The sequence below is a fragment of the Dermacentor andersoni genome, chromosome 4 (genome assembly GCF_023375885.2).
Source record: "Dermacentor andersoni chromosome 4, qqDerAnde1_hic_scaffold, whole genome shotgun sequence".
NCBI lineage: Eukaryota > Metazoa > Arthropoda > Arachnida > Ixodida > Ixodidae > Dermacentor > Dermacentor andersoni.
The window spans coordinates 163,364,998-163,437,086 of record NC_092817.1 but is presented as its reverse complement, the minus strand read 5'-3'; the positions used below and the strand labels follow the sequence as shown (position 1 = coordinate 163,437,086).

Genomic DNA, 72,089 nt, shown 5'->3' with positions numbered 1-72,089 from the left:
CGCTTCCACAATCGGAAAAAAAAACAAGATGGCAAGAAAACAAACAAAACCATGTGCAAAACTGCATAGCCACTAGTGAAACCAAACGTCATTGTCATACCTTTTCACTGCCCAGAAGCAATATATGTGATCTATATGATATAAGCGATATACGTGAGAAAATAATATTGTGCATCTCTTAAAGATATAATAACACCCATTGCATGACTTGCAGTGTTCTGCCATGTGGCCTTCGATACCTTGCTTTACCTTGCGGCGATGTTCTGCTAGCCTCGTTTACGTATCGGCTGGTTTGACCGATATAACACTTGCCGCACGGCAAGGGAACCCGATATACTACACTTTCTTTGCATGCAACGAACTCGTGCGGTGTTATATCGGGCATTATATCGGTCAAACCAGCTGATGCATAAACGAGAGGCTAGCAGAACATCACCGCAAGGTAAAGCAAGGCATTGAAGGCCACATGGCAGAACACTGCAAGTCATGCAATGGGTGTTATCCTGTCTTTAACAGATGCACAATATTATTTTCTCACATAAATTGCTTAACCAGGGAGATAGTTCAAGCCAGAGAAATTCTTCGGCATGATCAGAGTTGTGTTAGTGCCCCATCTGTAGCATTAAGGGATAAGGAAGTGAGGTTTCTGGGCGGTGAAAAGGTATGACAGTGACAACGTTTGGTTTCGCCGGCACATGTGGCTATGCAGTTTTGCAGCAAACGTGGTTTTGTTTGTTTTCTTGCCATCTCTTTTTTTTCTGATTGTGGAAGCGTTTATATATGTTGCTGTCACAATAAAAGCCAGTTGAGTTTGCGCATATTGTGTATCCCTTTTTTGTTTGACGTCCTGTCTTTGTGCGTGCAAAATGCTAATAAGAACCATGTACAACCAACTCGGCCAAAACCTAGTGCTTTTGTTTATTTCCTCTAACTGCCACAGGATGCTTTTGCCAATAGGCATCATGCTTTTAAAGGACACTAAAGGCAAATATTAAGTCAAGCTGAAGTGATAAATTAGAGCTCAAGAACATTTAAGGCCTCAATATTATCTTGAACAAAGCTTTATTAATCGAGAAATTTACGTAAGGGCAAGAGACAATCAGACTCGCCCAGGACATTCAAGTACTAGCCTGATGACAAAGGCACTCATTATAACTGTCACTAGTTATTAACCACTTGTAATAGATAATTGTATTGCAATCTAAGATGAAAAAGATGTCCACTTTTATTTCATATTTAGAAAAAGGAAGCCCTGACAACCATGCGGGTGGTTGAAAGGTTTCATTTTCTCCACTCTATCGCCTGTATTTTCACATTCCAGTAGTTATCGTGTAGTGCTGAGCTGGTTTTTCTGGCTCAAGAAACTCGCGTACTGCGAATAGCAGAGAATGCCACATCCATGTGATATTGTGGTATTCCTGAACAGTTCACACCACTTGACCAAGAGCAGCTGCAGCAGCAAATCCAACACTCTCTTTGCTCTGTTGCTTCTTGGCAGCGTGCTTGCGCTTTCTGCAGAAAACCGTGATGTCTGTTGGGCACAGTTTTACTCGCCGATGACAGTAAAGGGCGGTGACTGCGTATGCAGTGTCGCCACTTGCGGGCTGGTTATATGAATTGCGCCAAAGGCATCCGGACCCTTCAAACGTGATTTCATCTTTTCTTGGCACGAAACAAGTGCTGTGAGGTTTCTGGAATGATATTTTGACAATCTACATTGACTTAGTATTTGCCTCTAGTGTCCCTTCAAGTACCGCATGTTTGTCGGGGGCATGTAGGTGGCTATCCTAATTTTACTGAAAAAGTTGTAATCTGTTGCCTGAGTGTCATGTACAATGAAACCATTGTTTTCTATGCAAAAGTATAGAACTGCCTAGTGAGCCAGAACTGCCTTGTGCAAACTTTTATGAATCCACATTTGGTTAAGTACTAATAGAAAAGTATTGTAGCTATAGCTCTAAGAATATTTAGCGACAGACTACATGTCAATTGCCTCAATTGCAACTGATTACCGCAGAATATCACTGCTACAAATATCAAAAGCAAGAACGAAATGTTGCATATTAGAGATTTTTCTTTATTCTTATTTGAATTTATGTAGTGCACGGTTTCAAAATTTTGCCAACCTGCTGCCATGAAAGTTTGAATTTCGAGCAAGTATCTCTTCCCTCAACAGCACTAAATGTCCCACGAGAGGTGGTCAAGTGTGGCCAGATCAGTAAATGAGCTTTATGATAAAATACTCTTCAAAAAAGCAGTCTGACTTTCCTAAAATAAGTTTATTGGCTTTACTAAAGCAATCTTAAAAAACAAGTCGCATTATATTAGTTTTGGAATTAGAAAATGAGAAATGTGGCTGAATAAATGGTTCCACCATTGCGACACATGTGGTCTGTATGTGCTTGTCGCAGGTTCCTTTACTTTACGGCGCAAAACGGAATCAAGGCTTTTGACCTGTAGTCTATTGCTAAGTATTCTTAGAGCAGTACCCACTATCCTTTGCTTTGGGAGCCAACCAAAATGTGAATTCAAAAAGATCTGCAACAAGTACTTTAACTCATTAGGTGCTTATATTTTTTTTGTGAAGCCAAATTTCCTTGAAAACTAATTTTGTTGTCCTCAGCACTTGGGCAGAAAAAACAAAGGAAAGAAAGAAAGTCTTTTTTATCAGGATAACAATAGTCACTGGACATGTCCGGCTTACTCCTAAACACTCACTACTCGTGTGTAGGTCTAAAGTGAAAATGAGTTTTTTTTGTAGTTGGTTCACCGTTATTGACTTTAAAAGACTTTACACAATAGCATACCTTTTTTTAACCTTAGGAAGAAGCCCCGCTGACCCCGTGTCTGGTGCAGGATGAAGGATTTGCACTGCACATCGACAAGCAACTAGTGTTTCAAGTCTCCTCGCTGCTTTCGGGGGTACCCTGCCTCTTTGCATCCTTTTGGGTGTTTCATGTGGAATACCCACGAAAGGCGCACAAAATGTTAACATTCATAGAACATGCATTTCTGAACTTAACGCACACAAAGCCGCGCGTCAAAGCTCTTCAACTAATCAATTTTTTCAGAGGCCATGCAGACTCCCTGGAAGAGCCATAGGCTACTAACCAGTGGCCACACTCAAGGCCTAAAAAACTTCTTTGCAGCCGATTCTTGTGTAGAGTTTCACAGCCCAAATGATGCTTTGGTCCAAGGGCTGGGGAATGTGATGTGTTAGGAAGCAGAAATGCCAACTTCGCAGCTGCAAAGTTATCCAGTGAGATGTGCGCCGATGCATTTAGGATAACTGCAATTCTGTTCTTCGCTGCAACATAGTGGTCAGTGAGGCGCATGTACTCCTCAAAAAGCTTTGCAGTCCATGCTTTTGTATTGCTGCAGTAGACAACTCTAGACGGCAGTTGGGTGCTTTTGAAACATCTTGGCATGGCTGACTTCCCAATCACAAGAAATGGTTCACTTCGAATGCAGCTGAAATCCTGTCATTGGCATGCTTACCGCCAGTGCATGTCTCGTCATTGAATGCAGGCATTCTGTCTAGTAGCAGCTTGAAGAGCGCAGACTCATTCGTGTTAAAGATATTGTTGGGTGCGCAGTCTATCAAGATGTGCCTCGGCTGACCATTTTGCCATGTTTCTGCATCCTCTGTGTTGCCAACGGCATCTTCTCCTGAAGTGGTCATGTTTATGCCGTACCTCACTTTAAATTTCGCCAGCCAGCTGTTGCTGCATATGAAGTTGTGGTTCAGCTGCGAAGCGAAAACCGGGGCCTTCTCGGCAAGTAGGGGTTGCAGTAAAGACAGTGGACGTTAAACTGCCTCAATACTGTAATACTTCAATCATAATGTGGTAGTCAAGCTTAAGTGTTAAGTTATTGCTTGTGTTTTGTAATATTGTTGCCTTGCACACAATGGTTTTCCTAGTTCTTTTTGTGCTGTTTGCCACAGTTTACTTTAAACATATGTGCCGGCTTTTTTCTGCAATGTGCATTTGTTCAAGATACAGTGGCCAGCGCATCAAAGTGACTAGTAGTGCACAGCTCATGTGTTTTATGTTGTAAAGGTGCTGAGCTTGATACACAAAAGCAACAGTAGCAGATATGCTGTGAGCTAATTTTAACGTACTGGCTCCTATGTTATGCACCATTCCAATTTGATTCAGTATGAACAGGCTTTAAGAATGTTTGGTCAAATGGCCTAGTGAAACCTTTTTTTATATATGACTTTAGGAGTTTTAAAAAGTGCCTTTAATTTTTATTATTTATTTAGGTAGATAAGTGTTATATTCAGTCACATTATAGGCAATTTATTTTTGCACACCAAAATGTTTGTAATGAGCACAGGTGTGCAAGAAAGCCCTCAGGAATGTTGGTCACCTGTGCTGTGTTTCAGCTTTCAGCTCAATAAGTGGGATGAGTTGACCTCTCAATATAGTGCTAAGGTTTTTCACTTTTATTTCTGTTGTACTAAGTCGCACAGACTACCACTGACTGGCATCAGTGCTAGATTGTTAAAGGAGTACGGACACGAAAATTTGGTGTCCCGGTTTCTTGAGTAGCTGCTGACTCCATATTTACGGTGCGAACCCTCAGTTCCATGAGAGTGCTACAAATTAATAATTACAATATCTTTATACGGCTCGTCCGAAACACTCTTCTGGCAGAGTGAGGCCTCGGACATGAAAAAGGTTATTTGTCGCTTCACCGAAAGGGGAGTTGGCAGGGTGTAGTAGTTGAATTGAATTGAAGTTTAGGGCATGAACTGATTGTGTCGCCAAAAGCTGCCAAACTGTCCCCTCTGATTGTTCACTTCTCTTGCAAATACAGGGAGACACTCCCTTCCCTCTTGTCCCGTGGAGTGTTAAATGGGCTGGGCTTTAAACACGACGACCGTGGTGTGGATACATGTTGGCAGTATCCGGTACCATGAAATTGCAATTGGTTTCGTCGCTACATTCGTAACCTTCTACACCTCTGAAGCAGCACTGCTCTTGCCATGCATTTTGAGTCTTAATAAAAAGTAATTTAATTAATTATTGCATACTTGGGGAATTGAGATGCCATTATTTATTCGGTTGAGGTCTATCAAGTGAAGTAAAAAATGGCACAAAAATGGTCAATACTTTCAATTTGACAAGGCTTAAATTTGGCAGCTTCACAAATCTAGTCATATGCAAAAGTGTTGGGCATGGTCTGGTGAAAAGGGATTGTTTAATAAGCTGGTTGAAGCTTCGTATGTTGATATATTTTAAGTGTGTGATAAGTTCCTTAAATTTGTGCCTTTTCATTCTTTGCTGGCCACTGGCACCATTGTACAGTGCCTGGATTTCTTTGTTTTAGCCGTTGTGCAAGCTTTCTAGTCACTAGGTTGAAGTATATATTTGTGGTAAATGCTGAATATGTGATAAGTTCAGGCTTCTTATGTTTGTGCCATAGGTTTGTCATTATATTATTTTATTGTGCGAGACCGTCTCCTGGCCACTGGAGTTTTTGTACATTACCTGTATCTTTAAAAATACTGTTCTAAACATGTGCAAACTGTCTAGTCACCATTTGTACTCATTGTTGGAAGGAACCGCAGGACTGCAATATATAAAATGTGATATTTCTAATAAAATATTTTGTGAGTGCTTGCTTTGCATGTAATCTTTTATAGTGCACAACAAGAACTCCAAGAGGTTTCTACCCTGGCGTCTGAACAGCCCGAAACAAAGCCCTCCAAAGCTTTTAACCACTTTTAAGTGCTCAAAAAGCAGTCTCGTGGGAATGCAAGCCAATGGCTTGCATTTTCGGGACTGCATTTTGAGCTTCCAGCAGTGAGTAAAAGCTTTGGAGGGGTTTATTTCGGATGTAAAAATTGCTCCCATTTACTGCCCAAAAAACGGGGGGGGGTGTAGAGGGGGAGCAAACTACAATGCCTTTATTTCCACCTATTTACTCTTAAATTAACATAAAAAAACTCCTTGATTCCACCGCAAATGCTCCCAAATGGAAATAATAAAACTCCCATTGTACCTCTTCGAATTTCTGAAAGCAGGAGTAAAATGGTACTGCTGATTGCTCCTGATGTACCCTGCAAACACTCTCATCTAAATAGGAGTATTATTGCACTCCCTTCAATGAGAGTAGAAACATGTACAATAGGGAATGCGCTAGAGGACAAGCCAAAAATGCCCATCTGGGTGTTTTTCTGTTTACAGTGTATGTTAGGCATAGCGGCAGAACTAAATACCATTTCAAGGTGGCAGCACAGCCTGTACGGCAATGACATCATGCTTTAGGTAACGGGAGCAACGGCGGTCACATAAAGGAACTCTACAAGCATCCATACGTAAGGTTGAAAAGCATGGCCATCTAAAATAGTACAGCGAAAAGCATTGAACGCACTTGATCAATTTATGAAGAAACATGCATCCTTAACAAATACTAGGTGTTGCACTGAATAATCAGACGATGTTATTATAGCATTCTATTATTTGTAATTATTAGTGCTTGTATATCACGCGTTATATATTTTTTCTTGCACGTGAATTGCTTTAACAATGTGTAAGTCCTCATCTCTTTATATGCTCATCGAAGTCTACATCACGGCCGTTTGTGTGTGTTTGTGACTTTGTTTACGAACTCAATGTGGTGCAACATGCATTAGACTTTTATACTGTTATGTTCATGGGCGCATAGAACTCAGCTGTGGATTTCTGACCATATGAAGTGGTTTCTTTTGATTTTCCTAGATTATATTGCTTCCGCTGTGAGAAAAGGAGTAGCCGTCACCATTTTAAGGTGACTACGTCTCTTTCTTTTATTTTCATTTCAATAAAAGAATGGATAGAGGTCTGCCACGTGCTAGGGAGACCAGCCGAGGCGGCAGCGGAAACCATGGCCATCCAAAATGGCTGTTGCAATGAGCCCAAACCAGCTTACGCTGTAAAAATCAATTAATGCGTGCAGCAACCACGCGAACAGAACTATTGACCAAAAAAGCACAGAATTCTCGCGGTTTGTGCTGATAGTTCGACATGATCGCAAATTACAGGTGGTCTGTCGTCCCATTCTTTAAACATTTGCTCGTGTGCTTCTGCTATACGATTCATCATCTGAAAAGTATAGCAGCGCAAATTGTGCTTGGCGGCCATGCAGATTCCCAGCGCGTTGGCCAACACCTCGTCTATATCACCGAGAAGACCTTGGCCTTCATGTAAAATATGAGCACCATATCGTAGATATCGGCCAAACCATTTTGTTTCATTTTATTGTGCTCTAAGGGGTACCAACTAAGCAAAACGCTCCTTTTAAAAGCTATATTCACCCCTTTCTCCACCGCACCCGCCGTGGGGGCATTGTGGCTGAAGCGTTGCCCTTCTAAACCCGAGTGCACGGAATCTAATTCCGGTCGCGGCAGCCGCATTTGAATGGAGGTGACATTCAAAAATGCCCGTTATACCGTACATTGGGTACACATTAAAAAGCCCCAGTTGGTAAAATAAATCCGGAGTCCCCTACTACGGCGTGTCTCTTAATCAAATCGTGGTTTTGGCATGTGAGACCGGAGATATGAATTTTGTTAACGTTCTTCACCCCTTTGCCTATATATAGCATGAAGCAATACCGTTTCCAACACACAGCCAAGGCACTGGTCACTTGCTATTGGCGCCATTAGGTATGGAGGATGCGTCCAATCAAGGGTTGTCGGTCACTGCTTCTTTTGACGTTTGACTGTCTTCTTCTCAAACCGCATATATACATATAAATGTGTGTGTACATAAATATATATAAATATATATATATATATATTGTGTCCCAATTAACTTTAGCCAAGATCAAAAAATATTTAAATGCCAAGTAGCTAGAGAGAACCAAGGTAGTATTTTTTGCCGTCGCTTGGAGATACTCAGAATATTTCTTTTTCAATCAGTCTAATTAGGTAATTAGCGTTACTAATTTATTCAACTTCTCAAGTATTCTAATTAGATGAAAGTTATCATGACAAAATTGTAGAGCAACATAAAAAAATCCCCATGCAGCTTTCTAATGGTCAATAGGTGCTACATAAATGTGTGTTTCCGATGTTGAAAAAACCCCGCGAATACAAGAAATGAGCCTCAAGCGGCCAGTCGCGCGGTAAGCACACACAGATACGACACTCGTTCGCCCCGATACACATTTACACACGCCCATACACACGCACGCACGCGGAAATGCTCGCGTACACAAACGTGCGCTTGCTGGCGCATGCACTCCTTCGCACGCAGCTTGAAATACGGAGACACAAACACGCGCGCGCACGCAAGCGCATGTAGAAACACAAGCACGCTCAAAATCTGCCACCCATATACGCTCGTTCTGTTCTTTCTTCCTCTCAAAAAACCTGCGCGTGCAATCATTGTGGATGACATTCGCTCTGTCATTGCCATTCCGATGCCATGTAAGAAATTCCCTTACCGTTTAAATTTGGTGCTTTACGATGATGACGACGACGATTTATTGGCATACCCTTTGAAACTGGGTGGCGACAAATAGTTAAATAACCTGCTTGATTTATCAGGTATGCTTCACATGTTTTCCATTACAGCATTTTTTTCCTGTACACTTCATTAATCTCTCTTTTGTCATACCTACTCTATCTCTCTCGTGTCGCTACCAAGGCCTGCAACAGATCTGGTCGATCAATCTCTTCCCTCATTTTTCCCCACCAATACTCAGACGCCTCTTTCTTATATCGACGGCTGACCGGTTGATGCTGCCGTTCACTTTAAATCCAAGTGCTTCGGAAAAGTGTACTTTACCTACGGGGCACACTTGGTGAATGCATTCGCATTCCATAAGGATGTGCTGAGTGGTCTCAGGATTTTGACTGCAGCATAGATACGGCTCATCTAGTTGGGAATATTTGCTTCGACATGGTTTTGTTCGTAGGCAACCAGCTCGAGTCTGGAATAGCAAGGCACTGCCATTTGTGTTATCGTACAAATTTTCCCTTCTAATTTTTCTTCGGATTCTAGTAATTCTCCACAGTATTCTTTTATTCAATTGTTTTGCATTCGATTGACTGTCTCCGTTTCTCACTTCCCTTCTGATGACTCCTAGTTCAATTACCGTGTACTTGGTTGCCAACTTTCTTGACCTCTTCCTCCATTCTGCATCCACAGTTTTCGGGTATATATGCGTCTGAACCTAAGCCTCCCATTTATTTTGATCCACGTTCCTTGTGTCTTTCTCCAAAACTAATTTTGATCTGCTCTTCTCTGACTTCAGAACAGCCGGGTACCTCAAGATTCGTGTTAGGCCATATGTGCCAAATCCCCTGAGATGCTTCAAGTGTCAAAGGTTCGGCCACAGCTCACAGAACTGTCCAGGCCGGATGACTTGTGCCAAGTGTAGTGAAAACGAACACTCCTCTGAAACATGCCAGAATACCCCACACTGTGTCAACTGTGATGGCGAGCATGCCGCGTACTCGCGGTCCTGCCCGTCTTGGAAAAAAGAAAAAGAAATTGTAACCATAAAAGTAAAAGAAAATATCACTTTCAAAGAGGCACGCAGGCGGGTAGCACACCTGCCAAAGAAAAGCTTTGCCGAAGTGGCGCGTCAGGGGGCAGCGTCACAACGGCCTCCGGCGGCTGTGCGACCCACAAACAGCGAGTCGGCAGTTACGCCATCTGCCCCCGCGGCGGTTGCAGCTAGCGCTGCTCCGTCAACCGAGGAGAGGGGACCATGGAACCCGAAGGTGGGCGCAGCCGAGGCTGCCTCAACTTCCCAGGTCCCTTCCAGAGCTGGCAACGGCCTGCGCAGCCAAATCCCCCAGGGAGCCCCATCGACCTCCGGGCTGGTGGGAGCAGGGGTCTTGCCCTCCAAGGCGGGACTCTCCCTGGTAACTTCTCGCTCGCAAGAGCACGTGTCCGGCGCCTCACAAGAGGCAATGGACACTACACATATCCCCACGGCGCGCCAAGCGCCCAAGGAGCGGCGAGGCTCCCTCTAACGCTCCAGAAATGGCAAAACCCCGATTACAGGGCCTCGAAAGAGCTCTGTAATCTAAGCACTTCCGTTTCCGTACACACAGCACCTATTTACTTTTAACATGGATACACAAATCATTTAATGGAATGTCAGAGGTCTTCTTAGGAAGCTTGATGATGTGCAAGAGATTATCCACAAACACAATCCAAAAGTGCTCTGTCTACAGGAAACACACCTAAAATCACAACAATCAAACTTTCTCCGACAGCATGCTACTTCTCGCAAAGATCGCGATGATGCAATCGCATCATCGGGAGGTGTTGCAATTGTAATCCAAAAGAGCATAACATCTCAACATTTACAGCTACGAACGGCCCTTGAAGCAGTGGCGGTTCGAGTTGTTTTGCTAAACAAGCTTATCACTATTTGCTCGCTTTATATACCCCCACACTACAAACTAAGCAAACATGAATTTCAGTCCTTCATAGATGAATTTCCAGAACCTTATGTTGCACTTGAGGATTTCATTGCGCACAACTGCCTGTGGGGCGACTCTCGTATAAATGCGCGAGGTCGTCTTGTTGAACAGCTCCTTTTCTCTTCTGGTGCATGCCTGCTGAATAAGAAGGCACCCACATATTATTCTCTCGAAAACAGAACATTTTCTTCAATTGACCTCAGCCTGGTTTCCCCGTGTATACTGCCTGAACTCGAATGGGAAGATATGAACAATCCTTACGGGAGCGAGCACTTCCCCATATTGCTGAGAACATATAAATCAAACGAATATCTACCACAGGCTCCTAGGTGGAAGATCGATACAGCCGACTGGGAGAAGTTCCGAACTCTCACTAGTATCTCATGGAATGACATGTCTTCTTTAGGAATTGATGCTGCTGTACAGTATTTTACAGCCTTCATTATAGATGCTGCATCTAAACGTATATCAAGTAAATGGCTTGGCGTGTAAACGGCGTGTCCCGTGGTGGAATGACGATTGTAGGATCGCTCGAAAGAAACAAAACAGAGCGTGGGGGTTGCTATGCGCCTCCCCCACTGCGGAGAATCTTATCAACTTTAAAAAAGTAAAATCATAAGGCAGGTGAACCCGCCAACAGGCCAGAAGACACAGTTGGCAGAAGTTTTTATCGGCTATCAACACGTATACAGATCAGGCCGAAGTCTGGAACAGGGTAAATAGCATGAGAGGGCGACAAACGTACTCCCTCCCTTTGGTAAACACACAAGGCGATACCCTGCAAGACCAGGCTGATGCTCTGGGTGAACACTTCGAGCGCGTGTCTAGCTCCACCCACTATTCAGAGAACTTCCTTAAATATAAAGCAATAGAAGAACTCAAGCCTCTGAATCGGAAATGCACGCCAAACGATCCTTATAATCGCCCTTTTACCATTGCTGAACTTAAAGCCTCCTTGTCAGTATGTCGGAGCTCTGCACCGGGCCCCGATAGAATCATGAATTGATATGCTTAAACACCTCCACTCCGACACACAAATCACGCTACTTACACTTCTCAATGCTATCTGGGCTGCTGGTTATCTGCCATCGAAGTGGAAGGAGGCTATTGTGATCCCTGTTTTGAAGCATGGTAAAAGCACTTCATTGCTCACTAGCTACTGTCCTATAGCGCTTACAAGCTGCCTCTGTAAGCTTTTCGAAAAAATGATCAGTCGCCGTCTGATACATCTCCTAGAGTCTAGTAAAATGCTTGACCCATTTCAATGTGGTTTTAGGGAAGGGCAATCTACAACCGACCATCTCGTGCGCATCGAAGCGAGCATTCCCGATGCCTTCGCGCACAAACAATCTTTCTTATCTGTATTTCTGGATATGGAAAAAGCATACGACACAACCTGGCGGTACGGAATCCTGCGCGACCTTTCGGCGCTGGGCATGCGCGACAATATGTTAACTATCATAGAGAGCTACCTAGAGAACCGTACATTTCGGGTGAAAATAGGTCCTGCACTGTCGCGTACATTCATACAGGAAACTGGGGTACCCCAGGGTGGCGTACTCAGCTGCACGCTCTTTGTCGTAAAGATGAACACGCTTCGTGCATCATTACCACTAGCTATTTTTTATTCCGTCTATGTAGACGATATACAAATAGGCTTCAAATCCTGCAACCTCACAGTCTGCGAGAGACAGGTACAGGAGGCCCTAAACAAGGTGTCCATGTGGGCAGACCAAAATGGATTTAAAATCAACCCCCACAAAAGTTCCTGCGTTCTCTTCACAAGAAAGAGAGGCCTGGTCCCAGATCCTTTTCAAGAACTGGGCGGACAACAAATTCCTTTTAACAAAGAGCACAAATTTCTAGGTGTTATACTTGACTCCAAGCTTACTTTCATTCCACACCTAAAATGTAAAAAAACAAAATGTCTAAAAACAATGAACCTACTTAAAATCCTATCCCACACAACATGGGGTAGCGACAGAAAGTGCCTGTTGAATCTTTACAGGAGCCTAGTTCGATCATGAATAGACTAAGATGTAGTAGTTCTGCGGAAACCCGCAAGGTGGAGAGAAGTAATGAATAAAGGGAAAATCAGACATCCACCCGTTCGTAGCAATTGCTACAAAGGAAACCCATACGGGTTCCTCGAAAGAAAAGCCTCATAGTTGAAGAAAAATTCGTCCTGGTCCGGGACTCGAACCCGGGACCACCGCCTTTCCGGGGCAGCCGCTCTACCATCTGAGCTAACCAGGCGGCTAGCAGATGGCAGGGCGAAGTCGAATTTGTCGACAACACGAAGCAACTACTACATCAAACACTTGCCTTTGCTTCGTGTTGTCGACAAATTCGACTTCGCCCTGCCATCTGCTAGCCGCCTGGTTAGCTCAGATGGTAGAGCGGCTGCCCCGGAAAGGCGGTGGTCCCGGGTTCGAGTCCCGGACCAGGACGAATTTTTCTTCAACTATGAGGCTTTTCTTTCGAGGAACCCGTATGGGTTTCCTTTGTAGCAATTGCTACGAACGGGTGGATGTCTGATTTTCCCTTTATTCATGAATAGACTATGGTGCCGTAGTATATCACTCTGCCGCCCCGACCCGAGCGCACTAAAGATGTTAGACCCCGTTCACCATCTGGGAATCCGCCTGGCCACTGGCGCATTTAGAACAAGCCCTGCTGAAAGTCTGTATGTCGAGTCCAATGAGTGGTCACTCCATTTTCGGAGAACATACATCAGCTTTAACCACTTTCTGAAAGTGCGCTCTAATAAGGAACATCCGTGTTTCACAACCATGAACGACTTGCCGTGCGAAACACCTTTTCGTAATAGACCCTCTATGAGATTACCTTTCTCAATGCATGTAAGAGAACTTGGCGAAGAAATGGACGGCCCATTTCTCGAATATCGCCTAACGCCTGCTGTTAAGCTATTACCACCCTGGCAGTGGCAGGTGATGGAATGTGACGTATCGTTTGTAAAGGTCACAAAGCACGCTCCTGAGCTTGAAATTATCATGCATTTCCGGGAGCTTCAGTTGAAGTACTCCTGCTCCGAGTTTTACACAGACGCATCAAAATCACATGCTGGCGTATCCTACGCTGCTGTTGGTCCCTCTTTTACTGAATCTAACGTGTTGAACCCCATAACAAGTAACTTCACTGGAGAAGTCTACGCAGTACTGTGTGCAGTAAAACATATAAAGAAACTGAAACTTGACAAAGCCATCATATTCACAGACTCGTTAAGTCTTGTAAAAGCACTTATTTATTCTAAAAAGCATACGAATCCTGTCTTCAATGAACTCTACTCACTCTTATGTAACATCTACTTATCACATAGGCATGTAGTAATATGCTGGGTTCCTGGCCATAGAGGAATCGAGGGAAATGTGCCTGCCGACGAGATCGCCAAATCAATAGCATCGCGAGGCATTCATTCTGCTGCTGTCCCTGCCACAGACATGAAGCCGTTCCTAGGACACAAACTCCGAAGCCACTGGCGACGCTTGTGGGACACAGAAACAAGTAATAAGCTTCACCTAATTAAGCCGAAGTTAGGTCCCTGGCACCCAACTACGAAAATACGAAAAACAGATGTCCTATTCACTAGACTGAGAATAGGACACACATTTGGCACTCACAAATTTCTCTTGTCCGGTAACGAGCCTCGAACCTGTGGCAGATGTGGCGACCGGCTGACCGTCCTCCATGTCTTCCTGGAGTGCCGGGAAGCCGAAAGAGACAGGAGGAAACATTTCCCCTTTGCATACCACCATTGTATTCCCCTGCATCCGGCTATGTTTCTTGGTGAAGAACCGCTTTTTAAGACCAAAGCAGTCCTCGCTTTCTTAAAAGATGTACTATATGTTACAAGCCCATTCATTTTGTAGCACATCCACTTTCCAGAGGATATCGCTAGGATAGATTCTCTGTATAGCACAAGCCTATAGGCCCTTGGGTTTCAAGGGCCCCGGGGAGGCAGTAGTGCTCTAGACTATTTTATACATCTAGATAATCACATATTTTATATATTGCATCATTCTTTCTCAATGCATTTTAATGTTCATAGTACACGTCAATAGTCATTCCCATAATTTTATTACTCGTACATTTTATGGAATTTGCATCAACTCTTTAGGCCCCTTTACAGCCAGGGCACATTAAGATCACAGAACCCATCAGTCCACTGCAAACTCATTAACATTAGCGTGGCGCTCTTTGGCCACACCTGGCCCTTGCGCCATTAAACATCAAATATTCATTTATTCATACTCCAGACAATTTGTATGTACGACGGGAGCTAGCTGGTGCGCTCCACTCATACTGCGATATCCGGTGCTGAAGCCTTTGGTTTCTGCACCGGATATCTGCATAGCGTCTGAGAGTCCAGCCGTACAATGACTCACTCATAGTGTGGTATAGACGTGATGGCTAAGGCTATCGTTAGTCCATCTGCCTTCATAGCGCTCGCTCCGGAAACCGATGGCGCATTTATTTCGCTCCCTTGATTGTCGACGGTGCTGGCGACGAATGCGGTGCTTCTTGCGGTGCTGCCCGCATGTGCATGCGAACCATACGGGTGGGTATTATATCTCCTCACCAGCGCCTGCACTCGGGCTCGTCACTGTCAAGGTGTCGAAGTTAGAGTGTATGTTCCTCGCAATCCGGGAGACGTCCTTTTCCTTCATTCGTGTAGGTATCTTTATGGGTGCACTGGCGTTCTGTGCGGAATATCCAAGACGTTTCAAGAGGAGGCATTCCACTATAGTGATATATGTCTGTTCCTCCTGGCTTACCAGTTGGGCGTCTATGATTTCCTGTGCCTCACAGTACACGCCTGTCTCATCGAGGCGAAGTGGCCGTTCCGACAGGGACTCCGAGCGCTTCTTATACGCCTTGAGTATCAGCCGGTCTAGAGCCTCCACTTCCGCATTACCGAAATTAAGATATGGCACGAAATACGCAACGCAGATCACAACCAGAGCGTACCTGAATCCATCTCTCTAGCGAGCTGCGCAATGATTGCACTAGGTATATGCCACTCTTCGATTAATGGCTCGTCAACAAGGGCCACTGAGTTTGTGCCACTGACTATACGGGAAGCGAGGGAACAGTTCTGTATGTTTGCCGGCGCTGGCGCACCACGCTTCTCGTCTACCAAGCCATGCGCGGACTTCTCCGGAGTGCCAATAGAAGGCGCAGTGTGTCCAAAGAAAAGCGCCGAAGAGGAGCCGGGTTGCCTCGCGATGCGTATCTCAGCCTTAGCACGCACTGGCGCACCACGCGTCTTGGAGGTCACGCGCAGGCTTCACGGCAGCGGTGCAAGGTGGCGGAAACATTTGCAAAAGATAATGTGAGTATCTTCTAGCCATGTAACACCACATTACCTTCGTTCTCTCCATCTACGTGCCCCTTCCCCACGTCTAAATCTTGGTGTACGATAGTTATGACACTGCATACACACACACACACACACACACACACACACACACACACACACACACACACACACACACACACACATATATATATATATATATATATATATATATATAAGTTGCTGGTGTCGCGCGTGCAGATAACAAGCAAAAACAAACACCTAGGAATTAGCAAGCGCCAGAGGAGAGCGTTCAGTGAAGTGAAAAACAATAACTGTCTCCCGTGATCCAGAGTCGATGAAAGCGTGAAATGGCTACTGGTAAAGCAGATTGGTTGGAGATGGTACTAGACCCAATCGTGAAATACGCATAAGGCATCTTCGCGAACTCATAGCCCACAATACCACATTAAACCACACGAGCCTCTCTTGAGACAGACCTCATTGCATTTGTCGTCTCGGCAAACAGCCAGCAGCAGCGTGCTGGACGTTGCCCGCTAGGTCAAAGGGTCACTACAAAAAACTTCAGTTTCGTATTTGTTTACTGCGCGCCGCCGCCTTCCGTGACGGCCGTTGACTGGCTCACCAGTGTCACGTGATATTTTGCTGACATGTCTCTTCCAAGCACATTCAGTACCCACGGTGAACAGAGGCGGAGGCACTGCGGACGGAGAATGAGCTGTCAAGTTGAGCATGGAATGGTGTTTTTCTGCATTTCCTGCTAGAAGGTAGAACAGAATCGACGTTCTGCGTGGTTGCACAGAATTGGCAGCAAAAACTTCGCACCCTCGAAGAAGACCCGCTTGGGCGAGCTAAGTTTGCTCATTAACTTCCGCGCAGTTTCGTGGAAAGTTATTGCTCTGAAGCAACAGTATTAGCGTGTGACCGCTTAAATTTACCTGTCCGGTCCGCGCACCCCACTCTGCTTGGAGCTTTTGAAAACGATGCAGCTAGTAAACGTGGTTTCTATTGAGCTGTTCGGTTCGCGCAGCTCGCTTTCCTTCGCGCTATTTACAGTCACGTAGTACCTACCTATCAAGTAAGCCCATCGGTCCGCGCGTCCAGCTCTGGCTTGCGCGACTGTTTTCAGTAAACTACGCGGTTCGCACGGCTTGCTTCTCATCGGGCTATTTATATTCACGTAGTCCCTACTTTTCAAGTAAGCTCATCAGTTCCCATGGCTCTGAAGCAGTGTTTTGCTACGGGCTAGTTGGTATTCCATTGTTTCAAACATGACTTACAGCGCGTACATAGACAGGGAACAAAAAATGGTGAAGACAAGAGCTGTTCCACAAAAAAAATATCCATAGGGCCAATCCTTCCTTTCTGTCTACAGATTGTTCAAGAGCGCCTAGATTGAATTCCAATAATATGCGTTTTGCCTACGATTTCACCCTCCTCAGTTCAACAACAGTTCGCCTAATAAGCACATAATCAATGGAAGCTTCAGCTTTTTCCAAGAAATTATTTCTAGTCGAGACGAAAAATTTACCTTTTTTGTCAGCTGCTGCAAGACAAAGCCCTTTGTCGGTGAGGTACGAAAACACCCTTTCAACACGAATAGCGTTTTGACAAGGAGAGTACAACCGGAGCACGTCCGCACCCTCAGACATGCAACGGTCAGCCTCACATTCCGGAGCACGACTCGACACATCACGCACCATGGTAAGAAGTTCCGCTGGAGTGTTCCTTCCCACTGTGGCAAACTTAGGCCCGAAAGCGAGAGTCTGTGCGACGAAGTCCGGCGCTGCAGGGTCACACCTACGTCCGTGTGAACTTTGTTCGCTGTTTCAGGGGTAGACGCCAGTAGCCGGTTACGAAGACGAAACAATTCCTGTTGCCACCTCTGTTCCATGGTGCTGTCGATAAGCACGTTTGCTCTCATCGTTTATGGGCCTTAAGTTGACGGTTCCCAGCTCCACGATCCACTTGAACACTTAAAGATTGACGATAAATCCGTGCCTGCCTCATCCATTCGGAGTGCAGGATTTTATACACTCTTTCCCCTTGCCCTGTAGACGGAAAAAATCCAGCGAAGGGCCGCAAACACATCAGAAGGGGTAGCTGTCCGGTCCGGCTTGGAATACAGTAAGTCAGGATGCGTGTCTCGCAAAGGGCAAAAATTTGTCAAGGTGACAAGGATGGACGGGCCAAGACAAACAGTGTTAGCGTTAGTGCTAGTGTCTTTATTTTATTTGTTTATACATACATCATCATCATCATCATCAGCCTGGTTACGCCCACTGCAGGGCAAAGGCCTCTCCCATACTTATCCAACAACCCGGTCATGTACTGATTGTGGTCGTGTCGTCGCTGCAAACTTCTTAATCTCATCCGCCAATCTAACTTTCTGCCACCCCCTGCTACAGTTCCCTTCCCTTGGAATCCAGTACGTAACCCTTAATGACCATCGGTTATCTTCCCTCCGCATTACAGATCCTGCCCATGCCCATTCTTTTTTCTTGATTGCAACTAAGATGTCATTAACTCGCCTTTGTTCCCCCACCCTCTCTGCTCTTTCCTTATCCCTTAATGTTACACCCATCATTCATATTTCCATAGTTCGTTGCGTCGTCCTCAATTTAAGCAGAACCCTTTTCGTAAGCCTCCAGATTTCTGCCCCGTAGGTGAGTACTGGTAAGACAACAGCTATTATACACTTTTCTCTTGAGGGATAATGACAACCTGCTGTTCATGATCTGATAATGCCTGCCAAACGCACCCCCGCCCATTCTTATTCTTCTGATTATTTCGGTCTCGTGATCCGGATCCGCTGTCACTACCTGCCCTAAGTAGATGTATTCCCTTACCACTTCCAGTGCCTCGCTACCTATTGTAAATTGCGGTTCTCTTCCGAGACTGTTAAACACAACTTTAGTTTTCTGCAGATTAATTATTAGACCCACTTTTCTGCTTTGCCTCTCCAGGTCAGTGAGCATGCATTGCAAATGGTCCCCTGAGTTACTAAGCAAGGCAATATCATCAGCGAATCGCAAGGTACTAAGGTATTCGCCATTAACCTTTATCCCCAATTCTTCGCAATCCAGGTCTCTGAATACCTCCTGTAAACACGCTGTGAATAGCATTGTAGAGATCGTATCTCTCTGTCTGACGCCTTTCTTTATTGAGATTTTGTTGCTTTCTTTATGGAGGACTACAGTGGCTGTGGAGCCGCTATAGATATCTTTCAGTATTTTTGCATACGGCTCGTCTACACCCTGATTCCGTAATGCCTCCATGACTGCTGAGGCTTCGGCAGAATCAAACGTTTTGTCGTAATCAATGAAAGCTATATATAAGTGTTGGTTATATTCAGCACATTGCTCTATCACCTGATTGATAGTGTGAATATGGTCTATTGTTGAGTAGCTTTTACGGAATGCTGCCTGGTCCTTTGCTTGACAGAAGTCTAAGGTGTTCCTGATTCTATTTGCGATTACTTTAGTAAATAGTTTGTAGGCAACTGACAGTAAGCTGATCGGCCTATAAATTTTCAAGTCTTTGGCGTCCCCTTTCTTATGGAATAGGATTATGTTAGCGTTCTTCCAATATTCCGGTACGCTCGAGGTCATGAGGCATGGCGTGTACAGGGTGGCCACTTTTTCTAGAACAATCTGCTCACCATCCTTCAACAAATCTGCTGTTGCCTGATCCTCCCCAGCTGCCTTCCTCCTTTGCATAGCTCCCAAGGCTTTCTTACTTCTTCCGGCGTTACTTGTGGGATTTCAAATTCCTCTGGACTATTGTCTCTTCCATTATCGTCGTGAGTACCACTGGTACTGTATAAATCTTTACAGAACTCCTCATGCACTTGAACGATCTCATCCATATTGGTACTGTATTTGCCGGCTTTGTCTCTTAACGCATACATTTGATTATTGCCTATTCCTAGTTTCTTCTGCACTGCTTTTAGGCTTCCTCCGTTCCTGAGAGCACGTTAAACTCTATCCATATTATACTTCCTTATGTCAGCTGTCTTACGCTTGTTCATTAGCTTGGAAAGTTCTGCTAGTTCTATTCTAGCTGTAGGGCTAGAAGCTTTCATACAGTGGCGTTTCTTGATCAGGTCTTTCGTCTCCTGCGATAGCTTACTGGTATCCTGTCTAACGGAGTTACCACCGACTTCTATTGCAGACTCCTTGATGATGCCCATAAGATTTTTGTTCATTGCTTCAACATTAAGGTCCTCTTCCTGAGTTGGAGACAAATACCTGTTCTGTAGCTTGATCTGGAATTCCTCTATTTTCCCTCTTACCGCTAACTCATTGATCGGCTTCTTATGTACCAGTTTCTTCTGTTCCCTCCTCAGGTCTAGGCTTATTCGAGTTCTTACCATCCTATGGCCACTGCAGCGCACCTTGCCGAGCATGTCCACATATTGTATGACGCCAGGGTTAGCGCAGGGTGTGAGGTCTATCTCATTTCTAGTCTCGCCATTCAGGCTCCTCCACGTCCACTTTCGGTTATTCCGCTTGAGGAAGAAGGTTTTCATTATCTGCAAATTATTCGGTTCTGCAAACTCTATTAATAACTCTCCCCTGCTATTCTTAGTGCCTATGCCATATTCCCCCACTGCCTTGTGTCCAGCCTGCTTCTTGCTCACCTTGGCATTGAAGTCGCGCTACCTTGGCATTGAAGTCGCATATAACACCTCTCGCTGCCTGTACTGCTCGCGTCTTCATTCAAGGTCTACTGTATACCGTCGAATTCGTCGTGCTGCCCACGTGTTCCCATGACATCATATTAGGCTGGGACTTCCTTGCAAATAATAACGTCGTTATTGACTGTTTATTGACTTTCTGCACTTCCCGACGTCGAGACTATCGAAAACTACCCTTCCAGTGTTAAACTGTTTGTTTCCCAAGACAATTCCGTCCCTCCACGCTCTTCCCTGCTTGTGCGTGTGTCGTGCGCCGCTATTTCTGATGCCGCTGTTCTCTTTACGCCCTCTGAGCTATTCATTCGCCGCCGATGTTCTCCGCTGCCCTTTGCTCTCCTGACTCTTCGCAATGGCGTCACGAAAATGGTCGTCGACAATCCCACGGCCTGCTCTTTAGCTTTATTTCATGGTGAATGCCAAGGCCTTGTTCAAACGGTCGACACCATTTGCATCTTTGACGCTCCTGCCGTTTCTACTTCTGCGGGCCTTGGCGCACTTACTTGTGACTCTGCGGTTGATCAGTCACTCCTCGACGCTTTCCACTGCCCCATCGACGATGGCACGTCATCTTCAGAACGAAGCCAGCTTATTGCTCTCCTGCAGAGGTTCAGCGCTTCTTTCGATAGCCATGCTTCCGGTTTGGGCCGCACATCGACCGTTTTTCACCAGATAGATACCGGCAGTCATGCACCTATACGGCAGCGCCCTTACCGAGTATCCGCCTCTGAGCGCCGTGTCATTGACCACCAGGTTGCTGACATGCTCAAGCGTGGCGTTGTGCAGCCTTCCAACAGTCCCTGGGCATCACCGGTCGTCCTCGTTAAGAATGGCTTTATTCGAGTCTGCGTCGACTACCGACGTCTGAACAAGATAACGCGCAAGGACGTTTACCCATTACCGTGCATCGACGACGCTCTCGACTGTTTGCAGGGAGCTGAGTTCTTTTCTTCGCTGGATTTTCGTTCCGGATTCTAGCAAGTGGCCTTGGCACCATTTGATTGACCTAAAACAGCAATTGTAACACCTGACGGATTGTACGAATTCATCCTAATGCCTTTCGGCCTGTGTAACGCTCCAGCCACTTTTGAGAGAATCATGGATAATATTTTACGGGGCCTAAAATGGAACACATGTTTATGCTACCTGGATGACGTAGTTGTCTTTTCCGCTGATTTCCGAACTCATCTCAGCCGTCTCGAGCAAGTTCTGAAATGCCTGACTGACGCGGGACTTCAACTTAAATTTTAAAAAATGTCGTTTCGGTGCCCGAAAGCTCCCTATTCTTGGCCATGTTGTATCGCGAGACGGCGTCCTTCCGAGTCCATCCAAGCTCCGCGCTGTCACCGACTTTCCACAACCAAAGAAGTTAAAGGAGCTTCAATGTTTCCTTGGTTTATGCTCATACTTCCGACGCTTTATTCGAAATTTCGCTTCCAAAAGCGCACCCCTGGCAGCCCTTCTAAGTGGCGACAAAGAACTTTCCGCTTGGTCGCCCGCCCGTGATGACGCCTTCACGAAATTACGCCGCCTGCTAACCTCGCCACCTATCCTCCGCCACTTCGATCCTGCAGCGCCCACAGAGGTCCACACCGATGCCAGCGGCGTCGGACTTGGCGCCGTACTCGCACAACGAAAAGCGGGGTTTGATGAATATGTCGTTGCCTACGCGAGCCGAACTCTGACAAAGGCCGAGGCTAATTACTCTGTTACAGAGAAAGAGTGTTCAGCCATTATTTAGGCCCTTGGAAAATTCCATCCTTATTTGTATGGTCACCCTTTCGATGTCGTCACTGACCATTACGCCCTTTGTTGGCTGTCTACCCTTAAGGACCCATCTGGCCGACTTGCTCGCTGGGCCCTTAAGCTACAGGAGTACGACATCCGCGTCCTCTACCGTTCCGGCCACAAACACACGGACGCTGACGCCCTTTCTCGCTCACCGGTCTCCGCTGACTGCGCTTGCCTATCCGCCCTTGAGCCCACAGTTCCATCTCATGCACTGCGCAACATGCCGTCGGAGCAGCGCAAGGATCCCTGGATCAGTGCTCTCATCAGCATCCTTTCCGATTCATCTACCTCTTCAACATCTCGCGCTCTTCGCCGCCAGGCTAACCACTTCTACATTCGCGACGGCCTTCTTTATCGTCGTAATTACCTCTCTGACGGTCGCAAGTGGCTTCTCGTGATACCCCGCCATCTCCGTGACCTTATCTGCGACGCTTTCCAGGCAGACCCTCAGTGGTCTCTTCAAGACCTATGCTCGACTACGCGTCCGATTTTATTGCCGCGGCATGTATAACTACGTCAGAAAGTTCTTTCGCTCCTGTGCTCAGTGCCAACGCCGAAAATTACCTCCCGGACAAGTCTACCCGTCACAACCCCTTCCCTGCCGTAGTCGGCCCTTTGATCGTGTTGGTATAAACATACACGGACCGCTACCCTCCACTCCAGCAGGCAACCGCTGGGTTATTGTTGCAGTGGATCACTTGACCCGCTATGCTGAAACAGCTGCTCTACCGACTGCCACCGGCCGCGACGTTGCATCGTTTCTGTTACGACATTTCGTTCTTCGCCACGGTGCCCCTCGCGAACTTCTGAGCGATAGAGGCCGCGGCTTTCTTTCCAATGCTTTGAAGGCACTACTCTTTTTTTTTTCTTTATTGCCTGGGGTTGGTACATGGTGTCACAAGAGGCAATGCTCACCAAAACGAATACAAAAGTAGAATAGACATTTTCTCTATGTGCACATATTCAACCAGCATTGTGCTGGCTTAGGTTAATCAAAATTCGCGCAAATCGACCAAAGGCTCTACTCTTGGGAGCCACTCGCGTGTTTCCTCTGTCGCTTTATGGAGAGCAACAAACCAGTGCATCTGTTCCCTGAAATACATTCGTGCAGGCCGCACCAGTACAGCGTACCGCACCGCGCCACACCGCACCAGTACAGCGTACCATCCGCAAACTAACGGCATGACCGAGCGCTTCAACCGTACTCTTGGCGATATGCTCTCCATGTACGTCGCCCATGATCATTCAAACTGGGACCAAGTTCTCCCTTTCGTGACGTATGCGTACAATACTGCAGCCCAAGCAACTACTCGTTTTTCCCCTTACTTTCTCCTATACGGACGAGAACCTCCTGCTACGCTCGATACCATTTTGTCATATACACCTGACGCGTCCGAAAGTACTCTGCTATCTGAAGCTGCTTGTCATGCCGAGGAATGCCGCCAGCTTGCCTGCTCTTTTTCCACCGAAGACCAGTGGCAGCAGCAATCCCGTCAACCTGCCGGTCGTTCTGCACCAACATTTTTGCCTGGCTCTCTCGTATGGCTTCGGGCACCCGCTACTGCACCCGGCCTCTCCTCAAAACTTGTCGCAAAGTACCTAGGACCCTACCGCGTTCTCGAGCGAACGTCCTCCGTCAATTACATCGTAGAGCCCCTCACGCCATCGACGGACCTACGCCATCGCGCCCGCGAACTTGTCCACGTCTCCCGCATTAAGCCGTACTGCGACCGCATAGTAGTCTCTTCGCCTTAAGCCACCAGGATGGCGCCTTTTTCTGCGGAGGGCGATTGTAACGAAGAAGAGTAGCCTGCCTGCGCCACAGCGCCGGCGCTACCGGCATGAGCTCGTGGTTGCTGTCTTTCGCCGAACGCTTGTGACGGCTACCCGTTCGCTCCCGTTGCTAATAAATCTCTTAGCATTAGTTTCCTAGGCCAGCACGCAACGTGATGCATGAGAAAAGAGGACTTATCTTTGTGCAGAGAGACAGACAGATTTATTCGACATCATGATTACACAGTGTCGGGAACATGGGCGAGGAGGCGAAAGAGCGCGGCTTGACAGAGTCCCATGTTCCGCAGTACCGCAGAATCACAGCTCAATTTCTAGCAAATGTGTCTCGTTGAAGCAGTTGTATCTGTTTTTTCAATTACCTCAGATTAAACTTATATAGTAAAGATTTCTGCGTATACAACACGCCCGTTCGAAACCATCCCCAATAAGGCTTGCGAGAAATTTCAAGGCGTTTTTGCGAATGTCTATTTTATGACCTCGCATCTACATGCATAGTGTACAAGAACACATGCATGCACGCAAGCGCGCGCACACTCACACCCACGCATATATATATATATATATATATAGTGGCATGGACATTTAAATTATGCCCTCATTTTCGCGACACTTCATCCCAGTAGTTGCCATGGTTATGGCTAATTCAGCAGCGTTCCTAGTACCCCAGGAACGCTGCTGGGGTACCATAGGCGCAGAGGCCAGGAAGTTGTAGCAATATGTTTTCGCCTTCTCAAATACTGAAAATGCTTCATGCCTACGCATTTGTCTTCAGTGTAAGCATTCGGCGAGCGTCTAGCATAGTCGGGCTGGGATCCTGCTTTGTGGACACTTATGTGTACACAGCGTGCCATCGCGTTGGCTGTGGTCAAGATGTGTCTAAAATGTGCAGTTCTCTGTGTTTATTTGGCCCTAAATTGCTGGAGGTAATGCAACACAATGGTTGAGTGCTTGAAAAACTGCTGTTTTCTTATTAATTTCTTGTACACTTTGGGATGGGTCAGGTATTTTCTACGCCATGTATGTTAAACAGAATTGAGTTTGTTTGTGATATTATCTGTCCACCACTTTCGCATGTTTGGCCTCTATGCGCAGTATTCCTATGAGGTCTAAATATCAAAAAGACAAATCCCTGAAATTGGCTTTCTTCAACTGATGAATCGGGTGGAGATTCGCACGGGAACTAATGCTGCTTTCCTGGCGCCATAGGAAGAAATTAATGCACAGAAGGCTTGGAGCGAGCATGTATACCGACCAAAATAAACACTTCCTCAATTGACAAGGGCTCTTTTATCTAGTTTACGAAATCGCACGTTGCACAGATTCGACGGAGGCTTTGAAAGAGCACAGAATGTTCGCAATAATTTTTGCCAAAATATAAAACCAAGCGTTTTCCGGTAAAGTTCACGGTAGCATCAGCTACAATTGCTGGGAAGCGGCAACTGTAGCATACGATGCAGGGAGCTACGTATCTTTACTCTCGTGTGTAAAATAGAACCCACCTAGCAACTAATTTTGCTTGTGTCCTGATAACGCTATGGAAAGGCCACATAGTTAGGGCTCCGAAAGAGCAGCGCCAATGCGATGGACGCTGGAAGGAGCAGAAACGTCGATGTGCACAACGGAGCCGTGTTCAGAGTGAGCAGGACCCAGTTGATGGCTACAGTGGTCTATAGGATCAAGTGATAGCACAGCGTCGCTGGTCTTCATTGGAGCCGATTTTCTCCGGGAGAGAATGAGGGGGTACACAAAATGAACACACAAAGGCAAGGGGGCGGAGAATGACGCCGATCCCCTATTCAAAGAAAGCTAGGTATTAAAAAATAAACATCAAACGCAACATAGCCACCCAATATCTTAAACAATAATTTGTCTAACACCACCACTATTATTTGAATTCGCACCCTGTGGCATTGTACCCTTGGGCACTGTGACACTAAGGCAACTGAACACGCTGTACCACCATCTGAACAGTGCTTGGTGCCTATAGTTTATCACACAGAAAACTTAAAACCCCGAGTAACCTTCACATCGACACTATGTCGCTGCACACTCGGTGAAAGCTTACGCAATTAGAAAGACTTATCCAATAAATTAATCTTATCTGACGGCGGTTCCTGCACTTGATAAACATCTCGTAGATGTGTTGCACTTCAGCCAAAAATAAAATGACAACTAAGTTGTTCGACATTGCACAATCCGAGTTTGATATTTTCCGACGCTGTTTCTTTGAGTGTTCGATTGAAACTCCACTTGTGCCAAGTTAAACCGCATGCCAAAAACATTGCAGAAATGCGACTCACCCATTTGAAACACTATCTCATCTCAATCTTTCAATTATTTTCGAATGTTTTTCCTAGGGCGTTATTTGATCCACAGGTATGTTGCTTTTCATGCAGATTTGCCATAGTGCTGCCATCATGAAGTTGCGCAGAAGAAAACAAATTCAGAATATGCTGAAGTAAATAGAAAATAAAGTACTTCATGAGTAATGACCTTGCATTCTGCTCTTGAAGACTTCCAGATAAATTAGCATATGGCTTAGGATTTCTAATCTGCAAGGACCATAGCGGGCAACATTTCTGAATTCTATAACAATAATCAGGCGGTATCAGCCATCATAATAAAACTAAACAGGAGATATTGCATAAAGCTGGTATAATCCGGCGTTCCAACGTCCAATAATGGTGATGAATAATTAGGATATTTTTTGAACACGCGTAATTACCATTGAGAATGGTCAAAACTCACTATACTGTCTCATAGGCGACTTCAATGCAAAAGTGAGGGAAGACGCAATTGCTGGGGAAGCAGCGGTTTAAATTACGGTGTCGACTGTAGGGACGTTAGTGAACAGGTGATTGTACAATTGATGGAAAAGAATACACTCCGAATAATAAGTACCTTCTTCAGGAAGCGCAGTAAAAGGAAAATGACCTGGAAAATTCCTAATGGAGAAAACAGATATCTATTTCGTCCTCGCTGCCGTTCTTACCACAGTACAGGTTGTACAAATGCAAGGTAGGGTAATAGAAATTCATATCTGTTGTCGCGACACAGTGTTTCTGCTGCGACTTCCCAACTCTTGGTCGTCAACAGAAGGCTTCTGTTGTGACGTGGGAATCGTTTCAGAGCTCTTGTTCTGCGACAAAATGTTTCTGTTGCGACGTTCCTTCTTGAACGTCCCGCACTGCGAAGCCTATGGCGCAGTGGGGCCTGCCCGCAATGCTCCGCCTATAGAACGCCATCGTGGTGCTAAGTTTATTATAGATTTTCGATCTTCGCGGTTACGTCACTACTTCTCAATTTGGCGCGTCGTTGCAATTTGACGGGTATGACGCGCCAAATGTTGACGCTGTCTCTCAACTATATATACGGGGGTGTTTGCGGTGTCTCGTCCGGTTGTTGTGGTAGAGTTTGCTAGATAGCTAAGCGTGGCTTTTCGCGCAGGTATCTGGGCAACTGGCCGAGTAGCACGTAGCACAATTAATTTCGCACTTGCCTCTACGTCAGTCCCAGAATTCTCGACGGCCGAACCAAACGTCGCGTTTATGTTCAGTCGTAACGAGGGTCGATCATGACTGCGACAGACCGGGAAGGTGCGCAAATCATGAAGCATACGACCTGTTTCATCCGGTAGTTGGCGATCGGGCAGCATCGCCATGCGCCTGGCGCCCAATTCACCACAGTGCCCTCAGGCAGCCGCAGTGAACTCAGTGAGCGGGCACTTCGCAGTATCTACGTTACACAGCAGACGCAGCTACAAGCAACTGTAGTGCGTTTGTTATGTGTACGAGAAGGCTGGAACGCGCCCTCGTCCCAGCTCATCTGCTCCAGTGTGGCCGTGCTACATTTTGCGGGTCGGTTTTGCGCTGCACCAGCTTGACCGCCGGATAGTGGCTACACCAAAACTGCACATTTAGAAGCGCCACCAGTAGATTTGCACGAAGCGATGTCTGTCAAGGCATGCCAAGGCACCTTTAGTTTCACGTGGCTCGAGGCGTGTTGAGCCACAGAGAAAGAAATTTCAACAAGAGCGGACACTCTTATAGAGCCCAGCGGCCGAATTGACTAACGCACCAAGCGGATAGTATTGACACGTGTACTTGTCTTTATCGGACGACACGTTTTACCGCCTAACAAATGTTATCGCACAGCGCAGGACGCGCCTGCATGTATCGGGTATGTATCGCGCCTGCATGTATCGGAAGTTTCTAAATTGTTATCGATGCTTCCATTCACTGTCTGTGACCGAACCTTGTGTAATCTGATCGCATGTGTGTGCGACGCGAATAATGTAGAAGTTTGTGGAAGGCACGCGGATCCCAACGATTAGTCTCGAACATTCGACGACTGCTGTATAAAAGCCGAGACGCTTGACCAGCTTGTCTTTCACAGTATTGCTACTGTGTTCTTCAACGTCACCACCACATGACAGTATTAACGCCTTCCGGTTTCGGTTCAGGGTGCGCGCGTTTTGAACGCGAGTTGGTACACGCCATACCAGCTCCACTGATCGGCGCGGAATTTAATGTTTTCTCCATTCTACTGCTGAACGACGCGCGACCTTGGCGCGGCATCGTTTTATTATTTAGTAAAAATGATTGCGAACGATCTTTACAAGCCTTTACCGAACCTGTGTCACGTGAAATTTCATATGGAAAACGCAAGACGTCTTCTGAAATGATGAAATGCTTATTTTGCTCTATATTAATGCTCTTTCCGGACTTTTTGTGCATTCATCCAAAGTTCTGGCACCAAGTAAGCAGCAGTCGTTGCCGTACGAAGTTCCACCGGATGACATCAGCTGAAAAAAACTTTATTACAAGCATGTATCATTTGGTATATTGACCTAACAGGAGTATTACGTCTAGAGGCTAAACGTGCGTAAGTGGTGATTGAGCGGCATTACAGATAATTTCACTTTAACATACATTTCGTAGCATATAGACTCCTCCCAAACAATGCCATGAATCTGAAGAAAACATCCGATTTTCAAGGATCCCTCCCATCTGGGGCATTATTTCCTGCACTTTAAGAGCACAAATACACGGGTGACTGCGTGTTTCAAAAACAACTTTGCCTCAATCGACGCAATGGGTCGCCAAGTACACAGATATGGCTACAATACAGGCTCTTGCACGTTCGCAGAATGCCTTATAGTCGCACACAAGACAGATTCGCGGGTGCAAAGCCTGTTTTCAGCCGCTCAGAACACAGAAATATCAAGTTTTTGAGCTCCTCAGTGTTATCTTTGATGCGCCCTGCCGGGGCAAGCAACATACTCCCGTATTATCACTCTCGGCAATCGCTAGTCGCATTTTCGACAAACGTGAGTACCGAAATAAGGTATATGTGGTTGCAAGGCCATAAAAAGCGTCACAAATTTGTCCCACTAAAATTCAGCGCACGCAAAACTAACTAACCATGGCCGACTTGCTTTTTTTGCTAACAGCTTCACAACCCCACGTGCGGCGAGCATGCTTCAAAAGTGTCCCAAAAAGTTACGACATGAGTTACAATAATGTTAGGGGTCAGAGAATGCGTCACGATCTTCTCCCAGTAAGGTTCAGTACACGCGAAACTGCGGCACACGGCCGAGCTGCTTTTTGCTAACTGCGCCAATACGCCGAACGCGGCCACTGTGCTTGAAAAGTACCCGAAAAAGTAGCGAAATTAATTACAATTATGTTTGGTGTCAGAGAAAGCTCCAAATCTTGTCCCGCTAAGATTCAGTACACGCGAAACTGCGTCATACGGCCGAGCTGTATTTCGTCACACAGCCAGGTGTGGCGAGCGTGCCCAAAAACTACCGAAACAACTTATAATATGGCTTGGGCTCATAGAAAGCGTCGCAAACATCTCCCAGTACGAGTAATTAACTCAAATTAACCAGGCTTGGTCGGCGGAGCTGTTTTTCGATAACTGCGTCGTGATACAGGTTCAGTTTTGTGCAGTAAGCCTAAATGCGATTGAAGTGCACCTCAGGTTGTCAAAAAAAAATTCCTCACCTTGTGTCGTCCAGTAATGCACGAAAAGATAACTTGTCACGATCGGGGACCAACTCACCTTCTTCGCATTTCGCGTATATATATATATATATATATATATATATATATATATATATATATATATATATATATATATATATATATATATATATATACCGGACTACCTTTATTTGGACCTCAATCCTAGGACGCAGAACGTGTATTGAGTGATTAATTTGTTGCATGCGATTAAGATGACGGCACTTGGAGCTCAAAGAGGTGCGACGTAATGCTTACGCGTTTCTGTCGCATTTCCCTCTTAATCGCCAATGATTGTTTTTCGCAAGATGTTTCAAAATTATACACTGCGTTCCGTTCCTTACTTTGAACACTTTTCACAGCGAAACTATGTATCGCTAGGGCACTTCCGTCGTGTACGAACAACCCGCGAACTAGCTCCTTTGGCAACTCCGCACAACCACGTGAACGTGATGGTGCCGATGCTCGCATGTTCGTGGCCCTCGTCTGCTTTTGTAGCTTGCCCCGTTGCCTCTCGTCATTTCAGCATCGAATTTCATTTCTCTGCCGTTGTAATGGGGAGACCATGCTAATTTTTTTTTATTTGCGATGGCATGCACCATTGCTAAAGGGGGAATGAGCCATTCACTGACATCAGTGACGGACACATCTAATAACAGAGGTGAATTGAGAATGTGTGTGCCTACCTGACCTCACGATGACCACTAATCAGGCCAATGAATCTGTTCGTACCTTTGTTCAAAATACCGTCACCTCACTGTCGGGTGCTAAGTAGCTTCGCTGGTCATCCACCTTTACAGCGTGAAGTGGCTCATCAAATTTTTACAGGGAAATTGCTAAGGGCTAGTTCCCCCAGGATTTTGTTCGTGTGTAAACACAAAACTTCCCATACGTGGGCCAATCCCGAAGATAGTGCGATGCCGGTCCGACCCGCAGCGGCGGTGCGGTTTGCCATTAAGGCGCCTGCATACACAACTTCGCTGGACATCCTTCTTCACAGTGTGGGGGGACACTGTGATTTGTTTTTCAGAGCCCAAAACACTTATTTGAGTCACGTCCCTACAGATCTGTCTAAGCGAACGTCATGCGGAAGAACCTCCAACATATTAATTTATTAATACAACAAACTATTATAATTAAACGCTTCATTCGGATTCAGCGGCACATGTTCTTTTTGGAAAGCTGAAGGCATCGTCGTAAAAGCTGATTTTTGCCTTTCTAGACGGACCTGTATAAAATATAAGTAGCATCAAATTGTCCGATCAATTTACCTCGTTACGCAAACAAGACTCTGAATGGTGGCTCGCCGTGCACCGTTAGTAAATTAGAAAATCGATCGTTTCATTCTTTTTTGTTCTCTGCAAATGATGTCTGCGTAGCCAGATGACTCTTTCGTAGTAAAGCTTTTGAGTAAGCTTTGTATGTTTGCAGGTGTCCACATAAAGAAAGGCGCACTACCTAAAGGCTATCAATAAACTTAAGTTGTGCAAATTGTGCTCTCTGAGCAGTTCAATATTATTTTGTGTGTAATTTTTTTTAATTATGCATAGATATTACAGCAGAAAACATGCTCGCACGCCCGCTCTGTGGCCAGTTATTTTTTCTCGCGAAAGGTGGCAATGCGATTTTCGCTGCTGTTTAAACAGTTCTAGACGCTGTACGTCATATAAGTGTTCCGCGTTCCAATAAACAATGTTTGACGTGCTCAGTTAGCGTTTTTCTCAGCTTCATCTGACAGATGGTCTTTTGCACGCAGCTGCTAAGCTAGTGCGAGAAAAAAATTGTTTAATTGTCTTCTTACGCCATTCGACCTACGTATGCGCATCGAATGACCTTCAGAAAGCGTTGCTGTTTTATGTTTTAAAAGTTATATCTGCGTCGTACCCGGAAATATTTTAAATTACCGAAATAAGTTACTCGTTGTCGTTCCCCTTTCAGGTATATGTAACACGCTTGCTTTGAGACTTTTGCGATCAGCCCATCAAGTTGCGCACGGGTCCCGTTTAAATGACAACTATGAAGTATTTCAACTTTGCTGTGCTTCTTGCACTTTTCACCGTTGCTAATGCACTCAACATTGAAGTCCTCCGTAAGGTAAGCAAAATATATTTTATACATAGCTCTAAATTATCTTAGTTTGGTCAATATCAGTGTCCTCAATAAAATAGTTTCTGCTAAGGCGAAAAAAATTTGATATTGTCCCACGAAGTCTAGTGCATGGTGTCCTCTTAGGTGTTTTGTGTCCTTTTCGCACTACTTTTCTTTTTCAGTCTTACATGTTGTTGTAATGAACCTGCCAGACAGCGCAAGTGAACGAATGACTTTCAGTAATTGAACCCACATAACAATAGCCTAATTTCGATGATGGGCCATTTTAATTTCAGATAATGATGCGTTAGCATAATTAGGGTATAGGTTGAAGCAGCGCTAAGAAGACGAGGACAGGAAGCGAAAACAAACACAACTGGGCGATTGTAATTTCCGATTCCTGCCCTCATCTTCTTCGCGCTTCTTCAAGTTAAACTCAAGACGCACTAACTTCCCGAAATCAAATTGTTTCTATTTGGGTACTTCGTGCGCTTTCCGGGGGCTTTGTATTTAAGTATCTATGTGAGTTTACATCTAACCGTTTAATTTTCTATGTGCGTCACTGGGCCGTTCCTGGTCGCATGGGCAGCGCATCGGGCTGCTGTGCTGGGTTAACAGCAATGGAACCCAACCATTGCACCGACTTGGATCAATCAGTATTTGATAATGTACATATACGTGTTGTTCTTGCACGAACCTGTTTGACGGCGACATGAGTTATGTAGATGCGGGACTGGGTGCGAACCGCATTTCGCAGAAACTCTTCGAAGCCAACTTGGAGCACTGCATATGTGCCACACGGTCTGTGGTGGTATTTATTGAATCTTTTTGATGCCTACTCGGGAGACCCCGGTATGTGCCAGTAGGTGTGTGCCGACCTTCAGACATACAGAGTCACCCCACAAGGGTGACTATGTATGTGGCACTCGGAATGTGCCGCTCAGCGATGGCGAAGCACATGCCTTAAGTTTATCTGATGATGAGTAGAATCGAATCCACATAACAAGGATTCCTCAAGGATAGTAACCTGAAGCACTTCGCCAAAAATGCCCTGCGTGTGTGTCACTTTTCAATGAACGCCTTGCGCATTAACGCTTCCGCGAGCTCCACATGACGTCATTGGGTATTGGCCCCACTGCAACGAACGTCTCCCCAACCTGGGTCACTTAGTATGTGCCACATGATTGTGCGACAAGCGAGCGAACATTTTTCAGCCTTTGCAGGCACCGGCGCGCCACGCTTTTCGTCTCGGAGGCCAGGCACGTACTCGTCCGCAGCGCCCCTAGGTGGCGCAGCGTGTCCAGATAGAAGCACTAGAAAGGAGCCCGGTTGTTGCACGGCGCATTACTCAGCGTTCGCGTGCAAAGGCACGCCATGTATTTCGGACGTCACTTACGGGCTTGATGATGACGGCGGTAGATGGCACCGACGGTTCCTAGGTAAGCGCGAAAGAAGCTTCCAACTGATGTACAGGCTTCCCAAATAACTCGTTTGAATAGCGGCAATACTTTGAGCCGCTACGTTAACTCACTGCTAACGCATCGGCGTCGACAGCCATCGTGACACGGGTTCTGCCGCAACATTCTGTATCTTGGTAAGGGGACACACGAATGTAGCTGAAATATTTTTTTCGTTGAACAGCTTTAAGTTGGCCTTGCTGTGCGCGCCCCGTAGTTGTGAATGCAGCACGTTCGGATCTTACCAAATGCACGGCCACCGCAGTAAAAACCAAGAAACTCGGGCTGCTGTAGCCGTCCACATCGTCCGTTATATATATATATATATATATATATATATATATATATATATATATCGGCGCAGATTGCTTCCAAAATGAAGCGTCCCACACGCGTATGTAGTGATCATAAGGCGCGGTGACAGCCAGGGTCCAAACTGGGACAGCGAAACTAGGCGACAAGTCTCGCTCAACTCTTTCATTCGGCGTAACGGATTGATTAGGAAAATTGCCCGCTGTCGTTTGGATGGAGGGGTATGCCTTCGTGAACATTGCGTCGAGAAAAGTCTTGATAAAAGCAAAAGGTTGAGAGCTATCGCATAGCTGATGCGTTCTGTACTAGGGCGCCAGTTTTAGTGAGGGTGCTGCTTCCACAGAGAGGTGTACATGAGGTATTCAATTGCCAAAAGGTATCAGGCGCTAATACGAGGTGAGTAGGCAGTGAGTGAAACTTCATGGAAGTGAGGCAAGCTTCAAGCAAACCAAGTGACTTAGAAAACAACGCCAAAAGGTATAGAATGGAAGGAAAATGGGGTACATAAGAGCGCAAGGAGATACTACATAGCGCAATAGATACTATATTAGAGCCTAAGTTTAGTTACGGGCTGAGTTATCGAAGTGTCTGAAGTGATTAGAATCAATCACAAATCCCTCATTACCGCACACCAAAGAAGAGAACTGTAGATTTTACAAACTGCCCACGTGAGCACGGGTTCGGCAAAATTCCTGGAAACCTGTAAGTTGAATGGGCAAGTAATGACGCTAATAATTATGCGACACATATGAAGGTGGCATTATATTTTAGCATCTAATTTAAAGAAACAGTGTCCTGTCATAGACTGAACATTGAGCTAGTAGAGCGGATGTGACGTAATTCTCTGCTCTCTCACTCCTCCAATCCCGGCGCACACTTGCTCTCTCGCTCGCTCGGTTGTTCGCAACAGCTGCGCACGCGCCCTCGTTACACGATCTGACGTCACCACCGGAGAAGGCGCGTAAGGTGCGCTTCGTGCGCCGCTCGCAAGGGGGCTACGCCCTCCCAGGAGGCGCGCGCTGAGCTTCTTCCTCGCTATCTCTCACTCCTCGCCCCCATATCGTGCCAGGGAAAAGACGTTCGCTCGCGCAACCTACACACCAATGCCGAAGTGTGAGTGCCACTAAGAGACATTTAAGTGAAACATCAGTGTAGCCTGCCACTTTTATTTAAGTTGTATTATTGTTGCTGGTTCGTGCACCTGATAATATATTACGCCATAATCATTTCTTCTGCCACCGGCAAATGAAGGAAACGAGTAATTATCTAAAACACAAGTAAATAAGTTAATGCGCTACGGAGTCACATTGGTTTAAGCTAATTATTCTTGTCATAAGTAGCGTTCAAAACTGTTATATACTGCCCTTCTATGCACCCTTTCCTCTATCTTTTTTTGGTTTATAATGTGTAATCTGTGTATATATGTTATGTCTTATCATCTCAAGACACTTTCCATGAGGAAAACATTTCTCAATTGTACCTATGTGCATTGAAACTTAGAGAAGGCATTATATGGCTATTTTTAATTTATCTGTGCTTGTGCGACCTAATACTCACAGACACATCTATTTTTTTACGTGCTTGACTGACTCCGCTTGTCGTAAGGCTCAACCGAGAGTCGCCGTCTACTAGTGGTGCGAGGGGACTCAGGCTGGTAGATGGAACTGTCTTTTAATATGAGCTTTTGCGGATACTCGTATGAGGTCGTCACTTCAGCCAACAATTCTTCGAGATCACACGAACTTTCGTCCAGTGCAATTGTGTGTGTGTGTTTATATATATATACATATATATACATAAACACACACACACACAATTGCACTGGACGAAGTGCAATCTATATATATATATATATATATATATATATATATATATATATATATATATATATATATATATATATATATATGTAAATGCGGTGTTCGGAAGTCTCGTCAAACCCCCCCTCACTAAAAGAAAAAAATGAAGGCGTTCTGCTTATTGTGTCATGCATGCTAAATGTTAGAGAACTTGCTCCCCGATACTGCTCAGTATTCAGAATTCCTCTGGCTTAAAGTTGTTTTGGTGAAGTTATGTAGCCTATGTATCTAACGCCCTTTATACGCTTAAGTACGGGTAAAAGACGCAAAAGTCAAGGTTTACTCATCTGACTTTTCAATACTTCAATCAAACCTTAAGAAATTCTGGCGTTTACTGTCCAGTAAATCACGCACATTCATATTCTGCGCTAACGCTGGCATCATACAAGATGTGGACGTGCTCGCCAAGATACGTTGCCGTGACCTTAGGATGGTGGGATCTCGAATTAGCCTATACTTGTGGAGGGAACTGAAGAAACTGGTACATAAGAAGCCGATCAATGAGTTACGGGTAAGAGGAAAGATAGCGGAATTCCGGATCAAGCTACGGAACACGCATTGGGCGTTAACTCAGGAAGAGGACCTTAGTGTTTAAGCAATGAAGGACGATCTTATGGACATCTTTAAGAAGTGTCCTATAGAAGTCGGTGGTGACTTCGTTAGACAGGGTACCGGTAAGCTATCAGAGGAGACAAGAGATCTGATTAAGAAACGCCAATATATGAAAGCCTCTAACCCTACAGCTAGAATAGAACTGGCGTAACTTTCGAAGTAAATAAACAAGCTTAAGATAACTGACATAAGGAAGTATAATATCGATAGTATTGAGCATGCTCTTAGGAACGAAGGGAGCCTAAAAGAAGTGAAGAAGAAATGGAATAGGTAAGAATCAGATGAACGCGTTAAGAGACAAAGCCGGTAATATCATTACTAATACGGATAAGATAGTTCAAGTGGCTTTCGAGTTCTATAGAGATTTCTACAGTACCAGTAGCACCCACGAAGATAATGGAAGAGCGAATAGTCGAGAGGAATTTAAAATCCCACAAGTAACGCCAGAAGAAGTAAAGAAAGCTTTGGGACCTATGCAAAGGGGAAAGGCAGTTGGGGAGAATCAGGTTACAGCAGATTTTTTGAAGGATGGTGGGCAGATGGTTCTACAAAAACTGGCCATCCTGTACACGCAATGCCTCATGACCTCAAGCGTGTGAGGAATCTTGGAAGAAAACAAAAAAAATTCTTAAACCATAAGAAACGGGACCCCACAGACGTGAAAAATTATAGACCGATCAGCTTACTGTCCGGTGCCTACAGAAAATTTAGTAAGGTAACCGCAAATAGAATCAGAAACGCCTTAGACTTCTGTCAACCAAAAGAGCAGGCAGGATTTCGTAAAGGCTATATGCTCAACAATAGACAATATTCACACTATCAATCAGGTGACAGAGAAATGTGCTGAATATAACGAACCCTGATATACACAGCTCTCATCGATAAAGAGAAAGCATTTGATTCTGTCGAAACGTCAGCAGTCATGAAGGCTTTACGGAATAAGGGCGTAGACAAGCCGTATGTAAAAATACTGAAAGATATGTATAGCGGCTCCACAGCCACCGTAGTCTTCCATAAAATAAGCAACAAAATCCTAATAAAGAGAGGCGTCAGGCAGAAGATACGATCTCCCCAATGCTATTTACAGCGTGTTTACAGGAGGTATGCAGAGACCTCGATTGGGAAGAATTGCGGATAAGAGTTAATGGAGAATACGTTAGTAACTTGCGATTCGCTGATGACATTGCCTTGCTTAGTAACTTAGGGGACCAATTCCAATGCATGCTCACTGACCTGGAGAGGCAAAGCATTAGGGTGGCTCTAAAAATTTATCAGCAGGAAACTAAGCTAACGTTTCACAGTCTCGGAAGAGAACAGCAGTTTACGATGGGTAGCGAGGCACTGGAAGGGGCTGTGAATATATCTACTTAGGGCAGGTAGTCACCGCGGATCCGGGATCATGAGACTGAAATAATCATAAGAATAAGTATCGGCTAGGGTGCGTTTGGAAAGCATTCTCAGATCATGAACAGCAGCTTGCCATTATCCCTCAAGAGAAAAGTGTATAACAGCTGTTTCTTACCAGTATTCAGCCAGGGGCAGAAACCTGGAGGCTTACGAAAATAGTTTTACTTAAATTGAGGATGATCCAACGAGCTATGGCAAGAACAATGATGAGTGTAACGTTAACGGATAAGAATAGAGCAGATTTGGCGAGGGAACAAGCGCGAGTTAACGACATCTTAGTTGGAATCAAGGGAGCAAAATGGGCATGGGCAGGGCATGTAATGAAGAGGGAAGATAACCGGTGGACATTAAGGGTTACGTACTGGATTCCAAGAGATTGGAAGCGTTGCAGGGGGCTGCAGAAAGTTAGGTGGGCGGATGAGATTAAGAAGTTTGCAGGGACAAGATGGCCCCAATTAGCACATGACCGGGGTATCTGGAGAAGTATGGGAGAGGCCTTTGCCCTGCACTGGGCGTAGCCTGGGTGATTATGATGATGATGATGATGATGATGATGATGATAATGATGGTGACGAATAAATCACGCACCAGCGCTATAGATCTTGTTAACGCCGACGGTGAGCCAAATAAAAGTGAACAGTGTGCTACTGCCCTCAATAATTATTTTTCACCAGTGTTTTGTAGCTTGTGAAGCTTTTCCGTTTAAACCGCCCCCAACTTCCTTTTGAACAAAATGCCTCAAATAACTATTACCGTTCAAGGTATACATAACCTAATTAATAGATTCAAGCTATCTTCAGTTGCTGGGTGCGACCAAATTATAGCGAGCTTCTTAAAAATACTACTTCACCATGAGTTAAATTCTTGAACATAACATTTACGCATTTATTAAACTTAAGTGAGGGCCCCGACTACAGGAAAGCGGAAATAATCCCTATTTTCGAATCAGGTGACTGCGCTAACGATAGTAATTACCACCCAATTTTTCTGACAAGCATTTCGTCTCAATTACTGGAAAACATGTCAGCGTCCGGTTTAATGACTCCCCGAGAATAAATTAATTCCTTTTACGCCAGCCAGCACAGACTTATAAAGTTTTTATCGTGCAAAATTCAACTCGCGGAGTTCACTCATAACCTTTTACATTACATTGACCTTCCCATACAAAAAGACGCCTTATTTAGACTTCTCGAAGGCGTTTGATCGTGTAATTCATTCTTTATTGCATAGTAAACTATCTAACCTCGGCTTACCACGGAACCTAATCTCATGGATCGAGCAATTTCTCAGCGGACGGAAGCCATTCACTTCAGCTAATAACAATCTCTCGCCACTAACGGACGTCACTTTAGGAGTACCCCAGGGTGCTTGATTATCCCCTTTGGTATCTTTATTATATTTTAATGACCTACCGGCTAACATTACTGAAAAACCATGGCTATTTGCTGATGACTGCGTCATTTACAACCCAATTAACTCGTATAATGATTCCTTGCAATTACGACTTGATTAGACATCATTGACGACTGGTGCCACAAATGACATATGCCACTAAATTCCGCAAAGTTCAAATCAATGTCATTTACTCACAAGAACACCCTTAATACCAACACCAACACAATAAATAGTGTCTCTATTGAAGCCACATCAGCATACAAATACCGCGGAATACATATGACATTGTGATCCCATATGGAAAAACCACATAGAAATATTTTGATCCAATGCCTCACCAACGCTGGGCTATTTAAGTCTTAATCTGAGCACTGCATCACAAGAGGTTATAAAGTTGACGTACTTAACATTCGTCCGTCTAAATCTAGAATACGCATGGTCCATTTGGCATCCCTCTCAAGCACATCTAACCGCGCATTTGGAATAGATCCAGAACTGTTCTGCTCGCTTCATCATCTCAAATTGCTCGTCTTACGTCAATGTTTCGTCCCTCAAGTAATCACTTGGTCTGTCACCGCTCCCATACCGCCGTGTCATATCTCGCTGTTGCCTGTTCTACCGTTTCTTCTATCACCCGAAATCACGCCACGTGTTGCGAAAACCACAACATAACGCGTCCTCTCCACTCAGCCATACCAATGCAATAGCGCTTGTAGACGGCCACACGGCATATATGAACTCAGCATTTTTTTCTAATGCAGTAGTGTTGTGGAATTCCTTCCCAGAACACAGAGTAGCATACGCCGAATGCGAAGAATTCCGCGAAAAACTAACGATGCACTACGCAGCCTCAGACGACCACAGTTCCTTTCACTAACACATCTTAAATATATCTGCCTTCTCTAAGTTTTTCCATTTTTTTCTACTGTTTAACTTTCTTTTTTCAATGTATTATCAACTGTATTTTTTTACTTCCCCGATAGTATTTCTGCTGTATTTCTTTCTCATTTTTGTTCAAATCATTGAAATTCACATGTCTTTATGTCCCCCTTTATGTAATGCCTTCGGGCATTTAAGGAGAAATAAATGAAATGAAAATGAAGTGTTAGACCTTGAGACTCACACCTTTCTTTCTTTATTGAATCCTCTATACAAGGCACATCTAGAAGAAATATGTCTTAGGGGACTCGTCTAAAGGCTTACTTCAATCCGGCTTGGGCTGAGCCACTCTTATAGGTGCAGCAATATGATGGAACAGAGATAAAACATTTCAAACAACACACACATACATATGATAATAAAAAAAAAATCCACATTTTGTACATAATATTGCGGCAAATCACAAACACTGAAGGGTTCAGCTCCTAAAGCAATAATTTATATACCTTTATTTTTCAACAAGTAGCAGTTGTTCCAAGGTCTTTTTTGAAAATTTGCTTGAAGGTATGGTAGGTATTCTATATATAGCCAGATGTCTTAATAAAAATATGTAGCAATAAATAATGAGTTGTCCGTCTGATATTGCATTATCACCCCTAACACTAATGCAGAGTATAGCCTACTGAGGTAGCACTTAGTAAAGACATTAGAGGGTTGCAAACTGTCATCCTTTTGAGTGAATCTTCTTAAGAAAGGTATGGTTACGTGCGGCTTCTCTGCAGTAATGAAGAACGCGACGTTCGCCAGGAGGTTGCACGTGATCTTGCTTTGGTCACCTTGGCTTCCTGTTCCTATAAATGGCGTATACATAAAAAAGTGCCTTATATTTATTGTGAATAAATGGAAAATCAGACATCCACCCGCTCGTAGCAAAACGCTAGAAAGAAAACCCATATGGGTTCCTCGAAAGAAAAGCCTCTTGAAGAAAAATTCGTCCTGGTCTGGCACTGGAACCCGGGACCACCGCCTCTCCGGGGCAGCCGTTCAACCATCTGAGCTAACCAGGCAGCTGGCAGATGGCAGGGCGAAGTCGAATTTGCCAACAACTCGAAGCAAAGGCAACAGTTTGACGTAATAGTTGTGCGGAAATCCGCAGGGTGGAGAGAAGTAGTCTTCTTCAAGAGGCTTCTCTTTCGAGGAAGCCGTATGGGTTTACTTTGTAGCATTTTGCTACAAACGGGTGGATGTCTGACTTTCCCTTTATTGACTACTTCTCTCCACCTTGCGGATTTCCGGAGAACTACTCCGTCAAAATATATTTATCGTGTTTGTTACCCGTCATATATTGCGCTCCATGCGGACATTGTGGTGTAAACTTCTGTTGTCACGGAAGAAGTGGCCTTTTATAGCGTGCGCATTATTCCGTACTTATTCATTGATTATTCGAACACAGTTGCAAGCTTCACTTATTAATTGGAGGTTCGGGCCAACCAGTAGCATGCCACCCCATGCTTCGTTCACGTTTCTTTTTTTTTGCCTTGAGACTTATTCTGCTGGTGTTATAAAACACCAATTGGTCTCATATCTGATCACTACATAGTCTGCCCAGCCGCAATTACTGCTCAGAATCCGGACCTTCATTATCGGCTAAGCCCCGTTTGCTCTGTAATTGTTGTTTTTTCGCTAAGTATACTATACTGTGGAAAAATATAATTGAAGGTCACGATGATAAGACGAGGTGTAACGAACAACGAATTGTTTATTTCTTAGAGAGAGCGCTCACATAGAAACGGAAACACTAATTGCCTACGCGTATTACAATCGCGATGGAAAGAAATTCTACACAGTAAAGAAATTCTTGAATATCTGAAGTATGGTCATCATACACAGGCGACTAAAAGCGTATGTTATTATTCGATGCTTTCCGCAGGGCTTGAACACTACCGAAAAAGTTTGGTTGAAGCAGCGAAGCTATAACATATCAAATGATCAGTGTATATACGCTTCAAAGTTGTTTTTGAACCAGACGGATTACGAGTTCGAAGTACATTACGAAATGGGGGATAAAAAGTAAGTGGTCTTCCTTCTACATTGAGCATGAAGCTTTCTGTTCCTTTGTAATTTAAACAAGATATTTTGCGACATGTATTTCATCAAATAGAGAGCAAGAAAAAATACTGACTCCGAGGATAAAAAAAAATACCCGAATAAAAACAAGCGATGTGGCAACCAGTGTGCAATTGTAATATCGAATAGAAAAACCCTCAACACCAAAACGCACACTGATGCAATCTATGAATAGATCAAAGTGTTCTATTTTCTTGAGTTTGTTTGTTCTTTCTTTCCAAAACGGTAATGAATCTTAGCCGATAGTCGAGCATAACACATAAGTGATATTTTTCGGTGAGAACATTTGTGGCTACATCAACCTCAACTCCACAGGAGTCGTGAACACAATGTCATATAAGAACTTTCTGTAGAGCTCTATAGAAGAAGTACAGTTCTTCGTCTGATGCAGGGCCTGAACAGTGGATAGCAACCAGTGATGGACGATGTAAACTTTGTTTTAGGAGCTATGCAGCTAAAGAAAGAGCAGATAATTTACAAAAACCATTTCGTGCCATCGCTCATACAAGTTCCTTGAGCGCTGACGAGTTGATTGCAAAACTTTCACAGCTTTATGTCTCCGACAGTACCTCTTAAAACTCGAAAAACTACTTTATTGGTACGAATATGCCACCGAGAGCGACAAGTGGCACAATGGCGGAAAAATTACTGAATTCGGATTTGTTTGAGTGGCGTCATATGCTAGCCTTAAAATTTTCCGTTATTCATAAAGATGGTCATTTATAGAACCAGCGGAAAGCATTAAACCCCGCTCTCATTTTACAGCAGCAGTGTAAAAAGCTCACACATCGTGTTTAATTTCAAATTGACGCATAGTTGTATCATCGAACAGTTTTAAAATCTGCCTTAGTAGTCCTTATAATGGCGAGAACTGCACGCTCAGATCCTGAAGAAGTTCAGCAGCGATCCCCGAAAGCGGTAAGTGGGTTCCTTGGGTGTCTTTCAAACATAGGGATCACCCGCCGTGGTTGCTGAGTGGCTATGGCCGAGCTCAGGTCGACCTCTCTGCCTTCTTTCAAATTATCTTTCTCTTTTCGAACCTTTATACGTAGGAGAAGACAGCGACAGCAGGAAGTTACTCAAGGCACATTTCATTTCTATACTGAAAGCAGCGTCTAGGGAATGGTCGTTATAGCACGTGAAGAGATCACAACCTTAAACACGTGCTTCGTTTAACCCCTGAAGTCGCATACTGGGTTATGGAGAACAGCGTATTGGAGGGTTCGACATAAATTTTTGCAAAGTTATGTTGTTTACCGTTCACCAAAAGCACGGTACGCGAGCGTTTCTCTTTGCACCCCATGAGACTGCGGCCGCGCCGGCAGGGGTCACACGCACGACCTCGTGTTCAGCAGGCGCCACCCCATTGACAAGGCAAGCTCAAGTTTCCACCTGCCAGGCCCGAGCATACTGCTTCCTTAGTGGGAAGACGCCGTCGAAGCCAACGTTGTAATTGCAGTACCGTGTACTCCTAATAACTTGGGTATTTTACGTTGTCTTCATCAATAGTTAGGCTGTCTGTGGCGTGGCCGCGTTTCGTTGGCAATTCACAGTTGTGTCTGTTTAACATTAAGTGTTTACTAGTTTGGTCGGATGTCATGCGCCTTAGCAAGTCTAGGTATTATCAGAACGTTACGGTTTAGATGAGATGAGATTAGGAAGTTTGGAGGGTCAACATGGCCACAATTAGTACATGACCAGGGCAGTTGGAGAAGTATGGGAGAGACCTTTGCCCTGCAGTGGGCGTAACCAGGCTGATGATGATGATGGTGATACGGTTTCCAAAGGTAATTTTTCCTTGTATTAGATATTAATAAAGGGAAAATAGGACATCCACCCGTTCGTACCAAATGCAGATACACAAACAATTATAAAGATGCTGGGCAACCACCAGACGAGGATGACTATATGGCTACGACACGACAAAAACTGGTACTCGTGGTTCCCGCGCCTTTGTTCTTTAGACGAGAAAGAATGCATGAACCAAACCTACTTGCAAGCATAGTGGAACCTTGCAAGCAGTAACCGCTCTTGTGTTCCTCTATTGGCGTTGTACATAGCTTCGTCGTATTTGTGCGATCTACTTTTCACGTTGTCAATAGCATGTTATTTTCTCTCCATTACGACTTTTGTGGGAATTCGCTCTATCAGATGTTCTGTGGCTGTATTTATTTTCACTGGTCCCAGGCTTACAAGTACTTCGAACTATTTCAGAAGTTTTGAAGAGCGCTTTATGTCACGAGCCCTTCAGAGAGCGAACCGTTTTGCCATTCACTTTCAATCTCACACGGTTAACGTGGCAAAACAATTGAAAGAAAAGAGTTCGTCAGTGAAGAGCGCCTTTTCCCATGCTGTTGGAAGATAATTAAAGGAAATGAGAAAAGCGGCTGAGACGAAAGCGTGTCGTGTGCCCATCGTGCACGTCTCTGCTTGCCGTCGCAAGCGCAGGGGTGCAGCGGAGTGCAGCCATCGCCCGGTGCCACCAACGCTTGTTTCAATAATTCAGCAGGAGAAAATTTCTCTTTCCGTGTTGCATCCGTATGCGATGCTAATAATGTATATTAGAAAAACGTTTTTGTAAGAGGGGGCCCCAAACGTCTCTTTCTCAATTATGCCTGACATACTAGAAGGTATAGCGTTGACTGCAGGCCAACATGGTGTACCATGGAGTGTCGTTGAGCGGAATGAATGCGAGAAGAAACGATGTGAACAGGACGAGGAGCAAACTGTGTGGGGCGTCGGTCCTTTCGACATCGTTTCTTCTCACCCTCATTCCTCTCAACGAGACCCCATACTTGAAATTAGCTTCTGATTCGTTGGTGCTGCTGCCTTTCTCTTTCAGCCAAATCGACATTTGCAAGAAGCGTGCAGATAGGGAAAAATACACTTATGTTGAAGTCACTACGATAGCGCTAGCCTCCTACACACTCCAAATCGTAGGTAAAAGTAAATTACGTACAGCACGCGATCGCAGCACTGAAATGTAGCAGACAACAACTACACGAACACTGCAGCCATATCAGCGCAGATGCTAGTGCTATCTTTATTAGTACATAAGTAATGGGTCTTTAGACATAATAAGAAAAAGAAAAATGAAAATGAGCGAAAAAGAAACTATAGGCACAGCATATTTGTGAAACCCCAATTGTGAAGAAGAGACTGGTATTTTTTTAAATATTTTACTTCTTATGCTCACATAATTTTAATTCAATATTCAGATATTTGAGCTTTCATATTTATAACAGCGGACATTTTAATACCAATTTACAAGATACTTACATCACCCAATTTTTTTCAAAAAATGATAAAATCTTTTCACTACACGACTCATGCCCGATACCCCAGAGTGGGTTGCGCCGTTTCACTAAGAAACAAGAAGGAGGACAAGAAGTTGCTGCTAGTAATAGGAGCAGCTAGATCTGGGACGAATGAAATATGGAATGCATTTAGCGGAAGTGAGCTGGTACAACATGGTAGAGAGGACATCTTTATTCTGTACGTAGTGTGACGAAGGTAAACCGGAGGAATTGTGCAACACTTAGTGCCTAGCTTTTTCAATAAATTATCCTCAATGGCTTTTATTGATTAATTTATTGAGTGCATTTGTTGGAGCTGCCTGCCAGAGCTAAAGATATCTGCACCTGCTAGGGGTTTAAGGCTACAGGACATGTTTTCAGTTATTTCTTCATGAACGGACCGCGAAGCTTTGAAGCCAGCTAGCTTGTAAATATCTAAATAGTTTTGTGGAACGAAATTTTTTTACCAACATGTTCGCACGCGGATATTGCAAACGTCGCCATGTCTTGCTTTTGGTGCTAAGTGGACATGCCCTATGCTATCGCTGGATTCCTTTCCGAAATTGCACCATTTTACCAATTGGTCATTGGTACATATGATGTCATGAAGAACGTGATCAGACATTAGCAGGCGATTTCCCATGTCTTCCAGCGAGAATTAAATCTGGCCGAAGGGATTATCTTTTCATCTTTGGAACCCTATATTTCGAAACTTCAAGAAGTATTTGCCAAAACGTCTGGCAGATGTAGTACCGTCGTATTTCACCCCACCTTGTGTTTGCTGAAACGAAGAAATCTTCCCACAGCAATCTTGCAATTTCTTGAACATCAGAAATAATTCAGACTCTTACGATATCATTAATATGCAGATTATAATAACGAACATTAGATTCACACGGCGGGCCAGGAAATGTGCCGATTGTCTCAGCCTTTCGTTAAAAAAAATGGCTAATGCTGAAAAGGCTTTAATAATTAGAAATCAAAACTTCCAGGCACTGACGAATGCAATTTACGCCTAGTTTAAGCCTAGGAATTGAAGTCGTATGCCGGGCCGTCGAATACAGCTATTTACAGGGGCTCTGATACAAGTCTTATGCCGCCTAATTGTATCTTGACCCCTGCTATATGCAACGGTTGAAAGCTACGTATGAATGAATACAAGAAGAAAATAGAGTCACTTCGTATGTTCATTCATAAAATTTAACGCCTAAACTCAATAATTGGAAATGCTGCAAGGGGGTGCTCCGAAATAAGTTTGACAGTTTGGTACGCGAGCCTTTGTGTATTTTATCCTTCTTACTGACTATTATTGTAACGGCAAAACTCCTGCAATAATCCACGCATGTCCAGGCTGTACATGAACCGCTGCAATAAAGAGTCGGAGTGTACTTCCAGCTCACGGCCGTGCGTTCATCGAGGCGGTCGCTGTTCGTCCCGATCGAAGCATGCCTAATAGTGGTCCTGCCATTGCCGCACGTAGTTTCCTCCAGCGTACGCGCTCGGCTTTCCTGGAAACGAGACCAGGCATTTTCGGAAAGGTAGAGAAATAGCCACAATGTGGCATGTGTTGTCAGCTGAAAATCGCATGTTCTGAGGCGGCTATCGAAATAATATGATGCCCTACTTTGCGGGCCCTTAATTATCCTTGGCGCCTTACTAGTGTTCCGTGTCGACTCTTGCGCTGGTTACATCAGCATGGAATACCAACTAGCCTGGTCTCACAGCATGCTTTGGTTTTGTCTGATGGGCCAACCCCTGTGGCAAATATTCTGTAAATTCACAGCTCCAAATAGAAAAAGACGGCGCCGCTCTTGCAAAAAAAATGTACATAGGATACAAAAGGTGCATAGCAAACGGCCTTTACTTGCGCATGTATTCTGCGAATACACTGTGTCACCTTCATTTTCTCAATCTTGTTTCAGAGTTCTGCACCAGCTCTTGGCTAAACTTGAAGGAGGAGAAGCGGAAGAAGATCCGTGGATGCTAGTCAGCAGTCTGGAAGGTGACAATGATGCACTACCTATATGCCGATTGTGATTCGCGTATGCGCTTGGATTGGCCTCGAATATATGTGCTCGAGAAATCAAACAGTTCTGCACAGCAATCAGACAAATAAATACAGAGCCATACTGGTCGCGTCAACGCTCAGTCTAGAAACAAAATGAAGTTGCACTGTAATTACCTCAATGTGCCTTTTAGTTTTACTAACCTGGGCCGCCGCTCTATTCCCAGGTGCCTGCGTTTGACGAGATGGTGTGCGGAACAGCAGGCGTCAATGTGAACCTGAAGGCGTCGTGCGAAGTTTTCTTTTTGTTTTCTTTTGCTTCAATTTATGACTAATTTTGCGGTTGGCGGCTGCGAGTTGCCAGTGGATGTCGTCAATAATATTCTAACGCGATGCCGTTTAGGGTGCCGTGTCGCAGAAAATCCGGCGTTGGCGTCCCGCGCCTAGCGTCCACCGTTGTTTCGGGAAAAAGTCATTTTAACCCAAGCATGCCTAATTACGCATACCGAACCACGCAGGTCCTCCGTGTAGCACAAAGAAGTTACTGAAATATTTGAATTTCTCGAAGTAAAATACGCCAGAAAAGTCGTAAACTGCGACTTACACACCATGTACAGACACTAGGCGTCGGAATCTAATTTAAATATAAGAGAATACATAATTATGTTAGGAGAAAAGTCAAACACAAACCACTTTTCCAGCATTTATAGTATTCCTAGACCAGCCACGGTGTCTCGGAGATTATGGAGCTGCGCGCCTGTTTCCTTACAACATCTCCAGATGACGCTCACCTCCACGCCATCGCGGCGCACGCAAGATGCCGCATTTCTACAAGAAAGCTCGTCTTCGCGCATGGCGTTACCGCCTGTGTTTCTCGGTAAACATTACGGTTACATAGGCTGCAGTTGCCGGGAAGCGGGAGAAGCAGTCAGGGATCTTTCAATTCTATCACGTTCTACTCCTAAAGGCGAAGCTTAAGACTCCTCGAAATTTCTACAAGTATTTTCCGAGCAGTTTAATGCATTCAGCGTACCACAGAAGAACAAATATTGTGCGTGAACGTGCTGTGCATCTGAAAATAGCTTAACAAAGAAAACGTCGCTCTACGGGGCTTATATGCAAGGCGTGATAACATATGGTAGTAGTTCCATCGCAGTACCTAGTGCACCTAGTGAAGCACAATGTACTGCTGCGATAAAGTGAAAATCGCGGACAGCAGATCCGATATGCAGTCACACCATGGAACGCCCTGGCCTCTGCAGCTCCAATCCATGGACCACCACTTATATACTGCGTTATCCGCTTCATCACAATCTCACTTGCTTTCTTGATACCCACTGAGGCCGGCATTTTTAAAATTCGGCACGGAAACTGATCTCACAATATATATACACATATATATATAATTATGAGGTTTTCGTGCCAAAACCACTTTCTGCTTATGAGGCACGCCGTAGTAGGGGACTAAGGAAATTTTGACCACCTGGGGTTCTTTAACGTGCACCTAAATCTAAGTGCACCGGTGTTTTTTCATTTCGCTCCCATCGAAATGAGGTCGCCGTGGCCGGGATCCGATCCCGTGACCTCGTGCTCATCAGCCCAACACCATAGCCACTAAGCAACTACGGCAGGTATACACATATATATACATATATATATATATATCTATCTATATATATATATATATATATATATATATATATATATATATATATATATATATATAGATATATATATATTGTTACGAGAAGTAGCAACAAAATGGATTTATTCACAGGAAATCGATGATGGTGGTAGGGCAGTCTGGTCTCCAAAGCTCTTCGTTCTCTTCGTCTTCTCTTCTTCTCGCGCAACGTGAACGATGGCCACAGGAATCACGCAAATCAACCAGCCACAGGCTGCTGATCGGTGATTAATTTGACTGGTCTACCGTAAAGACAACAACGAAACTTCTGTACGGCGAAAACAGCTGCCAGGAATTCGTCTTCCGTAACTGTATATTTGCGTTCAGATTTACTCCAACAACGGCTTGCGTTCGTGACCACATTATGTGCGCCACTGTGACGCTGTACAAGCCCCGCTCCTATTCCGATTCCACTAGCATCCGTGTGAACTTCAGTTGGGCAAAATGGATCGAAGTGACGCAAGAGGGGGGCTGACGTTACTGTGAACTTCAGGTGAGAGAATGATGCGTCAAACTCTGGTGCCTTATTGAAGGCCGCATTTTTTAGAATACTTGTCAACGGGTAAACGATGTCGGGAAACCGGGCAACAAAACGACGAAAATACGAACATAGGCATATGAGTGAGCGAAGATATCGTGCTTACTGCGGTGACTTGAAGGAGCTGACCGCTTCAATCTTATGAGGATCGGGTATTCCGCCATTGTTTCGACTAAGTGTCTCAGGACCAGTGTTTGGCGTTCACGAAACCGTCATTTCTTGGGGGTTAAGAACCAGCCCAGTTTTTGCGATGCAGCCGAGAACAAGACTGAGGCTGTCGTTATGTTCTTCAAATACACGGCCGAATATTACATCATCGAGATAACACATGCATATCTGGCACTTAGACCACATAGTACTGTGTCCATAAGTTTTTCGAATGAAGCAAGAGCATTGCAAAGGCCAAAAGACATAACATTAAATTCGGAGGGGCCATCTAGAGTCAAGAAAGTGCTCTCTTCCTTGTCGTCAGATGTTATAGGTATCTGTCAATACCCCGTTCACCAATCCTGTGTTGAGAAACAAGAAGCAGCATCTGAACAATCAATGGCGTCATCGATTCGCGGTAGCTGATAGACAACCTTCTTTGTCACTGCGAAGAGACGTCTGTAATCCACGCAGAATCTCCTGGATTCATCTTTTTTTGAACAAGGATTCCTGGGCGGTCAATGGGCTTGACGACTCTTGAACGACGCCTTTGTTCATCGTCTCCTTGACTTCTTCTGCAATCACTTTGCGCGCGGAGGATTACACTTGGTAGGGCATCTGGCGGATGGGATGGGACAAAATGGGTTCATTCACCGGAGATCAGTGATGGTGGTAGCACAGTCCGACCTCCATAGCTCTTCGTTCTCTTCGTCCTCTCTTCTTCTTCACTCCCTTTCATATCTCCGTTTTAAATATATATATATATATATATGTATGTATATACGTGCACATTGATGAAGCTGGATGGAACTCGTGCAAGCTATCGTAAAAGAAAGGTTTTTCGCTTACCGCAGCTCCTATCTTGCTCAAGTTTTGCACGACGATCGAATATTATGACTCGTGAAGTTGACTGAAAAGGCTTTTGTTGTTACTTCAATAGTTTTTCTACGAAATACTGCCAATATGTCTTCGTCTGCTCCTCTCGGAGGCATCCCCGAACAATTACTGGAATCGAAGCTTGAAGGTCATGCTCTGTCGCATTGCAGACGGCGGGATTGACGTCGCATGAATGTTTTGCACTTTAATGAGAGCGAGGTGCGTAGAAGAAGGCAAACTTGCAGTTACTTTTCGACAAACTAGATAACTAACTGAAGTGTTATATTGGATAATTCTGACATAAACTGCGACATGTCTTGAACGATATTAAAGAACAGATATCTCTGTTTCTCTTCTCATGTTTTGCCGCAAGGTCGCACATATAGTCCGCGTCGTTCAATATGGCAGAGTTGAAAAACAAATCGGCTATTTCAAACAAGCTTAAGAGCCAATGAATATTGATCGATGCATGTAAACGATCCATTTATGCGCATCTTCGGTAAATTTCACTTAAGTGTTCAAAAGTTCTAGGTTCCTTGTCAGTTTGTTAGTTATAATAGGCCACAGTGTAATCAAAGTGTCCAGGAACACAGAGCTTTAATACCGCATAGTTGAACTTTTGAAAAGATGTTATAACAGAAGTGAGTATCATATGCAAAGCAAATTCTAATTGATAATTACCTTTCTTAGAAAACATCAATTGAATTAGTAAACTCATACGCCCATTCAGTCAAGAAGCACCAATCAAGCGACCACCCAGAGAGGTCACCCCCCGTTTCGCGCGCCTCATATGCCGCATTTCTGGCTATGTATTCTTAATTAAGGATTGCCGTGCTCTCATTTTCCCAATACGACAAAACAAAAAAACCTGAAAACACCCAGAAGGCTAAAATATCACTTCATTGCCAGCAATTGGAAACTCTGTGCAAAACTACGTCGCCGCACGGGAAAGAAGGCGCACCTATAGCTGCTCGCACCATTACAAATTTTCGCGATGACAGAAGCAGTGACGTAAGGCATCGTGTGCGTTGAATAGGTGAACTGAGCCGAGCTACGGTGAGAACGAAAGAAGATTCGAGTCAGACTGACCACTGAACTCACCTAACCTTATCTTCTAGGTTGCACAGCAACGGCCGTAAGAAATGCACCATGTCGCAGACCGGCATACTTCTACTTGAATGTTTACGCTTGTGTCAGTGACCATTCATCGAAGATACCAACATTGGTACATCTATTTGATAGGTTCCATACGTGGCTGTGCCGAAGTTTGTCAAGACCGTAAAGCCTCTGCAATATTTCATTCAACACTTTAGTGTCCTAAATTATCCTTATGTGCAGTAAATGCCGCCAAATCTAGGCACTTTGTCTATACTCTCATGGACTAAAGATCGCATGCAATGATGAAGCTGTTTACGGCTGCTGAAAACTATAGCGATCGTCTCAGATATGGGTATAGATGTATAACATGTGATTTTACAGTTATTGTTTGCGAAATAAGCGCTGAAATAAATGTCCGCGATAAACTGTGCTTTTTTATTAAAACCACGTTCGTTTCTGGCCCGCAACAGCTATATAGGCTGATTGTTCATGTCTGACATTCTAAAACGTGCTATGCTCATTTGTTTCTCTGCAGATGCACTTGTGCATTTTTAATGTTGGTTGTCGTAACATATGCGTCATCCATTTGCACTTAGGTGGAACTGGGCTGCAATACACGCTAAAGTTTGCGAGCGACCAAGAGAAGTGCGGTGTTCTTACACATAACTTCGGAGGTGAGTGCGCTGTATTGTACAAAAAGGACTAAAATTGTTCACAACATATAAGAATGGCGTCATTGATTATTCGTTGTGGCATCAGTTTTGGCTGAACATGTAGTCGTTGTCTCGCGGTCTCTTTCGTATATATCACAACAGTTCAGTCGTAGACACTTCTACTCTTGATTCTGTCGTTGGCAACGTTGGGTCTCTAATACTACATCGTGAAAGCAAAGGAAGATCTCAAATTTGGACCCCAACTTGTATGAAAAATTTGATGGGTGGATGTTATTGTATACAGGCTGTCCCATTAATCGTGCACAAAACAATAATGAAAGACACATCAAGCTTTGCGAATAAAACAGATGGAATGGTGTTTGGAGTACTGTTGAGAAACATTCATTGTTGCATAATTGACATGGAACCGGTTATATAAGTATTTACAGAACTGTCTAATTACTGCTCTTGTTGGCGAGATTTCATTTAAGGTGTTGCAAGGAAACTTACAAGATACATAATTTAAAACTCTCCCGCGAAACAAACATTGCGCGTTGATATAACTTGCGGCATCAGTCACGGATGCATTGCATTATCAAGATGTATAGGAAGCATACGTGAATATATTCGCAAATATCTATGAAGACTCCGCAACTATTTAATTAAGCGCAAGAGAAACAGGAAAATAAGGATTAAGAAGGGCGTCAGGGAAGGATACACAATTACTATAGAAATATGCTCATTGCATGATTAAAAAAATTATATTATGGGATTTAACATGCCAAAACCACTTTCTGATTATGAGGCACGCCGTAGTGGAGGACTCCAGAAATTTCGACCACCTGGGGTTCTTTAAGGGGCACTTACATCTAAGTACACGGGTGTTTTCGCAATTCACCCCAATCGAAATGCGGCCGCCGAAACCGGGATTCGATCCCGCGACCTCGTGCTCAGTAGCTCAATACCATAGCCACAGAGCAACCACGGCGGGTGATTGCATGCTTAGAAGTATTGAAGTTGGCAAGGATTAGGAGTAAAGATCAACTGGGAATATCTCCTCAAATCTACGCTTACCAGATGACATGGTCTTGTTCAGAAAAGTGGGGGCTGAATGAGAAGGACATTGAAGATTTTCGCCAAGAAAGTATAACGGTACGGATGACAATTATTATGATAATGTAAAGCTAATTTTCAATAGCTGGGCAAGAGAACAAGAGTTTGTCATTGGCAGTGAACCTCTCGAATATGTTCAAGGGTGCGTTTATCAGGTCAATTACTCATAGAAGGTCCTGATCATGCGACAGAACTTTTTTTGGTATAAACATGGCTTGGAGCGCATATGACATGCATTACAAAATAAAGACCGGCTGTTTACCACCATTGTTGAAAAAAAGATACAATTATTACATTCTACCGGTATTAACCTATAAGGCTTATTCATAGAGGCTAACAAAGAAGCTTCACAATAAGTGAAAGACCGCGCAACCATCCAAGGAACGAAAGGTGTTTGGCGTGACGTCAAGTGACAGGAAGATAGCGGTGTGGATGATAGAGTGAGCGGGTGTAGTGGAAATTCCCGTTGACATTCAGAGGAAATAAGTGCAGCTAGGCAGGGCATCTAAAGCGTAGAGCATTTGATCGGTTGTGTATTAGATTGGCATAAGTGCCAATGAGATGCGCAGGCGAGGTTGGTAAGAATTTAGGTGAGGTGATAAAATGAAAAATTTTCTAGGCATATTAACGAGCCAGCTAGCGCAAGACACGTGTAATTGGAGATCACTGCCAGAGGCCTTTTTTTGGGCAGTAAATATAAAAATAGACGATGGTGATTATTGGTGAAAAAAGAAATCCTGCGAAACAAGAAAGGCACCACGTCACTACGTGCCCGCATTCACAGGATAGCATCACCATCAAACAGTCTGAGTGAGGAAGTGAGCGATTTCTTAGTTGTAATACAGGGCTGATCAGAAACGATAACAACACTCATGTTTTCCCCTGAGCCACCCACGGCTCCTGCTTATTATTTCGCGCCAACAACTAAGAAAGATGTTGCCCATAATGGCGAGTATGGCGATGAACAGCTTGCTTTCCCAATGAGGCTGCTTGATGGCGCCGCTATCTTGTGCGCGTGGGGGTGTAGTCAGATGGTATTTTGCTATATTTCGCGAGAGTTTTACCTTCGCTAAAAGAACTAGAACGTGCGATTTGTAGCCTGATCGAAACACCATTTTGACATCCTTTACAATTATGAAAACGCTCAAATCGACATGTCTATTACGGCAACAATAAATACAATGTTTCTTAATCCTATTGTTCAACTATTGGCTGTCAGAAATGAAAAATTATAGTCGGTTTGTTAACTTTTGCACAATAAACGTTTTCGTTTTGTCTCATAAAATAATCCAGCTTCATTTAAGGCTTCGTGCATGTCAGTTTGGACACCTTGTGTACAGACTAGTAATTTTTGACAATTTTTACGCATGCTTACCATACAAGTCGGTTACGCCGTATTTAAAGGTCTGCTTGTACCCCTACTTAATCGAAGACCTTTACGAAATCTACGAAAGATAAAGATAATTGACAAATATTCTTTATTCACAGGACATTCCTTTTGTTCTGTGTTCGTTGTTCGCGCTTTGAAAAATATTTGTCAAATACGCACCAACTAGGCCCACACAATGTTCTTCTAAGCAATAAAGTTAAGCTGGTAATATACTCAATTAACTATCCTTCGAGTATGATTCATTCAGGAATATTTTTCCAAACGGCCTTCATAATATAGCTTCATTTATAGCATTAAAGTGTCGCCCAGAATCTCTCAAAAATTACCTCAATCGATTGCCACGTTGTAGCGATGGCAAAGAATGGTACTTCCAATAACGCCATTTAGGGATTTAGCGCATTACTGGGCGATCTTGTGTCCCTGAAGACGAAGAACACACAAGACTCAACAATAGCAGCTAGCCCAGTTATCGCTCGTCGAAAGGATCTACAGGTCAATCTCAATCAGCGGTGCTCACGTGCGTTCAAAAGTATACTCATCCATTCGATCTCTCGCACGGAATCTACCTGACAAAGAATCTTTTGCTCTTAAGTTAGCGATAACATTAGAGAAAGTTAGCATAAAGAAAGACGCATCTCGCATCGAGCGACGACTTTCTAACGTCTGTTAACTGATGAAAAACGGTCGTCGAAAAACAACAAGAATGTGCGCGTATCAACGCTACCCTCTTAATGCCAAATGTCTCGTTGGCACCAACAAAACGTTAAACAAAATGGGCACGCAATACAGGAAACTAACAAAGCAAGTAAATACTTAGATTTTCACAGTTGGTTGTTTATAGCGCACATGAAACGTCTTAAGCTGCTGAACACGAACGACTGCAGGCCATGCGCAGCACCATTGTGATGATGTAAAAATGTCTGGAATGACCTCATACTCCAGTCCACAAAAACTTGAGAGTATTTTACATTGCAATAAATGGCATCGCAAAAGTTTTTCGCATAGGCGCCCTCGGCGTATCGCCAACCAAACTCACACACAGGTGCTGGGATGGTATTCCGCGTAGCCTCAACGAAGGTTATGATGTCGACATTAGGTATTTGGCTGCTTCTTGATGCCCAGACAGGTGAGATCACTTCTTCGGCACGCTGGAGGTAGGCTGAGATATCGACACTGTCTTCATAACCGACGTGCGGCAGCATGACACCAAGCATTGCGCCTAGCTTTCATCAGTAAATCCACTTGAACGGTGTCGTTTCTCTTCTTTTTAGCACTGTCGCATTGTAAGCGAAGATTATGTGGAATAACAACATCGCAGGTATGGCGCGTGCCCAACGGTTTCTCCTCTTTGTCAACCTACCCACAGATAGCTGTCTGCGAGCTATAATGTATGAAGCAAATGAACGTATCGCTCCACTCAATCAGCTCGTGAGTGAAGCCGCGACATTCTTCTGCCTTTCGCTGCTGGCGTAAGGATTGTGCGCATGAACACTAGCGTACATGATGAACAACTATGAGAAATTGCTGTTCTGAGTGGAACAAATGGTTATCTCGTAGATTAAGTAGTTGCTGAGAGTAGCAAACGAGGGTAACTTAAACAGGTTTCGCGTCGTGAAGGCGAAGATACAGTGTATAGACTCGACAACTACGGCCAGGTGGCGTTGCTGTGCCTGTGTAAACAGCACCTGGTTCAGCGAGAGAAAAGTGAACATGTCCGCAATAGAGATTAGTAAGAGGTGACTGGAAGATTGGCGGAAGAAAAGTAGGGAAACTACAAAAAACGGAGACGTGCGCAAGCAAAGTTCGCACTAGAGGGTCAGAAAATGTGTGTGTGGGAGTTCATAGTGGCTTTCTCTTTTTTTTTTTTTAACTTGCGTAGGACATTAGACAGTATAATAGCAAGAACTTGGTGGCGCAACCCACCACCCCGTTCTGAAGGGGACGCTCATAACATCCATCCATCCATTCATCCAGAAGCGCTTTCTTTATTTGAAAACATCGCCTTGGTAGTCGCTGCGGAGTACCGACTGTAGTTTCTGTGCAGTACAGCTGCATGCTCTTTCTTTCTCTCATTGCTCGTGACGCCCGCGCTGTATTGAGAGCGGTACTATACGACAATTGCTTTGGAAACAGCAATGTGCAGACCCTGGTGCCGTTTTTCACAAACAGTTTGACGCAGCATACTTTTCTTGTGGCGTGAAGTTTAAGAAATACGAGCGTCTGCTTTGCCTATGATGTAAGATATCCAACTACATTCGGATCTAAGACGTGATTAAAGAATGTTCCTCCAACCAGCGACTAGGTATCTTGCAATTTCGAATTTGAGGCAAAGGTTACTTCAATCAACAGAAGCTAATCTGCTCAGAAATATGCTAAAGTGAAAACGAGTGCACTTTTTTATCATCATCATAAGCTTGATGTTTTGGTAAATGTCCTTCAATTTATTTCGTATGTGTACGTATATTCAAGTGAACACTTTTTTTTTTTTGCTAGCCTCCCTCAGAAACAAAGATATGGTGTTTTGTGAGACCAATTTCAAAAGCTATACACAACGTAAGCACATGATATATATCTTATTGCGGTTGAACAAGGCAACTGTTTCATTCGAATTTCTGCAGTGCAACTTTCACGTGAATACGCGTGTTAAAAAAGCCCAACGTTAGGTGGCTTGCACTGACTCCCAACCTTGCCTTCGCTGTATTCTTCGAAAGCTCTTAGGGGAATGACAGATTTCCCAAGAAGTTTAACAGGCTGTTAACGTATATTTATTTTTACATTGGTTACGTCTTACTTTTGCAGATGCTACAGAAAAGAACGTGTGACAACAGACATAACTAAGTGTTTAACGATAAGCATCGCATGACTGCCAACTGTATTTGCTGCCATTGATGTCGTACGACTACCGCCGCGTTACAAGCCGCCGATACAAATCTCGAATAATATACTTGATATTTGCCCATTTCAGTGCGGTCAATACACACTATCGAAATCACAGGGTTTTGAAGTGAGCGCATTGTCTCCGAAACCACGAAAATCCTTCTCATCAGCTGGACTTCCAGCATGCTTCATCAGGTAAAGGCCCAGCATTTAGTGAACGCGCCCCAATATACTCACAAATCTTTATTGCTGTGTACTTCAGGGTAGTTGGAGAAGTATGGGAGAGGCCTTTGCCCTGCAGTGGGCATAACCAGGCTGCTGCTGCTGCTGCTGCTGCTGCTGCTGATGATGATGATGATGATGATGATGACTTCAGGACGGCTAGATTACCCACACGACTCGAATGGAAGGAAGGCAAGCAAAAGGGAAAACGTGCAATTTCACTCGTCGTACAGAATGGTCTTTGTCTCATCTCGGAATTTCCCTGAGATGTGCAGAATTCAACAGGCCAATCACGCTGTTTCGTCTGATTACGTCTGGTATGGCTCTAAACAACGTCATAATGGTGTGTACCAGGCTTGCCGGATGACGAAGGCTTGCGTGCCACCATTTAAACCTAAGCACCAGTAGCACGCCCTGCAACGCAAACGGCCGCGCAGTGGCTCTTACGGGCGACCCTCGACCTTGGGATGCGCCCGCTAGGAGAGCAATCGGCGCTAATGTCATGGGTTGTAACCTAAGGCTGCCTCATATATTGTAAATCTGTATACTGACGAACACGCGTTGCCTTTCTTCAAAAATCGTGGTACCAGTGCAATTAGGAACATAATTTTTCTAGGTCTGTTAAGCATAGATGACTTCTGTTCAGCTTTGGCTCCCTAGTTTCAACATGCGGCCTATGCGAATGAATACGTCGAGCACTTATTGAACGTTCTTTCATCAAATGTTTGGACACTGAAATTTGTGGAGCAGGTAATTCTCAATCCTTTTCTGAAATCTACCTGGATTGGTTGAAATGCGCTGTTTTGCAGAAGCCGCTTCTTTAAAAACAGTTCAGACTACAACTAGTAATGCAGCTTGTACAATTAACCGGCTCCACCATCGTTCAGGTTACAAGTACTGACAAAAGAGCTTTCCTGAGCCTAATTCAGCTAGCTTTCTTTTCTATAGTAAAGTTACCTAACCTGTATAAAGAGCGCTACATGTTCGTTAGTACATTATCATGTATGCTTGTAATGCCAATGGAACTAATAGCCTACGATAGCTCATTCCCGTACACATATTTATATATGAATTGTTTCTTTTTTTTACAACTTTGAGCAATCCTTTGTAATTGATCGTTTGATATAGAGCAAATCCGTCTGCAGCAGCAGATTACCTAAAGTACATTACCTGAACAAACGGGCGCTACTTTAAGAAAAAGTCAGAATTTTCTTTCGACCAATTAAAAAATTGTTACCTTTTCAATGATTTAGAACGCATGTTCGAAAAGCCGAATTGAATCTGAGGAGCAGTGGAGCCATTCCCTGTTTTGTAGAGACTTTTGGAGTAGGGCTACTTTAGAGATATGCGATCTCCCGGAAGCTTTGCAAAAAAGGCGTTGGTATTGTTGAAATCTGGGTGTGTTTTACGGACTCTTATGTGAAACTATCAATTAAAAGACAAGTGCGGGACCCTCCTGTGGATGAACTGAGTTAATTCACACGGAATTTACAACAGAGGCATAAGTGACAATTTAAAGATCATTGTAGCGTGAACGTGAACGGGAAGTTAGAGTCAAACAACAAATTTATGTGCGAGACTCAGCCTGTCGTTTCGTATTTTAGCCTCTCAAGCGTTTCCGACCCAGCTCCTACGTCTCAGTCCATCCCTGGCAAAGCTCTTCCACGGAAGAGCAGAGCTAGACTTCGTTATCGCTCTTATATGGCATTACGTACCCTATGCGACATTAGAATTATTCATATGAAACAGAGGCACCTGGCAGGTTGGTTGCTAGATGATAATATTTATGATCACCGCATTCTTCGGTTACCCTACGAACACTTCGCACCTTCAGAGGCACACTCTGTTGTTTAGACACCTAGACACTGCTTACCAAGATTACATGCACGGTGTAAACAGGCAGGTTGGTCATGCTGGTTTGATCTGACAGCGCTGCTTTGTTTTCGATTCCTTCAATTGAGGTAGTGTGTCAGGCGTCTTGGACTGCCAAGTCATGTTCCCATATCACGAATATTTCTGCTATGTTAGTTGTGCTACGCTAATTGAAACAGCCCCATTTACGCAAGACTGCCGTGTTAGCGGACTCTACAGCTGCACTTCAAAACTCCCGGTCGTGATCATCCTAAGAAATTATATCGCAAGTGGCTGCCGTTAATCACGCATTGCTTAAGCAAAGTGTACAATATCGTCAACCGTTGGATCCCTTCCCGTGTCGGAGTTGTGAGAATAAAAGAGGGCATGGTATTGAAAAGAAGCGCTCTGAAGGTCAACAACAGTAAGAGCACCCATCAGCGACTAGAGTTAAAAGGATGCAGCGTTGCCACTTTCTGTCACCTTTAATCCTACCTCACGAGCCCGGTGTGGTGAATGGCCTTAATGATTTGAAGGTGGTCTATTTATTAGAATAAGGAAGTGATCGGCCTGCGCTCACGAATCGGTATTCAAAAATTTGCGACCTACCTATTCCTTTTGCACAGAATGTCAATAAATTACAGACAAGGAAGACTATTTGGGCCGACAGGGGCTCCAATGCTGGAAGGAAGCCGCTTATTAACAACCTCGAACCAACACATTTTTCTGAAGCATGCATGCAACGTATAATGTATCCCAAAAGACTGAGGATAGCTCGTAAGGAAGTCTTATGAACTTCTACTAGCATATCTACACGACACCAAACTTGTCCACAAGAGTAAATACTTCCTGACCTGAGACGAGATGCTCATGCAGGGCAAAAGCCTGACCAAACTGCCGGGATACACGCGCCTGTAGCAAGCACCTTAACCAACCAAACAAGAACTAATCCTAGTTAAAATTTTAATTAATTTTGTAAAACAGTTTGAAGACGGATATCTTGTAAGTGGTGCTAGTTTGTTTAGGCTAAACAAACCACTGCTCGCAGCGATGCTACAGACCAATGGAAATTTGGAACAGCTTTTGAAGCAGCAAAAATTGCATTTTCGAGCAGTACATTGGACATTCGCAGGAGATTTATGGAAGTGATGGCAAAATATAACATATGTGGCTTTTACAGTAGGAAAACCAAGTAAAAGCAATAACTGGTCACTGGTTAAGAAACTGTAGGCAAACATGAAAAATGAACTTCCCCCTCCACCCCACCTTCATCGCAGTCCATACTGTGGACTACAACAAAGCTGTAGGGTCGTAAGAAGTGTTTCAAAAGCAATCTAGTAGTTCGAAACGCACTGTGGCACTTCTGCGTGCTCCGTGAAGATGTCAGAAACGTTTTGAGAGCCCTCAACGTGATCTAGCCACTATAAATGTTGTCTTTAGGACGGATTAACTTGTGTAAATAAGATACGCCAGCGTTATAAAAAATTTACCTATTTTTTCTTGTGCTGATGCTGCACTGATATGCTGTGTATTTGAAATACCGCGATGGTCGACAGTGCCTGGGTAATTCGCTTTCGCTCTTCGTGCATTTCGATGTGCGTCGCTGCTGTCGTGAAGTGCAGATATATACGTGTGAACTTCGATTGTGTAACGCTGTCAGATTCATCTGTGCTGCGCGAATTCAGTTTGGAGGCTTATCTCTACACGCGAGCTTTCGCCGTTCCTTCCTGCAAGCGCAAAGGCTAACTTAGCAAGAGCGTTTGTCGTAGTGGCCAGCATGTCTTCCGCGGACCCAATCTTGGCTTCTAGCAGCCATTCTAGACAATGATCTCACGGCGTGTCATGAAAACGGTTTACTGATCTGGGTATATTGGAGGCTATCTTGTCGAGGAGATCTGCTGCTTGTCACTGCGTCAGCTGGCAGCGAATTTTTATCACGACCCTATGATGGAGCAAGGCCTAACCAGCGGCGCTTCGTCACTATCCAGACGCGAAAATTCCAGGAAGGTGTCGAGTCCACCAAAAGCCTAGAAGTGTCCGTCCAACATTCTTACCTCGTGAAGCTGCCACTTCAACAAAAAAGGAGGATATATGAAAAATTGGATAGTGGAAGAATCGCTCACGACTGCCATGCATGCGTGAATCTGCGTGTTATTTTCGCAAAATCAAGCGAGACACCACATAGCGTCCTAAATTTCACCACCGGTTTACACTAGTCATGAAAGAGCAGAGCGCTGGGTCTGGCTCAGTGCCAGCGATCACCCGCTCCGCACTCAAAAGCAAGACTGTCCCGTTGCATAAGCAACGCGTACGCACCGGGGTCGAATGTATTCAAATATACAACAGCCCAAGGAAGAAGCAGCAGTGCGATTCATGCTTAATTGGAGTAGCTTAACTCGGTGCACCTGAGAGCTACTGCAGCCGCTGGACCACGCCATGGCACTTTCGATTGTGCGGTAAAACTGCTCTCGATGATTTAGTTCCTGTTGGGAAAGCCCTAACAACTCTTGCGGCACCGAGTGGCCGCATATTTCTCATATTTTGTTGAAAGATAATAGGAAGTAGTAGGTTTATTCTGTCGGCGCAGTTGGGCGACAACCGCAGCGCTAGCATCACTGAGCTAGGCTTCAAATAATAATTCTGACATGTGCACACAAGTTGATAATGAGCAAGCGTGTTGGGAAATATTTTTAACAGTTGCTTGAACACTGCGAATTCTTACCCAGATAATTGACGCCTCGTCAAGAAATTCAACTAAGAAGGCTGAACAGCGCTGCGTCACAGGCGATTAAAAATTTCACCGACGATTACATACCCCATAACGCGAAATTCGAGCTCTGTTTTAAGCTTGTTTTCACGTCGCGATACATTGGCTGGCGCGAATAACCTGTCTCGTGTGGCACGTTGCTAAGAAAGCGATGTATGGTGCGACTGCCTCGTTAATCGGGAGATCGCGAGAGGCGGAACGTGGGTGGCGCGTGGGCGCGGTTCACAGCAGCTGCCGCAGACAGACACCTCCGCTCAGGCAGCGCTTTGTTTCCATAGAGACGACGAGCGCTACTCTGGCACCATCATGTAGCCATCATCGCCGCGAAGCCTGTGCTGCGCAGTACTACGATTTTTTTTTTCGCGCCATAACCAAACCGTCCTTCTCCGCTTTTGGCCTAATAGTTCCACTGCACCCTCCTCCTTCACCTTATTCTTTGCGCTCCACGTTCGCTTTCGTCCTCCGCTGCGTTCGTTTGCTTGGTTACGAAGGATAATGCCGACGCTTGTCGCAGGAAGGGGTGCCTAAGAGCTGCGCGCGAAAAACTGTGTTCATGCTGAAAAGAAAATTTATACATTGGCTCAGAAATTATGCAGGCCCCACACACTGTCGGAGTCGATGAAAGCGAAGCTTTCTGTGCTGTTTACTTTGATTGACGGTAATTAGCGGTGATATTGACGGCAAGCGTTTAATTTCTTCAAGGTTTTGTCAAACACAACAGTGGTGAGTTGATGTTAAACGTCACTGTGCGTGTGCCACTGCTCTTTGTCTGCGTAGTACACGAAATACAAAAGGAGAGCTGTTTGCTTGAGGCTTTGTTGTGAGCCAAATTTCATCCGCTCTGGCAGGGTTGAGCATTGTCATTTCTTCACATGACACAAAGCATCGTGGCAGAAGCATTAAACTTGAATTGGATTAGGGGGCTCCACGTGCCAAAAGCACAATCGGATCATGAGGCAAGCCGTAGTGGCGCGCTCTGGATTAATTTTGGCACCGTGGTATTCTTTAACATGTCTCTAAATCAAAGTGCATGAGCGTTTTTCTTTTATTCCGCTCCCATACAAATTCGGCTGCATCGGTCATTTCGCCACCTCGAGAAATGGCATAGCCGCAAAGCTATTGCGGCTGGCACAGAAGTCTTGATTTGATGTGCGACCACTTCCGTTCAGTCGCCTTGACCTTGCGGTGCGCTTTAATTAATGCGGCTCGGCTTCTGCACCCCCTCCGTATGTTGTCCGCTAGACATATTCCCCCGGTTTTATTTTCAGAAATAGCAGAAACGTGCCGTACTGTACCTTGAACTTAAGTTTATAAAGTGTTTCCTTGCCTTCACATGTCAGCTTTTCCCTGTCCCCCTCGCCCTTTGAATTTGTATGGGAACTGCGAGCGACTGCGCCGGCTCTACACATACCCTGCCCCTCTCCCTTCTCCTCTCTTTCATTCTATCTAGCTTCCCTCTGCACTAGCACGTTGGTAGAAAGGTAAGCGCTTGCCGGGAATCTCGGATCATTGCAGCTGTCAAGAGGCTAATGTCGCGACGACCCGGGATCTCCACAGGCCATTTTGCACATTCGACATGGTGTGGTCCAAACGAGTTGCTCGCGTACCTTTTCTTCTCTGTCACACTCCTGCCACGTATATGCACGCTCTGAACCACCCATCGACTCGGTGACCCACCCACGGTTCAAAGAGCAGCAGTCACAACAGCAGCAGCAGCGCATGGAAAGTCGAAGGAAGAGGCAAAGAAGGCTTCGGTTTAAAAAGCGGCCTCCCAATGATGGACGCAAGCACTTCGAGGTCAGCATCACAAAACGCCGAAAATTCGAACATCAACAGCACATTTTTTGAGGTAGAGTAGAGGGCTTAAGCGAAAAATCTGGTAGCGTTGTACGTGGCTTTCAGTACAAAGCGCGTTCCAAAATTTGGTTTCTAGAACAACCCTATTTTACATGATGATTGCCTTCTTTCTGCAAGAAGGAGCCGGGTGCAGTATATTTAGCGTTTTCCGTAACTTCTATAGCATATTTTGCAAGTTTGGTAGGAGTGAGCGGGATTTATTCTTGCTAATTTCATTTCACTTTTCATTTCCAGGCAAGGACCAATGCGAAATGTATGTGTGGGACCAAACTATCGATGCAACATTGACCGAATGCGAGAACAAATATAATGAAATATGTCAGGAGTCGCATGCGGTCTATTCAAGCGACTGCAAAACTAAGTCTGCCTAAAATAATTAACAACGTTGTTGTGTTATAGCGCCAGTGTCAATGTTATCCACGTGCAGCATTTCTTTTTCATTTCTACATTTGAGACATTACACGGTCAGTGTCCTAGAATAGTTTCGTAGCTATGTAAAACAGCAGATTAAATGTTTGTTCGGATGATATTCGGTTCATGAAGCAGCTGAAGTTATGTAGGAACTAATTTACCTAAGTTCCAATCAATAAAGTTGTATTTCACAAGTTGTCGCTGTAATGGCTGCATATAACATATTGCGATTGCTGGACTGAAACCAGTTCATTCGAAAAAGATGGTCGACTAAAAAATTTAAAACTACTACCTGGGTTGTCTGGATATTGGTTCCCAATATATGCCACAAAATAGATTGTTTCTCTTTATGGTTTTGTAGCAGTGTGCACGGCGAAGGTTCTCAGGGGGAAATAGGTCAGAACTTCGAAGATTGTCATCGTGAAACTGCGGTTGACCCAAAGTTGACTGTTAAATAGACTTGTTTTGAACAGTGACCAGTCCTATTCTGCTATTACAAAGTATTTCTTGTATAAATACTTACGGTGGTGCAAAGTTCGGTTAAATAAATAAGAAGCAATTAACACAGAGAACAATGATCATAGCAGTAAATGTTTGGCCTTCAATAAATATTTAATCCTATAGCAACTTAACGGTTATGGTTTATTACTTATGGTTTATGGTCATGGTTTATTTTTTTTATTTTATGATTGCCTAAAATTTGAGCTGACGATCATCGGATAGCAGTTTAAACAAATAGCTGCTCTTTTTGTGTTCTTTCTATACCATGAGAGTTCTCATTAGACCAGCTGTACAAGTTGTGCAACGTTGTGAAACTGCCACAACCACTTTTACAAACGCCCTTACACTACACATAAGAAATCTTTTTTTCCTCTCCCTTCGCCGTTTCAAATGCACACTTCAAGGCATACCTGTACAATTCGCTACCTTCAGCAAGGTCTTCAATTTTGCTGGGAGCAAACTGCTCCAAGTGCTCCCCCATCCTTGCCTTGAGCCATTTTGACTCTTCTCAGCGCTGTTCAAGCAATTCAGCCAATGGCGCTTATAATCGAATCGGGCGTGGGAAGACTCACGTGGTCACTCGGTAGATGAATGACGGCTACTGACTTCATCAATTTAAGAGTTGCAATTATTTGTTTGGCAATGAACGACACAAGAATAGAAATCAGACGCAACTGCTAGTTAATAAGAGATTTGTGAATAACGCAGCCTGTTTCTATAAGCAGAAACGTGACGATACATATGTAGCACAGTGGCGTCATTTAAAAAAATGGTCAGACTTTTCGATTTAACAAACTTTCCTTACCCGCGTGCCATTCGCAAGCTGAGCAGTGTCGCGTCCAGTTGGCAGTCTCCTCCTTTAGGCATTTCGGAGAACCAAGGAGCTGCAGTTCTTGTGCTACCGGTGTTCGCTCACGGGACTGCATCATACGCAAGAAGGTGCTTAAATAAATAAAAAGTAAAGTAATAGCTAGTTTGTTCTGGTACATTATGAAGTAGGCGTTCTTGTTACCTTCTACAGTTGTTTTAGAGATGTTCATCGAAGGCTTCCACCGCCGGTCGTCTTCAAGCTTCTATGATCTCTCTTCCAGTGAAAGGCAGCTTCCGCGCAGCTTTTCATTTTGTGTTAAGTTTCCGACCTTGCGACAGAAGACGGCGTGACTTCTTTTATCATCCGCTATAAACCATATTCTATAGAGTGATGTTTGGCACTCTTCATTGAAGTATTTCTGCTGATGGGCACGATAATAACATTGAGCAGCTCAATTTTGCATTGTATGCTTGTCAACGTCGCAAGAGTCGCGTGCGTACTCTTGTTTGACAAGTGTACATAATGCGGAACTCTTCTCGTTTGTTACTGCTGATGAGTTTGTGTACATGAAGCTGCCAGGTCAGCTATGAAAAATTACTCGGCGGTGTTGGGAAACCTGCGGTTGATTTTTCAAGTCTCTCACGGTACACACCGAGAGAGCACGACATTCGGTAGCAGATTGTTTCGTTTCACTCAAACTCTCTAGTCACTTTCTGTAATGTTGAATGGGTGGACGATGGCCCCAAAGCAAGGCTGGCAGTGGCTGTGCTTAATTTCCCTTCACCAGAAGTGTTTCCGTGACACGCATCCCGATGGATTGCTTCCAGCGGCAAATTCTGAAAGGAAAATTCCATATTTCTTAAACTAGATTCGTAGAACGGCACGCAGCAACTGTATGTATGCCACGAACATAACTAAGCCGTCTACACCATAGCGGGTCATAGGAGTTGCACATTCGAGGAACCTTAGGGAGAAGCTCTTTCCGCTACAGCCAATCTACAAATTTGTGTTCATTTGTTGTTCTCATTGCCCTATTTTGGAAAGTCATAGACCTGTACAGCTGTAAACTATGTCGCGTTGCTGTGACTGTCGCCCTGTAATAGATGAAAGCGAATTGTTTCTGACTTGTTCACAATATGAATTTTCGTATCATAGCGGTACCTGCTCCGGCGTTGCTGATAGTGCCATTAAGGGCAAACGAGATCAATTCAAAAAGACTTGGAAGTGCGAGTCTTGCAAACCTACAGTAAGTAAAAGCTCCTCCTTTGCTAAAGCGTGTAAGAATGAAAGTGAGATAATGAAAAAAACTTGCTGAAATGGACCAAAAGCTAAACTTGCTTGTTAGTCTGCCAAACAAGGTAGACGGGATCGAACAGTCCATCCAAACACTTTCCAATAACTTTGATGAAATTCAGCGAAAGCTTGAGAGCCACGAAAAGGTATTAAACGCTGTCAAACCGAAAGTAGAAAAAAAAGAGAAGTACGCTTCTCCTAGGGAGCTCGATCAGATTCAGGCTAACATAGACGCACTTGAATGGCACAGCACACGTCTTAACATTGAGATACATGGTGTACCTGAGGCTGACAATGAAAACCTACTCGAAAAGGTAAATGATCTTGCAAAGAAGCTTGAACTTCAACCTCTATCTGAGGAAGATGTTGTGGCAGTTGACAGGCTCCCGGCAAAGCAAGGAAAAATGCGAGGAATTATTATCTGTCTTGCACGGCAGGAACTGAAGGATGCGTGGATTGCCAAAAGGCGAGCCTTAAGGGACAACCAGGGCAACATCTTCATTAACGAAAACCTAACCTCGCGCTCGAGGAAGCTCCTTGCTACAGCCAAAGAATGGGCAAAGCAGGCGGGATACAAGTTCGTGTGGCACTCAAATGGAAAAGTTCTCAGACGTCGGGCAAACGGTGAATCGGCAGTTGTCGTTAAGGGTGAAAATGATCTTCGTGCTCTATTGCAATGAATGCCAATTTCTTGATGCTATTATTTGACTCTTTGCCGAAATGAATCATTTGGGATGTATTGGCAAGGAGGATTGGTTCACGATCTTGACCACTCAAAAGAAGGGACTGTCTATCATACATATGAACATTCAATCAGTCTCCAACAAGCAACCTGAATCAGAAACTGTTTTTTCTGATATAAATAGTCAGTGTGATGTAGTCATGTTAAGCGAAACATGGTATTGCCCTGATGATGACTTTCGCCTGCCTTGCAAAAAAGTATTTTATAAAAACCGAGCCTCCCGTCGCGGTGGAGAAGTATCTGTTTTGATAGATGATTCTCTAACATGTGAACTGTTAGTCGAGTATTCTTGTATGACAGAAAACTGTGAAATGTCGTGTGTACAAACACCGGGTGTACTCTTTGCAGTATGTTACCGCCCGCCGGATGGTTTATCGGAACCTTTTTTTTTTTCATTTTTGTAGAGCGCATGCTAGAATTAGCGTCAGAAAACAAATATAAAGTGGTCTTAGGAGGAGACTTCAACATTGATATGAGTTCCGATGGTGCTAGGAAAACGATATTTCAAAGCATTTTTGTGGCATGCGGATGTATAAATGCGGTTGAAACCTTCACGAGATTTACAGAAACTACGAAAACCACTCTTGATCTCTTTTTAACGAACTATAATCCATTCTTAGTAACTAGTGTAGTCTTAAACTGTCCTCTCAGTGACCACATGCCAATAGTCATGTTTGTCCACACAAGAGCAAACGATACCGAAAAAGATAACACTGAAAAAACATTTCAGACAATAAACGAGCACACATTAACTGCCTTTCAAGATGCCTTGAGACAAGTATCTTGGAAGGAGGTTTTTCAACAAAACGAGGCAGAGCCAGCATACAACATCTTCTTAAAGAAATTCTCAGCTGTTTATGCGCAACATTTCATACATAAGAAAAGAAACCACAAAGCTTATCGGAAACCTTGGATCACCAAAGAGCTTCTAAAAAAATAAAGAAATAAAGCTTTATGCGAGGTTTATAAAATCTCGGAACGGCGAGGATCTAAAGAGCTTCAAAATTTTTAGAAATAAATTAAATAAAGAGCTAAGAAATGCAAGAAATCGCTACTATTTACGCACTTTTTCTTCATGCGAGGGACAAACAGAGAAGATGTGGAACAAGTTAAATGAACTAATGGGACGTAAACAGAACACTGAACCTATAAAGAAAGTTTCTGTAAGCGGATGCATTTTAACCTGAGATCATTTAGTTAACGCAGTTAATGATTAGTTTACAGACAATGATTCCCATTTATCACTGAGCCCATCATGTACATTTCAATTCCCTGCAACTATGGACACTATTTTTTTCCAAGCGACAACCCCTACCGAGGTTTGTTGAATTTTTCTCAAACTGAAAAATTCATGTAGCTGCGATGCTGATGGCCTCCAAATAAGAGCTGTCAAACACGTCATTTGTGACATTGCACCTGTGTTAGCTTATAGTTATGACTTATGCATAACATCAGGTACTTTTCCTGAAAAAATGAAAAAACAAAAGTAATTGTATTATATAAGAAAGGTGACAAGCTTGATTTAAAAAATTACCGTCCCATATCTATTCTCCTGGAGTTTTCTAAAGATCTTCAAAAAATAATTCTTAACCAATTAACATCATTCAGCGATAAGCATAAACTAATAACAGACGCTCAATACGGTTTTCAACAACGTAAATCAACAGAACTAGCACTAGTAGCACAGAAAGACTATATACTGCAGAACCTCGAAAATAAGTCACTTGTAATTGGTCTATTCATAGATTTCACAAAGCGTTTGACTGCATAAATCATGACCTCCTAATACTTAAGCTTGAATGATATGGCATCAGGGCCCTTCCTCTTCAGTTACTGACACCCTACCTTAGAAACCGACAGCAATATGTGGCTATAAACACTAGCATATCATCTACACGAAAAATACAAACAGGTGTCCCTCAGGGATGTATCCTTAGCCCATTTTTGTTTAACATCTACATAAACGACATAGTTCTTATCTATCGAGAAGCAAAATTCATAAACTACGCAGATGATACGAGTGTTTTTTTTTTTATCAAACAACTCTTATGCAGGCATCATTGGTGCAACGAACAACCTATTAGGCAATCTCTCAAAATGGAGCCAGGACAACTTTTTAAAAGTAAACTCGAATAAAACACAAGCAGTCATCTTTAAAACAAGAGGTACATGTACTCCATTGACCCACAACATATTTTACAACTCTGAGAAAATAGAGGTTGTTAACATGGTAAAAGTACTTGGCGTATATTTTACCGACACAGTGCAATGGGACGCTTACGTGGATTTTGTACTCTAGAAAATGAGCCGCGTAAGAGGTATAGTACATCGAAATCGCTACCTTTTACCAACGTCAGCAAAATTGATCATTTTTAATGCACTGTTTGCCTCGCATGTAAATTATTGCCATCTTGTATGGGGCACGACATCAGCTTCCAATCACTCTAAAATACTATTGATGCAAAAAAAGATAATACGCGCTATCGCAAATGTACCATGCAACTCGCACACTGAGAGTCTTTTTACCAAGTACAACATAACAAGAAGTCATCATCTCTACAAACAAACCCTCCTACGCGCCTACTACTTTCAGGTCAAAAATAGAAGCAACTTAATAACAAATATAGCAAGCTTAAAAGAGAATACACCCATATATGAGACGCGCAGCCATGAAAAATGGCTCATACCCTTTTCGAGGACAAATTACGGCCATCAAAGGGTCGCAAATACCTTGCCACGGCTACTAAATTCTTATCTAGAAGCCGGCATTGACGTCCATGCCTTGACACCATCGGAGCTCACCTGTCTGGTGAAAACTACCATTTAAATCGCCATGGTTCCGTCAAACCATATGTATTCAGTGAAAGATATGTAATTTATTTGTTGTAGCCCACTGTTCTTTATTTTTTCATTTCTGAAAGTGTTCTTTGCCACCGGTCTGCCAATATGTAAAGGGGGCCAGGGACAACTCAAGCTGCCAATAAGCAGCTTTTACCTTGGCCCCCTCCATTTTCTTGTGAATGGGCACAAGTAAAATGAAATGAAATGAAATGAAATGAAAGCAGAATATGCGTCTGGTCGCACTTCTGCACGCACGATCGATCAACAGATGCACGTCTGCTAATCAACGAGACATGCAGAAGACATGCTACTCGACGCATCTTTTAATGCTCCGTTTATATTTCTGACACATTGGGTGCCTCGGAGGAGCGATAGGAAGGGCCAGAATTACCGCAAAACATTTTATTCGCTCTTCCACATGTTCCTACACAAGCAAAAACAACAGAAAAAGGATGATGACCATGATATATCGACAGCCATTCCAAAATAAGGCGGCGGAAACTGGTCACGAAGCCTGCTTGATCAATTCAATCAATGTACAGATATGTATAAGCCTAGCATTCTGCCCCTGCCTCCTTATTTTTTTTATTTTCTCTTTCTTGAAACCTCTATAGCTACTTTGTGTAGTTACCTATACCCGTAACAGATACGGTCCTATGAATATTTTCCCTGCTTCCTTCCATTAATACTCTGAAAGTCATTTGCTTATCTCCACTGAACTCCGGTTAATATCTTCAGCAGCTTTAATTACCAGGGCTTCTTGAAGGTGGATGTTTCCTACGGCTTTCGCTGAGTGAACGCGCCTTCGAATAGGATGTACTACAATGCCTCCAGGTTTATGAACCCGTAGTGAAGCAACCGTGTATAAAACAGCGGCGGCAGCTGTCAACTGCGGTGTCT

At 44.2% G+C, this 72,089-nt stretch overlaps 1 protein-coding gene across 2 annotated transcripts; it reads left to right on the top strand.

The window, feature by feature from the left end:
• Nucleotides 1–31,858: 31,858 nt before the first annotated feature.
• On the top strand, nucleotides 31,859–65,197 carry LOC129386574 (uncharacterized). Of its 2 annotated transcripts, none has more exons than XM_055074648.2 (5): nucleotides 31,859–32,174; nucleotides 42,020–42,159; nucleotides 47,435–47,514; nucleotides 52,457–52,534; nucleotides 64,825–65,197. In XM_055074648.2, the coding sequence occupies exons 1-5, from the start codon at nucleotides 32,088–32,090 to the stop codon at nucleotides 64,959–64,961; spliced, it is 522 nt and encodes a 173-aa protein (XP_054930623.1). In that variant the 5' UTR covers nucleotides 31,859–32,087; the 3' UTR covers nucleotides 64,962–65,197. The 2 variants fall into 2 exon arrangements, with proteins under 2 accessions (XP_054930623.1, XP_054930622.1); XM_055074647.2 differs by lacking the exon at nucleotides 31,859–32,174 and adding an exon at nucleotides 35,029–35,050.
• The last annotated feature ends 6,892 nt before the right edge of the window (nucleotides 65,198–72,089 follow it).

Excerpts from the sequence above, each read along its gene's own strand:
- LOC129386574 (XM_055074648.2), top strand. The coding sequence starts at position 32,088 with ATGACAACTATGAAGTATTTCAACTTTGCTGTGCTTCTTGCACTTTTC. Across the intron at positions 42,160-47,434 it reads TACGAAATGGGGGATAAAAA|AGTTCTGCACCAGCTCTTGG; the intron begins GTAAGTGGTCTT and ends ATCTTGTTTCAG. Across the intron at positions 52,535-64,824 it reads TCTTACACATAACTTCGGAG|GCAAGGACCAATGCGAAATG; the intron begins GTGAGTGCGCTG and ends TTTCATTTCCAG.